This window comes from Myripristis murdjan, chromosome 19 (assembly GCF_902150065.1).
Source record: "Myripristis murdjan chromosome 19, fMyrMur1.1, whole genome shotgun sequence".
Taxonomy (NCBI): domain Eukaryota; kingdom Metazoa; phylum Chordata; class Actinopteri; order Holocentriformes; family Holocentridae; genus Myripristis; species Myripristis murdjan.
Window position 1 is genome coordinate 4,338,355 of NC_043998.1, and position 69,146 is coordinate 4,407,500.

General features: G+C 43.5%; 1 protein-coding gene across 1 annotated transcript; it reads right to left on the bottom strand.

Annotated features, from left to right (window-relative positions):
- Nucleotides 1–20,020: 20,020 nt before the first annotated feature.
- LOC115377872 (glutamate receptor ionotropic, NMDA 2C-like) lies at nucleotides 20,021–60,408 on the bottom strand. Its single transcript, XM_030077938.1, has 15 exons — nucleotides 60,070–60,408; nucleotides 59,036–59,116; nucleotides 50,459–50,524; nucleotides 50,145–50,333; nucleotides 49,407–49,747; nucleotides 47,379–47,493; nucleotides 40,665–40,876; nucleotides 31,364–31,532; nucleotides 29,361–29,514; nucleotides 28,717–28,842; nucleotides 27,230–27,459; nucleotides 25,195–25,355; nucleotides 24,324–24,511; nucleotides 23,313–23,545; nucleotides 20,021–21,905 (listed from the first exon to the last, which is right to left on the bottom strand). The coding sequence occupies exons 1-15, from the start codon at nucleotides 60,406–60,408 to the stop codon at nucleotides 20,349–20,351; spliced, it is 4,161 nt and encodes a 1,386-aa protein (XP_029933798.1). The 3' UTR covers nucleotides 20,021–20,348.
- Between the last annotated feature and the right edge of the window lie 8,738 nt (nucleotides 60,409–69,146).

The following is a 69,146-nucleotide window of genomic DNA, read 5'->3' on the forward strand; positions in this document are numbered from 1 at the left end:
GTAAGTTGGGCTGAATAGCAAGTGCGCCGTCTGTTTTCTAGTTTACACGTGAGGAGTGTGTTTCCTTGTTCCATAATGCAACTCTCAGCCAATCACTGATTGCCATTACACTTGAGCGCTGCCCTGTCAATCACAAACACACACAACAACACTGAAGATAGAATTTGAATGCACCTAGTAAATACAGTTCCTTTAAAGGACTACTCCAAAGTTTTAGGTATAATACCCTTCTTCCGATTTAGTCAGACTGAGACAAAAAATTTCACCTCTGTACATCCAGTGGTTCAGTTCCGGTCGTGTTATCAAAGCAATTGCTATACACACTTAGGCAATTGATATTTATGATGGATAAATATGATCAGATCAATAGGACTGTGTGGCTCTTTAACCCTTAGATGCATATGTGGGGTCAAAAATGACCCTGGAGGTGTTTTTTTTTTTTTTTTGCAATATCTTAGTCATTTTAAATTTTTACCATTTAATCTTCCATGTATTCCTCAAATAAGTTGTCTTTGACATGAGGCCAGTTGGATTTGTATCTAATTGCTATATTTTTTAAGTAATTGCATTTTTTATATCAATACCCCACTCTTCCATACGTGGGGTCAAAAATGACCCCAAGCATTTTCTATGAAATTTCAAGGGTTAACCCTAGGAACCTTTTTATCAACTGTGAATGTCAGGTAGGGATAATTTTTGGATGTTTACTTTTTTTTTGACCTATTTAAAAAAAAAAATTTTGATAAAATGTTTATTAAAAGTGATAAATGGACATGTCAAACATGAAATAATTCTTTTGTTGACTAAAATACAATAAAAATCATCATCTTTAACCAAAACGACAGACATTTCTGAAGTTTACAGCGTAAAACCCATTCATTTCAATTGGGGTCATTTTTGACCCCACTCATGGAAGAGTGTAGGGTTTGGTGAGCCATGCATCTAAGGGTTAACTCGGCAAAGATAAGAAGAATTATCACTTACCAGCCTAACAGAGGCCTAACTGAGTAGGTCCACCGGAGCAGTCGGGGGTTAAGTGCCTTGCTTTAGGGCAACACGGTGGCAGTTGTTGCAGGGGAGGAGAGTGTTTCTCATTCATTTTTCCCACCCACATGTTTCCACACCCACATCCCAGCTGGTCTGGGCATTAAAACTGGCGACAGGCCCACTTGTCTAAACTCTAGGCTACCGCTGCCTCCCATTACATGTTTATGTGTGTGTGTGCAGAAGCATCAGTGTGCCTGTGTTCATGTGAGTGCACAGGCTCATGGTGCTAATATTTGGCAGCCCTGGTCATGTGACACTGGCTGTGAGCAGCCTGAAGAAAGCAGGCCAGCCAAAGATAAAAGCCAGACAGCTGGTAAGACACTTCTCAGATCAGCTGTCTGCGGTCGCTTGGCAAAGACGGTGTTAAATGTGTGCAAACACTGCAAATCCTCCAAAAACTATTTCATTCCAGTGCATATGAACTGAATCACTAAATACATGTAGGGGGCTCAAAATGTGTGTGTGTGTGTGTGTGTGTGTGTGTAAGTAGAAGAGAGATAGAAAGTGAGAGTAACTGTGTGTATATTTTGTGAGAAAAAGAGCGAAAGCGTGAAGAGACAGAAAAAAAAAAAAAAGCAGAAATTGAGGCAGGTACTGTTGCTCATCGTCTCGTTTGAGCTGTTTCTCTAAGCCTATTGCCAAACCTGGGAAACTGTCCAACTGTCTCACTTTGTGGTAGTAAAACTCCTCTGCACTAGTGGCTCAGTAAGTCCGCTGAAATCTTCGTCTCATCTCTCAGTCTCAAGTGTCCCACCTCACAATCTTTGTTCTCTCCTCCGCTGCTCACCCACTCTCACATCCTCTCGCCAGCCTCTGATCTCCCTGTGATCTCGCCTAACTTCTATTCTTGCAAACACAGGCGGCGTCCCTGAGACACCGCTGCTCTCGTCCAGCCGGTACAAATGCGTCTGACCCTGTGGAACATTAAACAACACCTTTCTTTGTGTTTTTGTGACTTTTTTTCTCAACTCCAAAGCTTTAGCCCAGTTTGCTCTTGGGTCAGGCATTTTCTCAGCTTTGAGATGCTGGCAAAGCAGGGCTGACCTCATTACTCATAACAGCGGCACATTACTGCACAATCCCATCACAACTTATAGTCTTTTCTTGAGTGGTTTGTTGCAATATTACTTTTTTCATTCCACCTCCAAAAATTGTGAGCTTTGAAAGGCTAAGGCTGTTATATTTATTTATTTTTCGTACCAAAATTTAGCTTTCCATACGTTTTCTTTGAAGGTGACTTTATGCTCGTGTGGCGTTACATGTTAAGAACCCTTTGAAGTTTAGCATTCAAAAAGGCAAATCTTTGATGCTCAGAATTTCAGAGCTGCACTCTACTGAGACAGAGCCTTCAAGGTCGCAAAATGGAAACTCTCTCTGTTTTACCTTCAGAAATCAGGATGGTGCAATTTCCTCCCCTGCTTAGTTCTGTGTGAATGGTCAGACTAACAGAGAAGCACAGCACAGCGGGCAGGCAACCTGCCGTGCAGTTTGAAGCAACACTTTAAGGACAAAAATTTCTTAAGTGTTTTACTACAGACTTGCAGACTTAAAGGGCTACTAAGTAAGTAATCAGTGACTTCTATGACCTTAACGGTTGCAAATAATTTCAACAACCTCATCAGAGCTGCAGATCCTCAGGCCATGTTCATGCCACACAGGGTTAATTTGAGATATCTTTTCTCTGTTTTGGCCTGATGATGCACATATCCATCTACTTTTGGATATTTTTGAACCCATCCTCCAAAGTGACTGAATTTTAATAAGTTGATCTAGCATTGTGGAGTGGATTCTAAAAACTGATTGTCATAAGCATTGGCCATAGAGTCTAACACACTAACACAGCTGTAACAAACTTCCATAAATGGCAGAAGCATCATATAGGTCAAGGGTCCAGAGTATATGCATGCCCAATAGAGTTGATATCACTGTTTTTGTGTGTTGTTGTGCTTATTGGTGCAGATGGGAAACTTTTGTAAATGACTGAAATCAACAAACACAAATAGCCTACTCCATTTTTAAATTAACATGGCTTAGTTTGGACCCAACCTGTCCTGTGTAAGGGAAATAGAGTGTGCACTGCACTTCAGTGTGTAGCCTCACCATGTGTACACACCCTGACCCCTCCACCTGAGCACTTAGAAAGCTCTGTCGCAGTGATTCCCAAACTGTGGTACATAAGACTCCACCTCCACAACTGCACTGCAACCGTCCTTACTAAAAATATAATTTAATTTCACATTACAGTGATGGAAAAATTAGTTGCTATTCATTTAACTGTTTTGGAGATACAATTTGCCTGTGCTTAGCCACGTAGGGTGACATCACGTCCAACTAGCAGAAACTAGTATCGACCTACGTGGGCGGTGCATGGTGAATTTGGTTCGGTACATAGGGTTACAGGGACTGAAAAGTTTGGGACCCTCTGCTTTCGAGAACACTGACATGTTAAGTTTATAAAAAAAATGTTCCTGGCCTTTGCTGCCCCTACCCCCCTCCTTTCTCTGTCACTCCATAACAAAAACTTTTTTTTTGTAATTCAGTTCAACAGCCAAGGTCACTTCCTCCTTGCTACACCCGGATGCCCCCTCACACATCGCACTTACACCAACACGTCTTATCACGCAAGCTCACATAGATGTATGCACACACAGTTCACACACACACACACACACACACACACGCACACACAGATCACTCCTAACCCTTCACATTCCCTACACGCACGCACAGCAAACTGCAGAATGTCTAATGGCCACGATACATCAGCTGCAAGGTTAACTTTCCTGACCGACCCATTCCAGGCACCTGAGAGGGCTACCAAATTTACTCTCTCTCTTTCTCTTTCTCTCTCTCTCTCTCTCTCTCTCTCTCTCTGTCTCTCTCCCTCATTCTTTGGTGTACACAAAATAAACAATAACTGCTGTCGCTGTGCCTCTCGGTGTTAGGACTCTTGGAATAAAATCCAGGTGTTTGTACCATTTTAAACTCTCCACAGGCCATTTATGGCTTTTGACAAAAAAAAGCTGGGGCAAGATCCCATTAAATTCACATAATTACAGAGCTTATATCCAGCTGACATCACTGGCCATGAACAAATTATAAATTACTCGCAACCTCTGCGGTGTCATTCTGAGAGAGCATAATATGAACATTATGAGGTTTGGTACCACTACACAACATGTATATTCACAGTTCCTTACTAGCTGCAATGCCAGAAATTTATATATTTTTGACAAACATTTACCTTATGTAAGTGCACCATCACTGAATTTACACTGGCACAGGGTAGCACCATATCACCACAGAACCACATCATGTATTCTGACTTACTTCCGTAGTTTTGTTTCTTGTAATCTGAATGTGCTATTAGAGTGCAGCTGCTGCGCTTGCAAAATTATTGCCTGAGAGGATACAAGGATTCAGTTTTCATAAAGCACCCACTATGCCAGCAGTCACAGTCAGGGTGGGAAATTAACACCAGCCAGGAGCCAAATGCTGGCAAACTTTGGCTGTCGCAGGCGCTGTGGTGTCTGCTGATACCACAACACCAGACATTTTGGCCAGTGCAGCTCTCAATCCAATAACCATTTAAGCCAACTGATAATAAGGTTAGTTTCACACCCTTTCCACATTATGAAGTTTTGACTTTTGACTGAGTTTCAGCGCAGCCGCCAACGGGATATTTGAAGGCATTTCATGCTGATCTTCTTGGGAGCATGCAGTGGAAAATAATGCATCTTTGAATTGTAAATCTCACCACACACCGCGTGCTCTCTCTAACAGTCAGCACGGCTCTCAGGAAATGATAGAGATAGATCAGAAGAGATAGAGGGTGAGAAACTTAATTCCAGTCGTATTTCAAGTTAAATTCTTTTTTAAAGATTTTAGTGGCGTCATTCAGGAAAAAAAAAAAAAAAAAAAAAAACTTGGCAAAGTTTCTTCGTTTTCCTCGCAGTGGAAGCGTAGCGGATGTGGCTCAAAGATGAGAGAACCAATTTTGCCAGTGTGTGCGTGTAGTCAGGGTGTGTGTGTGTGTCTCTCTCTCTGTGTGTGTGTGTGTGTGTGTGTAAATGTGTTCCCAAGGTTGATTCAGCGACACAGCAAGCTCTGGCTCCCCTCGTTAACCTCTTGTTTTTCAGGTTCCCTCCCAGCGAAAAGGGGGGGAAGATGGTGAACAGGAGAGGAAGAGAGATGGAGGACTGATGTTCCCATTACTGCTCTGTTCATTTGAGCCCTCAGGAGAGAGAGAGAAAGAGACAGAGAGAGAGAGAGAGAGAGAGAGCTGTAATAGACCACTGTACATCCCTGGACAGATGAGAGGAGTCTGAGTACTATTAGTCTGGGTCAGCCCGGAGGCCAGGAATGAACATTACAACACACCAACACACATACTTACACAGAGACACACACTCACACAGACAGAGCGCACAGGTCACACACAATCCCAGTATATGTGTTTATTATGTTTTTTTTTTTTTTTTTTACGCCTGTTAATCTATTAGCATCAGTGTGATCTAATTCTCCTCCAGGTGAGCAGTAAGTGGCTTTTTCTTTCTCCGTGTGATGACTGGACGTGCGCTCAAAGACAAGACAAGGCAGACGAAAGGCTTTTTAATAGATGCTGATTCAGTAGATACAGTAGCGTCCTTTGAAAGTGGATTAGCTATCTGTTCATGAAAAAATAAAACGGAGGAGACGTCACGCCTGTCAGTCAGCAAGCGAAGACAGTACGTTTAAAAGCAGGAGGCGCCGGGGTCAAACAGCTTCAAATGGTGATTATTTTTAGAGCTAATTATGCCGACATGTTTGTCTCCATTTATAGTAAGCAGATGTGTCGAATGGTTGACTTTTGTGGCCCTGTCAGCTGGCATAAATCAAAAATTGCTCATAAAAATAAAAAGGCCGATCAAAAAGAGACTGGAGTAATCAGTGGTAATAGCACAAAAGATGTGCGCTCATTTCCAATACAATGAAGTCCATTTCAGTGTGAGTGTGCAGAATGTGTCATGTTATGATGGAAATTTGTGTCTTGCATCAAAAAACATTAATATGTTCGCTGTTTTCTGAAAACATCATAGGCATATTGTTACATTTGCAGCACTGACCCCTGAGCTCCTCCCTTTTTTAATGTGTTTGTGAAACTTTTTCTGGTGTCGTACACATTGTGATTCAATTGGCAATGTAAAGAAATGAAGTGCAAGTGATTTCTTTTGTCCGACATGATAGTGTCGGCGAAGCTAGAAAAAAAAAAAGCCTGTTTATTGATTGATAGTTTTATTTCAGATGCTTTGCAAGGTCTACAGAAACAAAGAAAGACGCACACACACACACACAACAAATATCTAAAAAAGAATTATAAAAATATAAAAGCCCATAGGCGTGGTATCATTACAAACAAGAATGGACATAAATCATCCTGCCTGCTGCTCATTTTCAAAATGGACTTTCAAAAAAAGGACTCTTCCAGCAGAATGTCCACAGCTCTGATGTAAATCGCACACAGCAGCTTTTATGACGATCTACCGAGTTCGTTCCTGAAGGTCAAAAGACAATCCTTGGAGAGCGAACGGCACCAAAGATGGTTCAGCTGAAGGGATTTGTCATGAGAGCTCGTGAGTGCAAGAGTTCACTGGGAAGCACGCACACATGCGAACAAAACCACAATAATGTTGAGCTATATCATAAAAAAAAATACTCCTTATGGTGAGTGTTTCGTTTGACTTCCATTTCCCAGCTATGCGTAGTTTCTGCTCCTGAGGTTGTAGGACAGAGGAGATGGGGAGGGATGTAGAGCGTGAAGCCACTTAAGTGGGTCTGGGAGTCGCACTGACAAGTCTGCAAACCTCACAGAGATACTCTTTACTCCTCTGCATTCTCACCGAAATCAACGCCATCAGCTCTGTATGTATGCTTTTACAGACACAGCAACTGCATGTTACCCCATGAATTTTTAAAAAACATCAAGGCACATGCAATAGAAGCACAACCTGCAGTTGCTTGCGTGCGCTTTGCGTGTTTGGTGTCACTCACTCTTGTGTAATTTGAGTAAATCTGAAGAAACACAGGATGTGGAGGTCAGAGGAGGCAAGGTAGAGCCAGAAAACCCAGTTTCAGAAGGAGACAGCGCAAGAAACACAGATCTTAATTTTCTTAAAAGCAGAAACAAAGGTTGGGCATATGCTAGATTCGGTTACATGTGAAATTAATAATCCAAATACAGAAAGACAGCAAGAATCAGCCAGTGGACTGCCACTGATGACCAGGCGGACACAGGAGGGTCAACTTGGACCGACTCCTCGTTTGGCTGCTCGATGCCTACAAGCTCCAGCGAAACTCTTCATTGTTTCCAAAATGGCTCGGCTCGAGTCATTATAACACTGGATCACTCTAAACAAACCGTCTCCTGTGCCTCCAGCCTGCCAGCTCGGAAGTTAGACAATTATTAGTTAGTGAAGTCAAGTTTTCTCTTCATCTGCTCATTCAGCTCTATTTATTTGGGCTGCTGAACATTAAATGCATAAAAACAATATTATTTCTGTCCTTATGGGATGTCTATAGTATTTTCAGCTGCAGTTAATTAGGTTTCTAGCAAAAGTAGTTTTTTATGAGGTTGCTGTAATTGAAATATATGGAGGTATATGACCTTTCTTGTTTTGTTTTGTTGTTTTTTTTAGTTAGTTTTCTCTGACAGTGAGGAGATGACGGATATGAGCAACAATGAGAACATGCTGTAGACGATTGATTGATGACTTTTTTTTTTACAAAGTAAACTGAGAGAGAGAGAAGAGGACAGAGGTGATGAGAGGAGCTGGAGGACAGAAATAAGAGGAGGCCGGGGAGGAATTCAGAAGAGAGAGAGAGGGAGACAGCGACAGATAAGACCGACAGAATGCTGTAATTTGTCACTGTAGGCCTGGACTGACTGCCGCTCAGAGTGTTTACTATAATCCTTCAGTTACGTATGTAGTATGTTCATATCAAAGTACAAAAATATTGCTCCTGCTACCGCCATTAACTTACTCTGGACTGAGATCTACATATGTCTTGAAATCCCCCCTTACAGAACGAGTGGTTTTGGTTCATTTCATCTCATTAAGTGTTTGTTCAGATGTTGTTGGTCATAATACCAAATGGCATTTTTCATGCTGGAGGTTCGGTCAGAAAGGTTCAGCCACCGGCACACTTTCTGCTTAAACTTGATTGGCTTTTGCTTTACTGGGTCACATGATTTTCTTAACCAAGTTGAAATATATTGTGCATCTCCGTCCATTCACTCTCCACTGACAAATTTAATTTTAATATCTGTTCACTATGAGCATCGGGCAAAACTTTGTTGAGATTAGATTTAGAAAGAAAGAAAGCAAGAAAGAAAGAAAGAAAGAAAACAAATAATAACAGGATATGCAAAGCAAACAGGAAGACACCCTCGAAGACAGACATGCAGCCAGAGTGGCAGTGCATAATGTGATCATGGTGTATTAAAGAGCATTAAATGCTGCGCCGCAATTACTCCCTTACTGTGTGAGTGTTTTTAATAGATGAACACATCAAGCTTTATTTAAACGCAGCAAGGCGAGCCACTCTCTCATCAGAAATGAAATCAGCATGAATAAATAAGTAAACAAAACGGAGCAGCGTGGCTCTTCGCTGATGAGAGGCGCTTGCTTTGCTGGATATTAATCGCTACCTCCCGACTCCGACCCCGTCTTGCTGAACAAGAAGAGGAAGAGTCACAGACGATTAGCGATTTCAAATGAACTCCACAAAAAAACCCTTTTCTCTGCCCGTTCTGTCTTGGTGGATTTGAGGCATTGTTCTTTCTCAATTGCTCCCCAGGTCCCTTCATTCGCTGTTTCTCACTTTTTCTTGTGTTTTTTTTTTTTCCCTCTCTCTCTCCTCCGCTGCTTACTCTGCCCTGTCTCCCTCAGTCACTGGCCTTCTCTGTCTGATTTTCTCCTTACCTCTCTCTCTTTTTGTTGTTTCTTTGTGATGCACCTGATTGTCTATTATGTCTCCCCCCGGCTCTCTTTCTCTCTCCTTTCATCTGTCTGCTTTCTCTCACTCTTCCAGCGCCGTTTCCCTCTTCTCTCTCTCTCTGTGTCAGACTCTGTCTCTCATCCTTTCCCTCTTCCCCTGTCGTTCCCTCCCTCTTTCCATTGTGTTGTTGCATCAGGTCAGCAATCGATGGCACCAGGTGACAGCAGGCAGGTAAAGATGAATGGAGTCTTGGGCCTCGGCTCTGCGGGCTGAGCCAGTGTTCACACACGGATCACCGGCGGTGGTAATTCAGGCATAAACAGATTCAAAGCACACAAAGGAAGTAATGAAGCGTGGCTGATTGGACAGTGCTGAGTCCCCACGTCTACACCAAACAATGCACACACCAGAGACACACACACACGCTCACGTTGGTGATATGAGCCGGCTGGCAAATGCACAGCACACCAGTGAGGCCTGTGCATGTTCACCTGTAGGTAATAAGTGAGCGCCAGAGGGAGAACCGGCCACGTGTGTGCATCTGTCTCAGCCTGTCATCTCCTCTCTCCTCTCATCCCCTCCCTCCTCTCCTCCAATCTGTCGGTTTCTGGCTCGATTCCTGCCCGATGGTCTCTCCCCAACCCCAAACTGACAGATACGATGGGTTCCACATCCTCCACTTACCGTCGGATGACTCACGGAGGGTGATCAGAGGAAAGTGCGATGTTCCCTCCTCTGTAAATGAAGGGGCTCGGGTAGATTGAGACGGAGTGGAACGGAAGCAACCAGATGGACAGTAAGTGCAGGAGAAGATAGGGGTGGAATGGAAAGTGAATATAAGTGTGTGTGCATGTGAGAGAGAGAGGGAGAGAGAGAGAGAGAGAGAGCGAAAAGAGAGAAAGCGTTAACAGGATGCCAAAACCAAACAACTACCAGTAGGAACAACATTGATTCAATTGGTGTCACGTTGTTCATTTACCTTTATTTTTACACTGTGTAGAATCAGTTAATATCTATTTACTTTTTGAATTTGTAATTGCAGGTGTTGAGTGAACAAGCATGCATGACTGAGAGGAAGAGGGCGAGCGAAAGAGATAGAGAGAGAGAGAGAGAGGGAAAGAGAGAGAGAGAGGAGATTATTCAATCAGTGTGTATCACACCCCTGAAATTCTCTCTGGCGAAATTGGTCTTGTCTTTCAGCGCAGGGATAGCAATAGTCTCGTCCTGTCTTACACACAAACATACACACACACACACACACACACACACACACACACACACACACACACACGTACGTACATACATACACAGGTGGGAAACACTATCACTGATGTCAGAGGTGGTTTGTGTTGACTCGGAGATAAGGCACAGCCATCTTATCTTCCCCCTCAAAGCACAGACTAGTCCACATATATCTGGTCTACTCTGCTCTGATCACACACACACGCGCGCGCACACACACACACAAAATGGCACATAAGGCATGACCTTCCACACGCTATTTCTCACCTCATACGTACAGACGGTTCTCACCTCCAGTACCATCTCACGTTATCAGCTAGATAGGGTAGATTTTGTTATAACAATCAATAAAAAGAGACAGCCGTATGGTTTCACTGCAACTGAAAAAGTGTATTTCGCTAAGATATGTCCTGAAGTGCGAGCAAAATGACTTTGGGATGCGCCAAATGTGAGAAACATCTTTTCATCTTCGCAGAGTGTTTTAACACTCTCGGGGCTCATGACAAGTCAACACATTAAGGGAGCCGCACAGTGACCTCGTGGTGCCAAAGACTGTAGCTGTCGGGTCACATGCACCGTTTTTACGACAGCAAATGTGTCCGTTTTCAAAGTGTCCTTCAGCATGACACCGATGCCCCCTGTGCTCCGAGGTTAGACCCCTTTTTTTGGAGACGTGAGTACATGCGTGCACGTGTTAGTGTGATATTCAAAGAAACAAATTCCTGGCTTCACGAGGTGTAATGCTGCATTTAAACATTTTGACAATGCAGAATAACAATTCTGCTATCCTGAGAAAGCATATCAAATGCATGGCGGAGCAGAAAATCAATGTCAAACCCGGAGGCTTATCATTGTTTATCAAAATGTTTGGGCCGACATTAGACCTTTGCAGCGGTTGGAACGGCTAGACAGAGAAGTCTGCACCCCGAGCGGCTGCGTTCATTTCACCCACAAAACAATCGCACAAATCATTCCCCTGGCATTTATTGACTGATGCCTTAAAAATGAGCCGATTTCTAACAAGAATACAGATGAGTGTGTGTTCACGATAGTCTCCGGGTGTGTGTTTGTGTGTCTCAGTGTGTGTGTGTGTGTGTGGGTGCACTGCGAGACGGCGTCTGCGGTCCTGATGAAGGTCGCTGCGTCCCTGTACCCACTGGGTTGGAATCATCGTTCCAAATTTCTAATAGTTGCTACTTCCTCGCTGATTTCCTTGGGGGTAAAAACTGAAATGGACTTTGCTGAACTCAAGATATATCATATGTCTTTTTTTTTTTTTTTCTACCATCTTCCTTTTTGTCACTGTTCTGACGACTAGTGCCCTTTAACGGCCACCTGAACCGAAAACATGCCTGCGCTTTGGTATGCAGATATATATGACAAGTATATAAAATGTGAAAAATGAGCACAAATCTTCACCCGTACAGCCGTGTCGATATATCATTGTCTTTACACTCCCTCCCCTCACGGACTTACAGCAAATTTAGTCTCTCAAGCCAGCGTCTCTCTCCACAACCTTCAAAGAGTGTGTGTAGCTTCCTGCAACCTGTTAAAATTGAATATGAATCAAAACCGGAGGCTACCCCATCACAGTGGTAATGAAAATATGCAAATGGAAAAAAAAAAAAAAAACATCCCAAATTTACGCTGTGTTCTCTTCACACAGGAAGGAAGGTGGAAGTTGGAAAGATTCCCATCAATAAATGTTCATGTCAGCTGGAAAGTAAAGTAAGTCATTGTAACAATATTTCATTAAAAAGGAGCACTACTGAACTGTATTTAAAAAAAAAAAAAAATTATGATAGTTTTATGATAGGCAGAGGTAATTTTTTTTTTTTAGGTATAAATTACATGCAGGATAAAAATAGTACAGTGGGTATACGGCTTGCAGGGATCACATGCGCCCAGGCCGAGTTTTTCACTATAAGCGAATGATAATTATGACAAAATTCCTTTATTTTTCTTTATTTCTCATGCAGATGACCACCTAATTGATATTTGTATATTTATGACATGCACGTCACCACAGTCTCACGTGTGACCCCCGCCTGCCTGCTGCCTGCAGCTCAGATCCCGACCCCTCATACCTGCTGGAATAATGACACAATCACAGCCTGATGGGATTCAGATTGAGAATCATACACTCTGAAGCCTACCGGTACCTTAGCCGGTGTGCTGACTCTGTCTTGGTGCAGTGAGCTGACAGGAAAACCCACACAGAGAAAAGATCTTCTCCCCGCAGGAGCAGCCTCGTCCCCTGCACCAACAAGCCTGACGCAAAACAACAGTTTCTAGTTTTGATTTAAATGTTCGTTGTAACCCAGCTTCAAATAGGGGCCGGTGTTTGTCAAAATCGGCCAGTAAAAGGGACTCGGGGTGTAATTGGGATTTTGCCTTTAATTTAAGTTTCAAGGTAGTGCAAATTGTAGGCTAATGGGCTATTAGCCTAACAGTATTCTGCTGTTTACAAATACAGAAACCTATGTAGTGCATATGAATGTATGTAGGAAAAGACCCAAAATGAACTACTTGATTACAATAACTGAATTATTTAAACAGTATTTGCAGAGAAATGCGTCTGGCCCAAGCTTTTTGATCCATATACAGTAACTGGTTGATCACTATAAGCAGTTTCCACTGCATTAACAGCAATTTTCTAGATACTTTCACTCTATTTGCCTCCAAGTCAAAAATATCAGAGCTTTCAGAAAGATATGAGATACCTAACTGTAATTACAGTTTGGATGAATGAATGCTGCTTACAAGATGAAAGATGGTACTTGCAGTCAGTACTATATGATGGAAATATGGCGTTGTATAAGTGACTGCAAAGTGGATGTGGATGTGTGGAGAGCAGATGTGGGGAAGTGATATCCACCTTGTGTGCCTGTGTCAGCTGCAGGCATGCACAAATACAGACGGCAGGCGGAAGCGTTTGGTAACTGCGGGAGCCACGTGTCGGTCTTGAGAGACTACAGTGAGTTCAATCCTAGATCACCAATATTATAAGTAAGAATGAAAGGTCAGGGCCTTCATACTGTCAAAATCTTCCTGTGATTTTATAATGATCATGTTGGAGCAATGTGGCAGTAAAGAAGCAGAGTAAACACTAAGGACAGGAGGTGGAAGCGGTTTTTGAGCGAGCGGAGAGGCGAACTCAGTCGGCGGGGAGACGGTGATGTGAGGCGTTTCTGGAACAGATGAGTTTCCAGCCTGTGATCGAAGACGGAGATAGACTCTTGCTGTTCTGACTGTCCCATCTCTGCCTGAGAAGCGAGTCGAGAGCTTCGGCGTGTGAAAAAAGGAGACGCGCACACACGCTGATACTTTTAAAGGGGTCACCGTCTTTGAAAACCCCCAACTTTGTACTAATAACATCCTAACGAATGTCTCTGCCTCTCTTCTCTCCTGTGCTGGCAGAGCTCCTCCAGGATAGCAGAGGGCTGAACCTCATTTGAGTGGAGCAGGAGCGACTCTAAGAGGGGTAAAGATCTGGCTGATAATAAGCCTGCTCTTGGCTACTGGGTCAGGAGGGGTGGGACTAGTTAATTAGAGGGCTATGGTTTTGGCTTCTGTAGCCTGCAGTGTGTGTGTGAGTGTGTATGTGAGTATATGTGGGTGTGGGTGTGCTACTGTGTCTTGTTGGCAGACGGGAGGAAGTCTGTTCGCACTCTGTGACGGTATGGCATGTGCTGTGTGTGTGTCTGTGTGTGTGTGTGAACTGGCCCTTGGCCTTGCCGTTGGCAACTAGTCATGGGGTTTGTTAATTTGCTGAACTGATCAGAGCCAAAAAACCCCCAGGAGCTGTCACCTTGGAAGGACAAGGAGAGAGGCATCAGTGTGTGCATTATAGTGTCTTTCACAGGACGTCAGCACTACAACACCGACAGCCTCTCTCCGCCGATCTACCTCTCAACGCAATGTTCAAGATCTCACAAAGAGCTGAATTGCATCGATTTTCCAGACTAGAGAAAAGCGATGGTTGTTTCTCAGTTTTTTCTGGGTGCTGCAGCAGCTCCAGCTCGCCAGGACAGAGCTGATGATATATGGGCTATGCACACACGGTCGTATGGAAACCCAGACCTGGCGGTGCCACGCTGAAATTGCTCCCCGAAAACTCATTCAGAAAGTGGCGCGCCTCGGGATTGGAACCTCTGGTCTAATAGAGATCGGTGACAGTTTGAAAGGGATGAAAAATCAGGCTGATCAATTCAAAGCACGCCAAAATATTAGATAAGGCGCAGGGTGTGGAACCACATCATCATTTTCTACCTATTTACATTTTTAAGTTGCACTGCAAAGAGAAGAAATAGTGGGTATTTTTGGTACAAAAAAAAAAAAATCACATAAAACTCTCATGACATAATCAACAAGACACACAAATAAAAACACTAAAAGCTGCAGGTGAAAAGAAACGTGTTTCCGTCATTTGTCTCTGCAAAATGATCCTTGTGTTGTTAAACCAGATAGAATCTGTTTCATTAAGTCACTTAGTGTCTTGGCTTCTGTTTAAAATGGCCTGACAACCTAAATTATCCAAAATTAATTCACCCGCAAAGAAATGATTTCTATCTGAGTGTTCAGCATTCATCATTGTCCCAGCTGCTTTGGAGCAGAGCCCACTTTCTCATCTGAAGTGGATAGGAAATCTTCCCTCAGAGGGCACAAAGAGAAACATTCCCATAGCAGAGCCGCTCTAGACTCCATCTGTATTGTATGGCTTATTTGATTTCCTTCTACCTCAAAACAGATTTAGATCGGAGGCTCTGTTGGAATCTCGGCTGCATGAATGCCGGCCTCGTTCCCCTTTCCTGCGATGGGAATGTTTGTGGGGAGCGAGCCTGAGGGTTGCTGAGGTAATTAATGTTCCTGCTGGCTGGCAGATCCAATCGTCTCGTCTCGGATACAAGCGGAGCTCGCACTCACACACACATGAAACAGATCTTCAAATTCTCTCTAACAATTAGTGTTAATGCATACCGTAGCGTGTGTCTGTGTAAGCACAGACAGCTGTCACACTCAGCGCTGCGTTGCTTTGATGAATTAGTTAGTGTGATGCTGGAAGTCTAAACAACCAGAGCAACTGTCATTCATATCAATTTCCTCTATGTATGCGAAATTATAATGATGCTGTTGATTAGCTTGTGTGTCTGTCTGCACAAAATCACAAATATTCAATTAAGAAAGGAAAACTTCTGAGAGCTTTTCAGTTGCACAAGGGACTTTATTCCCGTTATTATCTCAGTTGTTACATCCTCTCAGATTCCAGTCTTCCCTCCACATAAATTTCTCCATCCCTCGCTCTGCTCTCCTGCTCACCTCCCACCTGCTCTCCTATCAGCTGTCTCAATATCTCTCCCTTATCCGGCGGTCCCCTCCCCCACTCTCCTATCTCCCCCTCTCCCCCTTCCTTCTGCCGTCTTCCTCTATCTTCCCTCATTCTCTCAGTACCTTCCCCATCGCTCTCCCTATCTCTTCTCCTCGTCCTCTCCCATTTTACCGCCATCTCCTTTGCTATCTCCTCCTATTTTCGCCTCTCACCTCGACCTCGTCAACAACACCACTCTCTCCTCCCGCTCTCCAGATAATCCTGCCTCGGCTCCCTTCTCCTCTCTCCTCCTCTCTTCCGCCTCTCATCACCTCTTCTCCTCCCTCTCCTCCTCTGCCATCCAGGCTCCTCGCTCCTCCTCTCACCTGTCAGGCAGGGCAGACCAGCCTTTTGTCTCAAGGTGACTCAGAGCATCTGGAGCTGTTGCTGCAATACGTGAGGCAATTTATTCGCAGGCGGGAGGTGTGAGGAGACCGGACTCCGGCCCCTCCGGTGATTCCCACCGTTGTGCCCGACGGCCTCCTCAAGGTCACCCATTGTGGTTTATATATACATTATAAACTGCATCCGCATGCATTCCAACCAGTTGCGCCGGCATTCACCATTTGCAGTATTTAGCAAAGTCATGGAGAACATTATAATCTGATTAAAGAGTTCAACAAGTAGACACACACAGTTAAAGGAGTTAAATATCCCTTGTGGGCATTATGAGAGATGCTCCTGATGTGATATGTGTCTGCTACAGTGTGTGAGTGCATGTGAGATAAAATTAATATCTAATTTTTGCGCTCCATGAGTGGTCCTTATGGACTCTTGTGTCCTGACATGAATATTAAACTGACATTCCTATAAAGGCAGCTAATTGCAGGTCATCTGTTTTCCCCTCTGCCACCTTCTCCATCATTTCCCTCTCTTCCCTCCTCCTCCATTTCTATCTGTGGAGTGTGTGAGGGCGGAGTGCCCGTTTTAGCAGTTTTGCTGTTGGTGTGTGCTCACGTACGCTCTTGTCTGTGTGTGAGTTGTGCTGTGAACACGTCAGTCAGTCAGTCTGTGTGTGTGTGTGTGTGTGTGTGTGTGTGTGTGGCGTTTGCAGTCCGTCCCAGGTGCTCCACTAATGTTTTCATATGCACAACTCGCGTCATTCATCATTTGGCGAGACAGGCTCTTCATCAATCCTGATGCAACCTGCAACACACACTCACAGACACACACACACACACACTCTCTCTCTCTCTCTCTCTATCCTTCTCTTTCTCGCTCATCCGATCTGTCCAGTCATTCAGGCATTTGATGACTGAAGTGAGTAGAAAGGAGCCGACAGGAGAAGCTCCAGTGAATCTTAATCATTATGTCCATCATTTAAACACACAGACAAACATTCAGTTAGCTGGTGAATCCCACGGACACACACGGGCCAGCTGAGTGTGTGCAGAGTGCAGGTAAAGTTGCTAGTGATACCACCACTCTGTCTTACAATTATTAGCATTATAAAAATACTTGTAATAATTTTGTGGTCTGTAAACATTAGCATGGATAAAAATCATGGCAGTTTTACGGTTAAATGTGGCTTTAGCGTTTTGGATGGAAATCTGCAAGTTGATAATAAGTGTGTACCGTACTGGAGTGTTTTCCCCTGATTTTTGTTTTGTTTTGAAGTGGGTTTTTTTTCACTTTACTAGTATTTATTATAAGTCAGACTTAGTCGAGCTGCAAGTGTGTAAGTAAGCCCAGAGTAAATCTCTAGTTTTAGTATATTATTTCTTCTTGCAGCAGGTGAAGAATTCAAATTCGGAATTTTGTAAAATAAAATGCAAAAAATTATTTTATCACTCAATATCTAAAGTGGGGCACTGGGATTTTGTGACAAGAAATAATCATTTAATTTGTTACTAATTTATAACCAAAGGGCTCAAGATACTGTAGCTAATACCTTCAATGATATTTAACAGGAAATTACATTTTCATGATGGCTATAATTTTGTTAGAGGTGTTACATTTTTCAAACAAAGGACACCTCATCTCGTAATAAGCCCTTCAACCACAAATCGTAATACGCAATAATGACTGTAATTAAAATACTGAGTTCAAACATAAGAGCACTGTTATTCATTCACAGACCAAACCTTGCATTTGTCACATTTGACTGGCTTTTAAAATTTCAGGTGTGAGAAACATGAAGCAGTCTACTGGTGATTTCTTTGAATGAGAATAGCTTTGCAATGTGGATGATGCTGTCCTATCAGATGTGGACATAGTCTATACAAAAAAGGCAGAGGAAGTCGGAAAATTGGGCTTTTGTCTCTGTGCAAATCCAGCCTTTATTTTAAGCCCACACAATCACATCTTATCTGCATAATCACCATGGCATCCTGAGCAACTTTCTGCTGTGAAGCCAGCTCAGGGGTGAAAATTAGCAGAGAAGCCCAATTAACTTGGACTCCATAAAAGTGATATGGGATCGGTAGTGAAGCGGGGATTAAATCAACATTATGGTGCCATCTCAGCCGATGCTCCAATAACAAAGCAGAGAGTAATGGAAAAATCAAAGAGCTCAGTGTTTTGACAGTGAAACATTATTCATCTGCGCTCCTGAATGGAGTCTTATCTCTTCATGACAACACCATGGAGAGAGTAATTACCATGGCAACAGGTCACCTTGGGTTGGAGTAGTTTATCTTGGCAAAAAAAAAAAAACAATCTTATGGCAAGAGACGGAAATTTTCAGCACTGTCGCAAAAAATACTGAGGCAAATTTTCACATCAAAATTTCTGGAAATTAGTGTTGTGGAATAAAAAAAATCTGCTGAAGTCGCCATACTGGCAGGATTTTTGTCCCAGAGTGTTTAGTTTTAAGTAGCAGCTGCTGTTTGGAAGCAAACTTGATTCACTCAGAGCATGGAAATTTTGTTAGAGCGGTGCAAAAGGCCACTGGTGGACGGAGATCTGAAGTTAAGGAAGTAATAGCAGTTTAGCTGCCGGGTGAGGTCTCTTTGCTGTGGTGTATGTGTGTCAGTCACTAGCTGACATGTGACCCAAACACCAGAGGGATATTCCTCCAGGATGCTGCAGCAGATGACTGACCTCCATATGACAGGAGCAGAAGCCTTTGATGATCTCCATCATGCTCTGTTCCCACTATTTTACATAATAGTCACTTTTCCCTTCCTTCCTTCCTCATTAAAATACTAATTCCTCCTACAAGGTTACAGGGATGGGCGTAAAAAAGATAAGGGCAAAAGGAAGAGGCTCACATGCGTATTCGTCCAAAAAGGCTTTTTAATTGGTCTAAGTGATTAATTACAGGGTGAGGGAACCAGGTAATATAGATACTAGAATAGCTTTCAATTACCTCATTTAAATTTGATCATTAAACAGTTAGAGGGTGTGGAGAAAAAGAGCGTGAATGAAAGAGAGAGGGGGTATAAAATAGTGGAAAAGAGAAAGAGATGAAAAGCTTAAGATAGGCCAACTGACAGAGTTAATACAGTAATAACAAATATTTCGGTACATCTGCCAACCCAACAGCTTTACAAAAAGAAACTCAAAAAAACGTGTCATAAGTGTGGTTAGAAAATTCTAAGAGTGATTATAAAATCCTATCATATGTAGAGTACGTGAATATGACACTAACTCAGCCTCAAATAACACATTTTCTATATATCGATATAGTATTTTTAGAATACAGAATTTATCATGAGGCCCTGTGTGATGTTGTGCTGCTCTCATATTGAGACCCAGTGAGGAATGAGAGTCCATGGTTTAAGACACCTAGTGCTGGTCAGTTCTGTCTCGATACTTTCATTTTGCAGATTGTGTTCATATGGACTGCTTTCACATCGCCTCCTCATCCCTCAGTTTTTCCCTGCACTTCAAAAATATATGAAGAGCTTAGTTCCAAAACACCAAGAAACACAAGAAATAATTATTGCCTGAAATTCATCATTATCTCAAAATGATTGATTACCCCATCAAAATCTGCCACCACTGTGGAAGAAAAGTCTCACATTAATAAATCCAGTAAATATTCTGATGGGTTACACTTTTATACCAGCAATCCATTTGACAGATTAGGCGTCAAAGTGTTTTAATGGCAGATATCTCATTTTGGAACAAAACTCCTCATGTACACGTCATAGCTGTCTTCATAAATCTTGCTACAATGACTGCTTGTTTTTTGGTGGTTGTACTTAAACAGAAAATCCCTCACGCCTCCATTAATTCCTTTCAGCTGCAGACCGTTCACCCGCTCAAACACAACTTAGACTAATTCCCACCCACACACAAATAAAATACACACAACAACACGCACAGCATGGAGGGCCATTTGAAATCTCTGGAGCCTAGTGTGGTGCACCCATGCAGCGACACTGTGGACTGTTGAAAATCTTAGTGCACGTTAAAGCACAGAAAACACATGAGCATGGTAGTAGGAAAGCAGCAAGTGAATAAAACCTGCCAACTCTGCCCAGCTTTCTCAAGGACAAATCAGTAACAGTGCAGTCTTACTATCTTACTACAGAGAACATCCCATCAGTCCTGAAACATCACTGGACCATGCTTCTACTCTATTACCTTCCACCACAGCACTCCAACAGAAAAGCCACTTTACTTTGAGGTACAACCACAAGCGCTGTCTTCTCTACTTCATATTAATCACATAACCCTCTCCAAAACGGTCATGCTGCAGTCCCCTGTCCTGTGTAACTTCACAGGTGTCCATCCTATGAGGTCCTTTTGGTTTGAACTGTTTCCATCAGACTTCAGACTCCAGACTGGACACCCGTCTCCAGGGGCGAAGTACACACGGGCCGCCTGCCCCCTGACCTGGCGGGGCCTCCAGTCTAGTCTGGGACCCCTGATAGGCCCCGTAAGCCCCATACAGGCTGTCCTGATACACCAGGGCCCGCTGGCCCCCACAGGGCCCACCACCACAGGCCAGCAGCTGGCACACCGGGTTGGGACTGGGGTGGCTGCTGGTGGCCTGGGCATGGCGCTGCAGGTCCAAGGGGCCGTGGTAGAGCGGCAGCCCAGGATAGGAGTTCAGGTAATGGGCGTACTGTCTGCTGAGCAAGCTGGTGGCTCTCCGGACCACGCCCATCCCCACCCCGCTCCCATGTCGCACTGCTTCTCCGTATGTAGGCAGGTGGGCGGAGTGGGAATACCGCAGCCTCTGGCCCTTACGCCCATTGGGCCTCCTCTGGTCCTGCCTGATATGGAGGTAGGCCTGGTTCCGCGGGAGGCACAGGTTGTTCCGAAGATGGGCGGGGTTGTAGGCTTTCGTAGGCGTGCTCGGCGTGACGATGCATGGGAACAGGTCTGGCAAGGTGGTAGGTGATTGGCTGGATGGAGAAAGCGACGACTGGGATTCGTCGTGCTGGCGTATCCGCTCACTGCCCCAAGTGGCTTTGAGGAAAGAGGGGCGGCGGTGCCTTCGTCTCCCCCTCAGAACAAGCTCCTCTGGGGGCCAGGAGCTGTAGTTCTCCCCCCCAGGACAGATTACCTCCCCTGGATAGGTGCTGTCAACAGCAGGGGAGGGGACATGGTTGTCCAGGAGGTGGTTGGCTTTCAACTCAGTCAGACAAATAGGAGTTTTGCCGCTCTTTTCCTGGTCCCTGTGCTTTCTCCGCTCCCCTCCAGCCTCCTCGCACTGGAAGCTCTTGGACCTCCTCTTGCGCCGGGAGAAGCCCTCATAGACAGGCTGGTTCTGTGGGGACATGGATGAGACAGGGTGGGACGTGTAGATGTCGGGCAGCTGGAGATCAGTGTAGGGGATGAAGGGCGAGCGAGGATGAGTGTCTACGTAGAGTCTCCCGGTGGTCTGGTAGTGGTGGGGGTGCTGATGGGGAAGGGGCTCCCCTCCGGCCAGGTGGGGGCTGCTGAGGCTGGACACAGGGAGCGGCCGGTCGTACAGGCAGGAGGAGGAGCGTGTTGGCAGCGTGTAGCGCAGCGGCGTGGGCCTGGTCACACTCCTCTGCTGCTTCAGAGAGGTGACAGCGGTCAGAGGCGGGGTGAGGGAGCGCTGAGGAAGGGGGGAATGATTCTCAGTGACGTAGGCGAATCCCCCTGGCGCGGCCTCCGTGGCAACCTGCGGCGCTCGAACGGGCAAGTTGCTGCCGTGGCGACTCCATTGTTCTATGGTCTTGGTGGCGTTGTCCAGGGAGCTCTCTACGTTAGCAGTGGACACCAGGTCCTTGGCAGTGCGAAGCATCTTCAGCATGTTAGCCTGAGCGTAGTTGGAGGTCAGGTCAGGGTTGCCCAGGTTAGAGGAACGCCCTGGGTCCTCCACGCCTTTGAAACAACTATAAATACCCTGAGAGAGGGAACAGATGAACAGAAGAATGAAAATGAGAAAGAAAATTAGAAAATGGGAACAAATGAATAAGAAAAAAGGCAATAATAAGCAAAGGGGAAAAGAGAGCAAAAGAAAAGCAGAGCATGAATTAACTCACCATTTATGATTAAATCAATAGTTACTCATCAACTATTTAACCTTGAATCAACTTAGCGGCCCCATGGGACTATAACACAGGGGAGATATCAACCAATTTGTGCATTTCAAAAGTGACAATCCACCCCTTGAGCAGATAAACACACCACTAGCAGTGAAATGGGAAAAAAACATGATTTCATTAAATAGCTCGTTGTACCACTGAAGCAAGAGTTAGTCGGGAATTCATTATGCATTCCCTCGGGACTAAAACTAAAACGGTTCAAGCTGAGAGAATTCCCCCAAACACACACATGTACACACACACACACACACGTGCGCGCACACATACAGAGAACAAACAGTCTCTAACTGCATGGACAAACACAGAGCCAAATCCCATGACTGCTCTGTGCTTACAGTTGGCTGAATAAACCTGAAAGAGCTGAATCTAATTTGGCCCTCGGGGCTACCCGTAAGGATTAATGATCAGATACTCATTTAGCTGCTAATCTGATGAAACCCCGGTACAGCCACAATGGTGTAATTACACAGCAGGGGAGCAGGGAGGCTGACCTTCCCCTGCCCATACATCCAAACTCCCAAATAACAGCACCAACAAGCCGGTTACTGATTTAGGTTAGGGCTGGACAGTAATTAAAACCCTGGATTATACTCTAATTAGAGGGTTCTTTTTACAGCTTTAACAATCAAAGTCAAACGCTGAGTAAACAGCAAATTGGCTGTGCTCTTCTCTGCCCTCCCCTCTTCTTAACTGGTGCCTGCTGCAACATTTAAGAAAACACTGTAACAAGGCCTTCCAGTGATTCGCTGCACATGCCTGCCTCTTTATTCATCTTAGTCTGCTTTTGATTTGAGTGGTTTAGATTTAATCATTTAATTAATCATTTAATTAATTGATCATTTAATTAATCGCTTAATTATTGACTGTATTTGATTTGATTTTAATTGCCCACTCAGTACCCAATGCACTCCTGGCCAGCCTGGAAGGGGTGTCTCTCTCTCTCTCTGTCTCTGCAATCCTTCCCAAGATTTCTTCCATTTTTTCTTGTTTTTGGCTTTGGAACCAACCAGTTATTGAGTTAGACAACCAACCAGCCAACCTTGCAGTCAATCAATCAAACGAGCTGTTCTTCAATTAATCCTATTGACCAGCCGAGCAAATAACACATAAATCAATCAACCAATCTCTCGGTCTCTCACTTCTATCAACCACCCAGCTGTCCAAAAAAACAACCAGTCAAGAATCTCTCTGTCTGCACATCTCACCCTGCTGATGGCCAACAGGAAGTCCAGCTTGTGCGACTTGTGGAGGGAGTGTCGTAGCTTCCAGTACAGCAGGTGCTCCCAGGCAAAGACCAGCAGGCTGAGGCCCATGGCCACCAGCAGCATGTAGAAGACCCCGGCCATGTTGTCAATGTCCAGCTTGCTGCTCATCACCTCGTTCTTCTCATTCTGGCAGATGCCTGACAGCCAGACCGTCTCCAGGCGCTGGGTGTCTCCTGGAGACAGGGGGAGGGAGTTTGTGTAAGGATGGATAGATAGATAGATAGATAGACTGTTTGAGTTAAATAATTTCTGTTTTCTTAGTTTTCTTAGTTAACTTTCTTAATTAAGTTGTAAGTGCATATACAGTCCAGTATGTTCTATTGTCTTCCTCATACTTTGGCGATGTAAATGCATTTTACCACGTCAGCAAAGCCCATTTTGAACTGAACTGAGAGTGAGTGAAACAGAGAACAATATACAGTGCTTAAACTCATTACCATTAGCTGTCATTACTGCACAAACTGCTCCTTTCGGGCTCTGAACAGGTGGCAGGCAAATTCTGCCACCCACTGAGCTGCATTTTGCCCAGTGTCCTTAAGGAAGTAACACACATTTTCATTCTCTGTTGACCATAAAGAGGCTTTTTATTATAATATTACGAAGAATTAGCTCAGAGTAAGCGTTTGTGTGTGTGTGTGCATGTGAGGTTATGTGTGTATGTGTGGACAGGGGAAGCAGGGGATACGCTAAAGCCCTGCTAGGAGGGAGGATATTAACTCCACACTGACAGCCGTCATGGTGTGTGTGTTTGTGTGTGTGTGCAATGGGGATAATCATATCCCTAACCCTCCCTGCTGTTGTGGAGGATATTAACTCTTCGCTGTAAGCCCCTCTTCCCTGTTGATACTGCACACGCCAAACTGGATGGGCTCCAGGTCCACGGCTCACACACTGTCTGTGTGTGGCAGAAATTGAGAAGCACAGGGAGACAGAATGCATTTTCTTGCCCACCGTCTCCCAGGAACTGCAGCAGCGCCAGGTCGATGTGCCGTTTCCAGCGGGAGTCCTTCTGCAGGGCGATGCCGTAGCCGGTGGTGGCGAACACCTTGCCGCTGCCGATGGTCACCAGCTTGCAGCCCTCGTCCTTCCCGGCCATGTAGTTCAACACGGCAGCGTCGTAGATGAACGCGTCGAGCTTCCTACATGCAAACAGAGGCACATGACGCCGTCACTTGTCAGCGAGAACTTATATTTTTGGCTCATCTGGTTGTTAGTGAAGTTTTAGAGACACACGCAGGCATGCACACACAAACTATCTCTAAACTAACTTTCTTACAAACTCATCATTATGCATTAGAATTATGTTTGTGTCTCTCTCTCTCTCTTCCTTTAGGCGTTATGACTGTGAGGTGGCTCTGTTTGAGGATGAGACATCTGACAGCACTTTTTTAGTCAGGATTTTTATCTAAAAATACACCCCGTCTTATCGTCCTAAATCACAGAGCGGGGCTGCAGTTGAAAGAATGTCCAATCACTGCTGATCGAGATGCTGTAGGTTTGTTCTATTTCCCCAAATTTTAGCTTTTTTTTTCATTTTAGTGTCAGTTATGATGATGGGCAGGAAGTCTTCTCTGCACACGAGAGGCAATGAATTTAAGCTTTTAAGCGTGAAATAACTGTCTCCTAAACAGCAGCACCTGAAACCAATAATCATCACTGATCATCAAGATCATCAAGAAGTGTAAAACTGCCCCTTGGAGTTTTAAGCACCAAAATCCCCGTGGTACACAAGCTGCACCACTCCCACAAAAAAAAAAAACCCTGAAGAAAAATCACATGGAATTCTTTCAACCAATCGTGTAACTTTGTAGTAAAACTGTACCCGACTTTGAGGCTGTTGAGAGCTTCGTCAACTCCCTTCTGGTTGTATTTGATCATGTGTGTGTGCATGTCGGGGTAGTTGCTGCGGATGTTCCTCTCCGTGCTCCCGTTTGGGACCGTCCCGAAGCGGAAAGGAGGGTAATGCTCCTGTGGTTTCTGGAACTGCAGGGAGTCAGCGAAAGAGAGGGAGGGGAGGCAAAAGAGAGGAAAGGAAAGAGAAGATGAAAGAAACGGATGAAAGCAGGGATGGGGAGGAAAGTGAAGAGAATGAGCAAAGGAAAGAGGAGAGAAAGAAAAGTGAAGTCGAGGGCATAAAACAAGAGTGGAGAAAAAGTGAGAAGAATGGGAAGAAGAATGTGAGAAAAGAGAGAGGATAATGAAGGGATTGAGAAGAGAATTGGGGGAGGAAAGAGAGGAAAGGAACGGGAGATAATGAAGAGTGGAAAAATGAGGTAGAAAGGGAGATTGAGAAGGAAGGCAAGAAAGTGTGAGAAGGAGGAGACAGGAGGATAGACAGGAGAGATAGAAGACAGAGGAGAGATCAGAGAGAAGGAAGTGGGGAGGAAGAGAAGAGGGGAGACAGGAGGCAGAGTGAGGGAAAGAAAGAAGAAGGGAAGAGGCGAGAGAATGGAGAGAGATGGGTGACAAGGAAGGAAAGAGAGGAAAAAAAGAAGTGGAAAGAGAAGGACAGAGTAAATGATGAAAGGCTACTCACTTAAATGCAATTCAATTTAGCGTCATTCCATTTTTATTTTTTTTTTTTTTTTGGCAAACTTGTGGTTCCAATCGATGCTGCTTGAATGAAACAGATGCCATTTCACTCACCTCAGTTTGATTCAATCTGATATCTATCAAGGCATATCTATCTGAATCAATTCGGCGCCCACAGATGATTTAAATCCAGTCTAATCCGTATCCGATCAAAGTTTAGATTCTCAGATAAATTTATCACACAGGAAGGAACTGGAAAACTGTCCTTTAGCGCTCAGATAGACTGTAAACACAAAGGATCTATTTATCTCGGTTACGGCATTGACCTTTTAAGCCGTGCGCAAATGAATGGACCTATCAAAGTATGAGTGTGTGATATTGTGATTGTGCGTGTGTCCGTGCGTCCACTGTCCAGCTTTGAGTGTAGAGGCTACTCACACTTCTCATACTCTGTTATAATCAGCTGTTCAAACAACGGCCCGGGCTGCCAAGACAAGATTTGTAGTTCAGCCTAAGAGCGACAAACTTGAGCTCATAACTTAAACATATGTAATCCTATAGGATCTTATGGGATTTCAAAGTTAGGGGGCGGCAAAGGTTGGGCTCTGCTGGGTAATATATATCAATCCTGTGCGCCGCGTAGCATATTCATCTGCATAAAGTTTATATAGTCCGCTAATACAGTCATAGATCACTGAGGTAGCTCTGTTAATCCCTGCCTGGGAACATTGAGTTGTTTTCGCTATCTGTGAATAATGACATGTTCTTGTAAAGCTCCTCTGAGGGCCCTCTTTCCAGGCTGACTGTGTGTGTGTGTGCGTGTGTGTGTCTTAAAGTGTGTGGGTATTGTTCACCTCTGCTGCTTGACCGTTTTTTTGTTTTTTTTTTCATCGTTTGACATTTTGCCATCTTGTACTAACAGTGTGAGTGAGACGAAGGATTGAGACAGCACAGGGGGAATATTGACGGACAGACAGGAAGTCTGACAGGACAACTCCAGACACAGACACCATCTGTATTGACAGACGGCGGTAATTGATTAGTCATTCAAGCTAGTGGGCTCCCCACAGATAAGGAAAGGACAGAGATGTTCACTAGAAAGTGCCGGCACTTGACTTGATCAGATGAGGTTTTTGCAGGCCTTTTGTTTCTCTTCCATTCAAGCGAGACTCGAGTCACTGCAACGACAAGCCCTTTTTATCCACCAGAGCAGCTTCTTATAAGCCTGATTGAACCTCGCTGCCTTTCAGTAACGGTCTCGCTTTGCAGACCCTATGACATTATTATCCAACGCCAAGTCTAATACAGTTTATTCGGTCTCTTACCTTCTTGTCGGAGAGCCCAGACACAGTGTCGATGTACTGCTCCTGGATCATGAAGGCAGCCAGGTTGGCAGTGTACGAGGCCAGGAAGATGACGGCGAAGAAGGCCCAGACCAAGACCATGATCTTACTGGTCGTTCCTTTTGGGTTCTCGATGGGGACAGAGTTGTTGAAGACGATTCCCCACAACAGCCACACCGACTTCCCTATGGTGAATGTGGGGCCGCCAGGAGCTGAGGGAGCAAGAGGAGATGTGAGAGAGTTTTGACTTTTTTTTTTTTTTTTTTTACCTTGTTTAGGGTGTAACAGAGTCTCATCTTCCATGCAAAAACAAGACCTGACAGAGGAAAGAGAAGACGGGAGTCTGTGGTGAATTTTCCTTTACATCTCAGTTACCTCGCCTGGCACAGAGGGAATGACTCATGACCTTGTTTTTTTTCAAAGTACCATACACCTTCTATGTGGTTTCTACATGCTCTTTCATCGAGTGACGAAAAAAAAATCAACTGTTCACCGAATAAGTATTCACAAGTCATCTCATGCCCTTCTGCAAACTTTCAAACACGAGAACAATCTCACAGCACCGGCCTGTTTCCATCGTTCTCTGCCATTGTTGCTCATGTGCAACAATGGACGGAGCCGGCACCATCAATCACAGTTCGATTAGCGTAGCGACGAACGCTAATTAAAACAGGAAAATGACCTTTCAAACCTGGAGACAAGGCACGGTCTGTCAGCACTGCATTCGGGGATTGATTAGCCCTCTCCCCGAAATCCTGTTGAGGAACTGTACCAGTGCGAGTGTACGGTGCGCAGATGGGAGTGGAGTGGTGTGTGCAAAATATTTTGTCCATTTGTGCATGTATGCTTACGTGAAATGCTTTTGATGACGCAAATGGGACGAAAGTTGGGAGCCTTCTTCAGATGGAAATTTGTCAGCTTCATTGAAAAGCTACATTTCATATTGCGGCCATCTGGCTATATCCTGATTACAGCTTACTCAGCTCACCAGTCTTGTAAGAGCAGAAACAGACAAATGCATGACAGTGTAACAAAACAAAACAGCATGAAATCAAAAAATATGGACAGGATGGGAATCTTTGAGATGAGTGTGTACTCAGCTGCTACCTCCTGTCTTTTATAGGGTGTTTTTTTGTTTCTTTATTACACAATCAAACAGAATAGGTTTGCAATCAAAAAATAGATTTGAGTGCAAACCTACTGACACCACTGACACACTAAATTGGTGATTAAAATGCAAATCAAAAACTTGTGTTTGCAGATTCAAAAGTTTTGCTTGCTGGTGAACTGAATCTCGTGGGCGGGACCTCCGCTTAAAGATGTAAGACACGTCTCTATTGGCCGGTCTCGAACGGAACAAACAGCATTTCCCTGTTCGATCCCTGTTGAGGTAACCATCTGCCGCGCTTTGGTTGAAGAACCTCCACCGGCAGTGCCACTGAAAACTTAAGGTAAAGTGTGCAACTCACATTTGGCGCTGACCAGGCTGCGGTTGTAGCCGACAGGACTGAAGTATTCAAACACGAAGACCGTCACGGCCACCACGGTCAGGCACATCACGAACATCATGACCCAAACAGCAGGGCTGTAGGGCTCTGGAAGGAAACCGTACATGGAGGATTAATCAAAGCCTTCTCTGTATAACTGCTTCTAGAGCTCAGCCAGGGATAAAGGTGACCATATGTGTTAGGAGGATAGGAAGATCAAGAACAGCAACCAGATTGATGTGAAAATGAAAAGCAGAAAACCCCTTTTCCTCATTTAGGTACACTATATTCAGGATTTTGTGCTTCAGTCATTCAATTTTGTTGTTCGGGGTTTTGGAAAGGGATTTAGGTGTGTGTGTGCTGCACGTAAGGGGATTTAGTTGTATGCTACAGGATAAAAGCTTGATGGGAAGTTTCCTGATGCCTCTGCAGACCAAAGAGACAGAACTCATTAAAGTAGGCCAGTGGAGACATCTTGGTACAAGCAAGCTCTCCCACTAGACCGGAGGGCAGAAACAACAAGGCTGCCACACACAAGATGCTTCAAGCAGGTAGGTTTTTCCTTAGAATCACAGCTTGCAAAATCTAATTGAAACCGATGGAAAGGAGGTAATAGTTTTTCTCACCAAGGAAGGCTGACGGGGAAACTGTCCCGTTGCTGCGGGCTACCATCACACTGATGCCCGTCTCTACGAACGGCACTGAGAAGTCAATGATCTCAGAACGCTCCTCGTTGATGGTGAGAGAGCCAATGGCCATGTCAGCTCGTCTGTAAACAACCTGGGAGAGGAGAGGAAACACAGAGACAATGAAATGAAAATATAAGAGAGAGCACAGCAGACGTATAGTGAGGGAGAGTTACAGTGGTACATGTTGTAAAAATGTCCTATTCTCTGTTTATCCTGCACTGGTCCCAGGCGCCTTTTAGTTATTCTTTCTCAAATGTGGTAAAATAGACCTGAATAGGTATATTGTAACACAAAATTTATTCCCCAGTCTCCCGAAAGACTGGCTGCCAAACTTTCCTTTGCTGAAAAGAGGCCGATATTTGAATTTTATGAACAATCCTTCAGCGCGGAGGCTACATTGCAGCACAGACATGCTGCACTGCACTGAAACAGTGTAACTTTGACGGTGGCTGTCTGCAGAGATAAAGGGAAAAACATTTGTCTCATCACATGAGCGTCCTGAGAGAATGGCACATCTCGGAAGTGTTCAAAGAGCAGCCGAGCTCTTCCTCACCTGCCTTTCTGATGAAGATGGATGGATGTTGGAGAGAAAAATCTTCTTGGTTACTTACACAAGAAAAAAAGAAAGATGTACACACACACACACACACACTCACACACAGAGAGCAGAGCAGAGTGCCCCTAGGCACAGAAAGGCAGGCAGGAAGGCTCTCCTGAGGAACACCTGTTCAGGGCGTTCTCACTGAGATACAGCTGTGTTTGATGTGGCTTGGTGTGTGTGTGTGTGAGGAAGTGTGTATTGCCACCTTATGTGTATGCATGCCCTCACACTACTGACCTAGATAGAAACCCATCAAAGCCACAAAACCATCAAAGGAGCAGCCTCTGCCATGCAATACTGGTCACCTCGTACGTAACGGCCCATCAGTCCCACAAACTACCAGCTGCACTGAATTAATGCAATAACAGGTACACAAAGTAATCAATAATACTCTGTGTCACCCGAAATCTGCCTGTTTCTTTGTTAGTCACATGTCGCTTTCGATTGTCTTAGTTTTTTAAAGCAGTACCTTTCAACATGGGACCCGCAGATGACCAGGGGTCCTTGAGGGGCCTTCAGCATCATGAGGAATAATTTAATTCCAGTACAATTTAATTCACGACAAATTGTTATGATATAAAAGATGTATGAGTGAGGATTTTAACACTACATTCTAATCTCATCACTTTTACAGTAATCAGTTTATCAGTGTGAAAGTACGCTATCTAAATAATTTCAACATCAAAATATCTTTTCAAATCAGAGTCTGTAGGGCAAAATCACTTTAAACTGGGGGTCCGTACCTTAGTGAAGGTCAACTGGGGGTCCGGAATATGGAAAAGTTTGTAATGTCCTGATTTAGTTGATGTGTATCACGTAAAGTTTGCCCGTATGATCACATCGACGGGCCTGGCCGCTCCACTTGGACCTGTTTATTGGTTACTCCTGGTCGACTTTCAAGTCATGCGTGCTCTCATATCTTAAAAACCTTGAAACTTAAATCTTGAAAACTCTGATTCAGAGTCTCAGGAACTGCTTCTGTAACCTGTCTTTAAGGTCATGAGTGATTTCTCTGCCCTTCTTTCTGGGACACACTGCTGATTTCATATTCTATCCCCTCTGATTGGAGAAAATTTTATTTTGCTCTTTCATTAATGTGACTTTGACTGCATTTACAGTGTCTAACGCTGCTTCAGTTATGTAGAAGCAACTGAAGTATTGATTTAATTAGATTATGTAACAAACTAACTCTAGTTAGATGTAAAGACTGTGAAGACACCTTGGTGTGGTGATGGTCAGTAAAAGGCTAGTGGGGCGACTCAACACAGCGGCACTGGACGCTGCGTTTTCTGCACAGGGACTAAGCTTTCTTTAAATAACTCTTTAAATAACGCCTCACCTCTCCAATCATGCCATTCCAAATCCCGCGGACCAGCTTGCCGTGTTTTCCGTTGGTGACCAGATAGAGGTCGTAGGAGAACTTGATGGTGCGGGACAGCTTCTTCAGGATGTCTATGCAGAAGCCCTTGCAGCACAGTTTGGTGTAGGGCTCCGAATGGCCAACAATACTGTGAGGAAGAAGAGAAAAAAAAAAAAAAAAAACACAGACACACTCATAAATGTGGCTCTTTTTTCTAGATGTGATGTGATCAACAAGCCTTTCATGATAAAATTCACAGCATTCAACTCTCCGTCACAGCTGGGACTGAAACTATTTTTAGCCTCGGTGACTAAAGCTGCATTGTTGCACCTTGTTTCAGAGAGTGAGCGTTAAATAGTCGGCTATACCGCAGCCAAGTGAAGGGCAGGAGAGGCCTGGCTCATTAACTAAAATCAATGTCTGTTAAGAGGATGTCTTACAGAGGGAAGGGGGGGGGGGCAACTAAAAAATTGCAAACGTGCGGGTACACACATGCACACACACTCTCACAGACGCACACACAGTCTGAGAGAGCTCACAGTAGATGGTTGAGTGGCTGTGATGGCCTCTAATCAAAGGCCATTAAGGTGTGTAGTGTGTGTGAAGGAATCGCACACATGCACACGCACACGCACCCCCCTTTGGCCTCGCTGCTTAATGGGGTGTAGTAGCAGAAAAGAGAACAGAAGGAGGGAAAGAGGTAAGAAACAAGTGAAAGTGGGGAGAAAAGAAAAGATTAAAAAGAATAGAAAAAGAATGGAGAGCCGCCAAAAGAGAGCTGGCCGGACAGAAACGATATGAGTCAAAGGCAGACAAATTGAAAACGAAGCAGACGCGTTCCTTAAAACAAAGATTTAGGAAGAGACGTGTGCACTGAATAAAAAAAGTCTCTCCCTCCTTTTCTTCACTTCTTCATCTATCCAGCTGCCAAAGTGGAGGACTAAAAGCTGTGAGTCATGGTGCGCGCGTTTGTGTGTGTGTGCGTGTGTGTGTGTGTGTGTGTGTGTGTGTGTGTGTGTGTGTGTGTGTGTGTGTGTGTGTGTAACCGATTGAGATAGACAGCTTTGGCACGTCTGTGAGTCAGCATAGGAGCAGAATAATGCAAAAGAGAGCAAGACAATGAGTGAATGAACAACAAATTAAACATTACAAAAACCTGCGTGGTTTTGTAGGCTAACGCACGAGTCAATTATTTTCAAGGCCGTTCGGCAGTTTGAGCGCGCAGCTCAGACAAATTTCTTAGAATTTGAAAGGGTCGTTATTTTCACCGGAGTCAATAGCTCTGATAGACGCAGAGTTAATTAATCGCTGCAGACTGAACGAGATGGCCACCTGTCATCATTATACACACTCCACTAACAATGTGCGCACACACTTGCACCCGCTGCCTCTCCCCTCGCGCGTGCACACACACTCACACACCCTGTCTGTCTCCCTGTCTCATGGCCCCCAACCCAAGCACACCCTCACATGCACACACACACACACACACACACACAACAACAACAACAACAACAACAACAACAAGAAATGCACACTTGTATGCACACCTCTTCTGAGGATGAACAGTTGTGCTTTATGTGTGTGTTCCTCAAAAATGCCCAGAAACTAGTGCAGCGTGGAGGGAAGCACCATGTGGGAGTTGGACCAGAGAGAGATGGATACTCAGCTGAACGGCAGACAGGAAACACACGGCGGACAACAGCCCGACAAGGCCTGACAGGGCACAGGCTTCGGCTTGGCAAAGAGGGGAGCGAGAGCAAAGCGGGACAGATGGAGGAGGAGGAGAGCAGGATCTTTTAATTTGCCATTATTGTGACCATTTAGGAACAATGTGGCGGTGCCGGAGTGCCAGACCCGTGTTCAAGGGCGGGCTTTAGGGGGCTGTGCCCGCCCTGAAAAAGCTTTTTTTCTTTTTTCTTTTTTTTTCGACACAAAACGTTGTACTACTGTCTCTTTGAGTTAAATCTCTTTCTCTCTCTCTCTCTCTCTTTAAGTTAAATCTCCATCACATTAAATCTCTGTGATGACTCCCAGGCTATTCTGCATCTTATTGGCTTACCTGATATTACTTTAACCAATCGAACTCTTCTTGCCTAAAACCTGACCAATCCCAACCAAGGAATGCACCGTTCATGTTCGCGTGGCGAGAGGAAGGGGAGTGAGTGAGTCAGTTAGTGATTGAGTGAGGGAGAGAGACTTAACGTTAGTCTGCTAAAAAACTTGATCGGAGTTAATTAATTACAAATATGGATGCCAAACAATTTTAAAATTATTTTAGCAAGAAAAATGCCGGCAGGGAATAAGCATTTGAAGTCGGTTGGCTATAACGCAAGATTACGGTGACGGTCTGGACTTCCTTTAGTTTTCTGTCTGCTAGCTAGCTAGTAGCTGCAGACACCACAAAGCTACACTATGTCTAACGTTAGCTATAAAATGACTGCGTGGCTGAAAAGACAGTGAAGCTCAAGGTGGGATTACAAAGCTTCTTCATACCCTGACCTGACCTGCTAGCTTCCAGGCAGAAGATAGGCTACGTTTATCTACTTTGCTACAGAGTGCACCTGACTGGGAGCTTGGCTAGCTAAGGTGTTTTGGTCCGTCTGCTCTCTCTCTCTCTCTCTCTCTCTCTTTCTCTCTCTCTCTCTCTCTCTCTCTCTCTCTCTCTCTCTCTCTCTCTCTCTCGTGTGGTTGATCAATTTGGTCGTTTCATAGAAATAACTGTGCAAGTTTAGAAATGGATATTTTGCTGATTGTATTCATTATTGTTTTATTTATTTTTCAAATGCCGCAAATCCTGAGCAGGTGAATGTGAGCCGTTATGTCATACATGATACAGGCCATTTTGACGTCATCACTGTTTTTATTAAGCATTATTACACGAGACGGTCAAGCACACCCTCGAGTGTAGGCTGATAATGCGATTATACAACTATTACCAAAAAAAATAAATAAATAAAATGTATAATCAAAATGTATTCATACTGTGGGCATTTCGCTCTCAAAATATAAACGTTTTTTGCTAGTATTCTCTCCGTTTCAGCAGAAATACATGAGATCTGACGTTAACTAGTCTTTGTCAGCCAGCCAACTTGGGCTTATCATGTTTTCTAGACATCATGATTCCCCAAAACTGAATAAATACCACACATAGCAACACAAAACTGTTTTGCTAGCTCAATCATGTTGTAACTAGAATATCCGCTGGAAAAAAATATTTTTTTCATGGACTGATAGTTATACTTCTGCCAGTGCCGGCTCTGCCTATGTTGGCGCCCTAGGCAAAATTGCTCCCTTGTGCACTTCCATGCCATGCAACAGTTATATTTAAATGTAGGCTACTGCTTTCCAGTGTCAGAAAAAAAACATCTATCTTTTCATAAACTCACGTGCAGATGTTTTATTTCAGCTGTGGGTGTGTCATGACAGTCAGCAGTAACATGTACTCTCTGTGGTGCTGAATCTGCCTCAGCAGGTACTCTCTGTGGTGCTGAATCTGCCTCAGCAGGTACTGTCCGTGGTGCTGAATCTGCCTCAGCAGGTACTGTCTGTGCTGCTGACTCTGCTGAGGCATTTCATTCTCTTCAATATAGAAATTAAAGCTCCATAAAATTCACGGAGGATCTTGTTTAGCTTTTATTTACTTACAGTTGAGAAATCAGCTGTTTGCCCGGTGTTTTTCAGGTAATCTTGTAGACATTTGATGGCCCATGACATTGACCGGGCCGTACTGGCTTCATTTCCTGACCTTTCCAGCTGATCCAGCTCCTCACTCGTCACTCTCACGTATCTCAGCTTTTTCATCTTCTGTCTTGTCTTCGTCATTCAGTCATTCATCCAAACTTAGGTCATGTTGCCATCGAAACCACACAGACTCAGGCAATAAGATGTAGGCGGAGTAATATTTTCAGTGATGAGGTATTTTTCATTTGAGCACAGCTACCCGTGTTGTCATGCTCATTTGAGCACATTCTAAACGTCTGATTGACCAATCAGATTGCTCGGTCGGATCTACATGTTGCATAATAGATATTTCATATGCATGTGCTATGCAGTTTGAGTTCTGCTGCGTTAATTGACCCTTGCCAAGGTCATGCCAAGGACCCCACCGCACGTTACTGTTTGTCTGTCTGTCTGTCTATCTATCTATCTATACAGACAGACAGGCAGACAGAGAGACACAGACAGACAGAGACACACAGACAGACAGACACACAGACAGATAGACAGACAGAAAGACAGACAGATAGATAGATAGATAGATAGATAGATAGATTTATGTCAAAAACACAGGTAGGTGTGGTGAGAACTTAGAATGAGAATTATGATAATGAGAATGACAATGAGAAATGAGACATCCCTCTAAATCTGGCTGAAAAAATGGCTTAAAATTTTTTTGCCGGCGTGGGCACGGCCCCCCCGGGATCTTTAGTACCCCCCTGTCATTTCTTTCTGGATACGGGTCTGCGGAGTGCCAGTGCCCTACAATCATTATGCCGCGTTCACTGCCAAGCAGGGCTGGAGAGAGAACCAAAACATGCTGCTCAAGTGGAAGTGCTGTTACTTTGCTGGCATATTAAGTAGAATTACTGGTAAATAATCATTTAAAATGTAGTCAAAGTTGCTAAGATACTTTTGTAGAAAAGAGAACAGTGTCACATGTGAGCTTTTCGGTGTAATTTTAAAAAGATGGGAGTTCACACTAGATTCTTCAATGAGGAAAATTAGAAATTAAAAAAATGAATAAAGGCGACAAACAAAGCCAAAGCAGATTCCTTTTCTCTTTTCTGCTACCTTCACTGGGAATGGAAACACAGTTTACGGTGATCTAGTTTCTGATGCTTATGGAGATGCACCAAATCTGTTTTCTGTATTGGATGAGATTTAACTCCTTAAATTTACCCCTAATCTCTTCAACTCTGCAGGCTCCACTGATTGGTTCAGTCATAGCAAATGAATGTTGTAGCTATATCTGAGCTCAGATCCACAGAACTTTATTTAAGCCTGCACTCCAAAGATACCAGATATTTCATGCTGAATCACACAGAAGTGTGTATAAAATGATGCACAAGACATGCAGATAGTGCAACCACAAAAATTTGGCATCCTGGGTTTGCATATTCAAGATGAAGATGTCTTCGGCATTGTTGATTTATGTTGTCTTATCTTGCGTTGACACCGTAAAAATCATGTTATCATAAGTTGGAAATTTTGCAAACCAGAAAGTCTGTGCTGCGAGTTTACATGAATGCAGCATTAGCAGAGTTAGCAGCAGAGTGCATTGCATTGGAATTTGTTTTAGACTGGAAATAAAGCTGCAGCAGAGTGGTGTGTTTATTCCCAGTGAGGTCGTACTACATACTATGTACAATTGTCAACATTTTAATATGTAAAAGTAAAATTACTGACTTTAAAAAATATTCCTGAAAAATGTACAAAGCTATTCAGTTACAGTAATATCAGTAAATGTAATTAATTAATTCTTATTTCTATCTATTTTTCCACCTTTTTTCCTGTTTGTGTCTCCTAAATCTTATTTTATGTCTTCTTAAATTTTATGCAAAGCACTTTGAAATGCCTTTTGTTTTAAAGGTGCAATACAAATAAACTTTGCCTTGCGAGTGTACGCTGCGCTCTACTAACACACTCAGCATGCAGGTTTGCAATGAATGAGTTTGATTTTACTGTGGAATTCGACGCAGGAAGGGAGGGAGGCTCAGTTTCTGGCAAAAAAAAAAAGAACCCGTCATCTGTCCAAAGAAAAGGATTTCTAACGAGCAAGACAAAAACTTTTAATTACGCTAAACATCTGCTCTGTAGGGAAGCTGCTCAGACTTACACAGAGCAAGATTAACTGGTTTATATTGCTGCAGTCGTCTCTCTCTCTCTCTCTCTCTCTCTCTCTCTCTCTCTCTCTCATTCTGTCTGTTTCTTTCTGTCTCTTGATCACCATCCAAACAGGGCATGCATTAGAGAGACAGACAAAGCGAGGGAGGCAGACAGTCAGACAGAGAGAGAGAGAGAGAGAGACAGAGAGAGAGAGAGAGAAAAGAGGACGAGATAGGATAAAATTGTCCCATGCCATGATAGATGTCCCCATGTTGGGCAGATAAATCTTCTTTACTGGCAATCAATGTGCCATCGCGCCCAACAACACCCGCCACACATCTCTCTCTCTAATTAATGTGCCATCCATGGTAGGCTTTGCGATCTGTGTAAAGAACACACACACACACACACACACACACACACACACACACACAACTAGATGCACAGTGTTACATGCCATCTTGGTGTTGAATGCGTTGTCTTATTCCTGTGATGAATGCTCTTTGTCTGTTAAACTTGTCATAAATCTCCAATAATCCTACTTAATTAGGTCTCATACATGTGAGGCTTGCTGCTATAAATTACCATACAATGCATAACATCGCCCTCTGCATCCCTGCCACATCAAGCTTGAACTTGATACACTATCAACATTTTTTAATACATCCTTACATCCAGTTTGTGCTGCAACTGCATTTAGTCCTGAAAATTTTAGTTTCCATAATAATATCAGGCACTTCAATTCAGTTCAGTTTCTTATGGTGCGCAGCAATTTGTCTCCATCATAAAACAGTGGTAAGTTACATAAAGAAATATTGCATACAGGCATGCATGTTGCATGTACCACTGGTTTTAATTTTAGTGTATTTTGTTTGATCATGCAAAAGGCCAGTGGAGGCAAATAGAGCCAGAGCTGGAGGTGCAGATGAACCTGCAGCTGCCTATGTAGCATGATAGCTCACTTCCTAGTGGTTCTGAGTGATCAAGCCATTAAAAAAATGTAGCCTGCATCATGCACCCTCCCTTAAAAAGTTAGAAACATGCTCCTCTGGCCTTTAAAGAAAGCAAGGTGCATTGCCTTTTCCAAAGCATCTTTCCATCCACTTTAAGTCCCTTTTGGTTTTAACAGCGACATACTGTACATACCATAGGTGGTGGCAGTTTCCAAAAAAGTGTTCTTGATGCACGCAACACTATGCTAATTTCAAAATATGTGATGACACCATGTGTATCTGACAATAACCCAAACGTTTCAACAGTGCAGACCCAGCATCAAATTTAAAAATACAGTTGTAAGTCTGCTATATCCCCGTGGTGACTCCTGCATCTGTTGGTATGCAGCTTATGTGTGTTCTCGCCCCACAGCCATAAATATTTATACACCAGCGCCTGCAAAAATTCCCACCAATCTGTTTGTATGAAAGTGTTTCATACTTTTTTAAATGTTAAATGTTTGAGTATCACAGCCATCCTCTCACACAAGGATTTTTTCGTTAACACATACTGTATGTGGGCTGTAGCTGTAGCTATTGATCCCCTAAAGTTTGATTTTAACAAGGTTTAAAATCAGAATCAGGCTGCTTAATGTGTCTGTCGAATGTGGTTCTTTTTTTAAGCATGCCACTGCTGTGAAACATATTTCCCAAGAGGTAATAATGACGCTGAGCACAACAAAGTGCTACAACGAGTTTACAGCGGATCAGCAGCAGAATTTACAACAGACTTGTATCTATTTGTGAAATGCATTTTCTGTGGATGTCTGAGTGTAATGAAGGCATTGTGCATTCCCGAGGAGCACCAGTTGTACAAGTTGGAGGTAATAACTGTTGAACGGTTGTTTTCTGTCATGCTATGATCTGTGTGTGACACTGGAGGTGTGTTCAGAGTGTGGCTTGGCACTCCGCACTCACAATTACTTGGAGTTTAATGAAGCGTGGAAATTTGCCTTAGTGTCTAGGGCTCACCGACCAAATGTCTCATCAGAACAGAAGTGAGGCAGAACAAAAGAGGGACGGACAAGTGCAGGTGTATGTGTGTCATGTCATACTGGAGTGTATGAATGAATGAAGGAATGAATGAATGATGACTTGTTATAAAGCACGGGTGGCCCATGCCCCGTGGTGGAAAAATACCTGAATCCTTTACTTGTGCATGAGTAGCAGTACCATAACGGGGAAAAAAAAAACAGGAAAAAGTAAAACTCATCTATATATAATTAACTTACTTAACTCAAAGTCTATGCAAAGTCTATTCTCAAAGTACTAGCAGTAAAATGTACTCAAGTATGCAAATTACAGTAGTTATTGTGAAGAATGTTTCCCTTCAGGGTGTTAAATCACTGATGCATTAACCTGTAAGAAGGTCTACCTTGCTCTATATACTGTTGTCTAGTATAAACTGCGTCATATTTTATGAGCTTACCTTACGTTTTGCATGCAAAAGCTTATTCTGGAGAATAACTACAGCTGTCAAATAAATGTGTCGCAGTAAAAAGTAAGCTACAAAATTTCCATCTGAAATATAGTCAAGTTAAAGTGTAGAGTCTCACAAAATAGAAATGCTCAAGCTCAGTGCCAGCACCTCCGTGGGCGCAATTTCACACCAAAGCAAAGCAGCACCGAGCATGACACAAGGGTCTTTGCTAGTTTCCGACTGACGCAGTTGTCATTTTACTGTTCAGCATCCATAGTGTGTAAATAGCAAATGTAGTGCTATTGGTCCCATCTGAGCCTCCATGAGTGTGTTGTTCTTAGGTGGTCAGGTGCATTGTTGGTGCATTGCTATCTTGAGGTAGTTGAAAGCGATTGTGCAACTGTCCAACAAAAAGCAGGTCTGAAGTCAGTGGTGCACTGTCCATTGTTATGTTACGGTCATTATCAAGACAGGAATCTGTGCCCACATAGCCAATGAGTGTCCACTCTGCTTGTTCCACACACAGGGACGCCTGCTTCACCTCAGGGAGCTTTGACGGAGTCCTGCTGTTGCTGTAGATGATCTGCTCATGTGCTTTTACTTCATGCATGAGCAGATCCATTTCCTCTGCAGAGAAGCCTTCCTTCTTACCTAGCAAATGTCCCATTATAATAACAATCCACCAAGGTGCAAGCACGCCTGGCTCTTAAACGGAATGGGAATTGGGAAGGGAATGGGATTCGTATATTGCATCCACGCCCAAAACATACCAACGACTAATTAAGAGACTTAAGTTCAAGCCCTTGTGCAACAACCTGTTTTTTTCCACCATGAAAATAGCAAAAGTGGACTTGGACACACCCTAAATGCACTTGTGCCTTGCTCTTCAGACCACGTGTTTAGATTGTTAAAATAGAGCCTTCTGTGTTACTCAAGTACAGCACTTGAATGAATTTCCACCTCTGCCCATCCACATTAGACATCAGATTTTTCTACACAGACAGTGAGTTTTGGTGTATGTGTGTGTGCACGTGTCTACCTCTCGGTGCGGTTGGACTGGCGCCTGCAGGGCACTGTGTTGCGGACACAGGTGCCGGTGCCGGGGTCCACGTTCTCCACAATGACGAAGGGATGCTCCTCCAGCGTGGCCACCGTCAGGTGACGGTCGTCCGACACCTGCTCCAGGAAGCTGCCGTAGCGAGGCCAGACCGGGTAGCGGACCTGGAGAATCCCCCGAGCGTACGTCCCCACCTGGAGAGGAGGAAGGAGGGAGGGTGGGCGCGGTGGGGTGGGGTGACAGGGGCGGGGTAGGGCGAGAGGGGAGACAAAGGCATTATCATGCACCAGTTGTCCTGGTGACTCAGCAGGTTAAGGCAGGTAGCATGTACTCGCTGTTGAATTTTGCCTGTGACCTTTGCTGCATGTCATTCTCTCTCTATCACTCTCTCTCTCTCTCTCTCTAACTCTCCCACTCCCTCTCTCTGTCTGTCTGTCTCTCTCCCTCTCTCTCTCTTTCCCTTTCTCTCCGTCTCTCTCCCCACACCTGTCTCGTCTTTCCCCACTTCATGGCATAAATTATTCTTTCTTTTTGAAAAGAAAAATTTGCATGTGCCGACTTGGAGGAAACAGCGAGAAGATGAAAGAAAATAGAGTTCATTAATGCATACTAAGCAGACTTAAAAGTCTTTGAGTGAAAAGTTTTTGGGGAGATAGAGAGAGAGTGTCAGAGACAACGAGCGAACCGGCCACATTAAAGCGACAATTCCACCCAGCATCTTTAGCTTTCATTACATGTTAACTCTCATTTTTTGTTGATTGATTACTCAATTATTTATTTACTTTTTTTCCTAACTGAATAGTAGAATTTAAATGTCAGTTTTTAAATGGAAAAAGTTAAATTGATTTGTTATATTTAGACCATTCTCTGCAGGTCTTTAATCTATTTTTTGCCATCAGCCAATTTTTTTTTAACATATTTGCTCTTCCCGTTTCACTGCTTTCTCAATGAACTCTTCTCTGAACTGGACTGAGCTGACAAATACAGCGACAAAGACATGGACAGGGACAGACAGACAGGCGGTGAGAGGAGGAGGCTGTGAATGTCTGAGCGTCAGTGGGAACCACTTCGGACCTGAGTCCCTGTATATTGTCACATCCGAGTTCAAAGACACAACGAGTAATCCCCTCTGTGTCAGCGCTAAGCTCTGTGAAACCCACTGTCTGAGAGGACTCTGTCACTTCAGCCCCCACTTAGCCACGCTGAGCTCCACCAGCACTCACTTGTGACTCCCTGTGAACCTTTAACAGACACTTTTTTTGCACCAACCCCTGATTTTTTTTATTTATTTTTTCCAGCTATATCTCACTGCTCACTCACTTTCTGCAGCACACATGGCAGATTTACAAACCTATGGTAATGTATGATGTATATCGCTGTGCAGTGTTCCTCTGTGCTGTCTGTAAATAACAGCTGAGTGGCTAACACGAATGACAGTTGCGGTTATCAATCAGCTCCATCTCTCTTTTACAACCTTCCCATAGTTCTTGCCTTCATATTTAGCACCTTCACTAGAACCTCTGCCGCTCTCATTGGCTTCAAACTGTATCTATATTTTTCAGTCTACAATGAATCAAAACCATTTTTTTTTGCATATGGTGCCAGGTAAAAATGACATATAATTATTTCAGAATTGCCCCAGTATTTCCTGTCAGACATAGCATAAGTCACCTGTTTTGTACAAAGATGCAGAGCCATACAATAATGTCAAGAAATCAGAGGGATATTGACCTTATACACTCCACCGTTTCATGGCAAAGATAGTCTAATAGCTATTGTGGAAAGTCCCAAACCAAATTCTACAATGTGTGGGCAAAACTGAATACCTAGCTCATCGTCTTTCTAATAAAATTAACTATACAGGAAAAATAAACAGCTGTTTGCTTTTTGTTTTGTGCCAATTTGATAGACATGGATCTGTCTTTTCTTGATTTTGCACTGAAAGTGAAAAGACAAAAGCAGCAAGATGACAGTGTGTGTGTCACCTAGATGACATGCAGCGGACAGCAGGTTTACATGTTGAGATGATGTTCTTGGCCCACAAAAGCCAGATAACTTGCTAGTAACCTCGCTGAACTTTCTGCTAAACCCATGATCTCTAGTCAGTGTGATGACTGTCAGTGCTATGTGAATAATTGTTGAAACTAATTATTGATTGATTACTATGCCGTTGTGACCTATATGCCATCTTCCAGAAGAGATTCCCACCCCAAGTCAAAATGGCCCCAATGGTGGTAATTTATTTAAACATTATTCTACCAGAAAATCCCATTGAGGACGAATGTAAACCTGAGGCAGCACTAACAGGAGAAAAATTTTAACATGCAACATCAGTGACAATCATAAAATAATAAGTTTAAAATCAAAATGGGAATAAAACTTCTCAAGGAACACAACATAAAGTGTGTTAGAAAAATAATAATAACTGACATCCTGATGTGAGACCAACTTTTAGTTACAACAGCCATTTACTCCTTTTTAAACTCAGCAAATGATGTGTGTGTGATTCAGGTTTGAGAGAGCTCTGTAGCTCAGTCCAAAGCAAATCAAACTCTTCTTGGCAGCTTCAGTGTTAACACTTTGTACTTTGCAACAAACACATATGGAAGAAAATGCCTTGTATGTTTCATGCAAACTAAAAACGAGTTAATGCATACGAGAAAATTGCCAAGGATGACCCTAAAAATAAAAATAGGGTTGCATCCTTTATGCAGCAATTGATGTCCAACCGACTGAGATATAAAGTATGCAGTGATGGGTTGTGTAACCTAGATTTGTAATGTGTCTCAAAGCAGCCTGATATAGTGAGTCAAGTTTGGACAAAGTAGATAAGAGAGAGGCAAATCTATAAATGGTTTCACTGTAATCAGCCTGTGGCAGGAAATAGACCGGCAAGCAAGATTAAAACCTGAAAAGGAGGCCAGCTTCACCGTCTTGAAAAGAGACTCTATATGGTTTATGAAATTAAGATTTCCAGTCATATACCTACATATTCAAAAGCTGATTTTTTTACACCTTGCTCAGCAATTTTATATCATTACATGACATCTGTGAAATACATTTATAATATCTCTATCTCTATCTATCTAGGTTTTGTTGATAATGCAGCTCTTCTATCAAGAGATGCACTTTCCAAAGCAGAGTGAGCTCTGATTGGCTGGCTACAGTGGTGCCCCACCCCATCCTCTAAACTATAATTGGTTAATTGTCATACAGTGGACAAAATAAAAATTGTTGGTAAAAATGAGTGACTTTCTTGACTAGCAACTATGGCAAAATGGTAATGATCTTACACTCAGGTTTATCAATTACTCATGTGCATGTCAGGGGGCTAAAATATGCCAATTATGAGGGAAATGCCTCTCTTTAGAATATTCCTCCTTCAGTACCTATTTACAAATTCAGTGGGAATATCTTTGTGGGTACTGACTGTGAGGTCAGAAGAGTTTGTATAGCTGGCAGTGAGCATCACCACCTTGCCTTACTTGCATGGAAAAGTTATTGAGTAGGCTATGGCTAGGAGAAGAATGGTCTGTATCTGTCATGGACAAAAAAATTGCTAATATATCAACTGTTTGTGGCTGGTGACCCAATAGTAATAGTCTAAGATTAGCTCTTGTTCGATAAATGCTCCATATTGGCAAATAACTTAAGTAGACCAAAAACACAATGAGAAAGGACAATGCTTTGCCCTACACATTCTAGTGTCCCACTTTCATTGTCTTTCCTGTGGACGGGTGGAAAAGTGGCGATGGGAGTAAGAGGATGGGGGGAAAAGACGGAAATGACAGGAGAGAGGAGGAAAGGTGTGGCTGTAGTGGAGGAGAAGGGCCAAAGGGAGACGAGGAGACCTTCCCTCCACCTCCACCCCCCACCCCCCCACCCCATTCCCCTCAGGCTGTGATAAGGAGCGACAGCATGTTGAGCTGTCAGCGTGTCACCAGAGGAGAGGGGCTTGAAAAGAGCATGCCACACCGTAACCTGTCGCATTAATGGATGAGCTACATGACACGAGCAGGAGGGAAGAAGGAGGAGGAAGAGGAGGAGGAGGAGGAGGGAGGAAGGAGAGGAAGGTGGAGGGGACAGAGGAGAGAGTAGGGAAAAGAGCAGGTAGTGAGAGATCAGGTTGTAATGAAGGGGGAATGAGAAGGAGAGATGAAGGAGAGATCTAATGATTTTCAGTGTGTGTGTGTGTGTGTGTGTGTGTATGGCAAATGGTGAACTACATACATATAGACGTGTGAACTACATACAGTGCATTTGAATATAAGGACATGCATGAAGTGAAGCTGCTGAGTTTGGAGACTTCACACACACACACACACACACATGCATGAACACACATGCATGCACAAACCACTCAGGCGCACACGCACACACACACTACACACACAAAACACACTTAAACAATTACATGTCCATGTTCATACACACACTCATACATACACAGCAGCCAGGAGGTGACATTGATAAACTAGGTTGGTCTTTCCAGGGCAGGAATAAATGAGTTCAACTGTAGCTGTGAGATTACACTCTGGACTCTGTTTAGTCTCACTTTTCAATACACCCTTGGGAAATGTGTATGTGTGTGTGTGTGTGTGTATTGGTGAGAGAAAAGGGCAAGATGCAGCGAGGAAGAGGCAGAGTTGAAGAGAGGATACCACCTCAACAGGAAGCACATACGCTCACACATTTTCTTCCTCACCTCTCACCCTGATTTAAGCCTTGACCAGCAGCCCTAACTCCCCCCTACAGCCCATTTCTAAAGTTAACATCCGCCCCTGGCCACTCTTACATCCATCTGCAATATGTTCAATTCATTCCAGGAGTTATTTTGTGATAAAGTGATGCGGCGTTGCTTTTTTTGGTGCGCCCGCTTTCCCTCAACTTTCCGCATCCGCTCCTCCTGCAAGTTAATGATCACGTTCGCAATTATTTCCGACTTGCTTGGAGAGTTGACGAGAGCAGTTGAGTGTGCAGTCGGGCGCGGTGTCAACAAGCCGAACCCTCCTGAGAGCGCGCTCGGTGCTCCCACCCAACAATGGCAGATAGAAAATGTGTGTGTGTTGTTGCTGAGGAGGTGGATGCAGGTGAGATCCCAGGTCACAAGGCAGCACTTGTTCAGTTAAATAATTTAAATGAGGTAATGTAGAAGTGTGATTCACTGACTATCATGCAACAATTCGCCCAACTTCCTGACCATGAACTTTACTTTGAGATTTGGTGTTGCAATTTGCAGATAAAAGCTGAAATCTTTCCATTTCATTGTCGATGGTGCGACGCAACTCTCATGCCAACACCCGCCTAGCTCATGTTGTTTTCCATCATTCTTGGAAAGCAACAGCAGCACCTTTCTCAAAAGACTTCCCCCAGTTCGATTCCCGGTTTGAGACCATATCTGACTAAGCAAATCTGCACTGCACTTGCTCATCTAATTTTTTCTACAAGTTCATTTGAAACGCTTAATCACTGTTAAAGTCCCCCTCAAGCCATTTATTAAGCCCCTAAAAATCATTTCTGTTCATCAATATTATATATTTTGAAGTTTTCTCCATGAAAAAAAAAACATCCGTTTGTGCTGTAAAACGGCTTAAAAGTAACTCTAAATCTTGCCCTCAGCTATCAGCATTTGTGACGTAGCAAATCTAGCTGGCCCGGGGTGAGTCTGAACCGCAGATTTTAGGAGTGTGCACAGACACCTCCACCTTCAACGGAGGAGTGTGAAATCACCTCTCCAGTGACACGCTCTGCACAGATACAAGTCAGTAGAATCAAGGTCAGACATTTAAGGGGACATAGATGTAAGAAAAACACATGTTTGAGTGGAGGGGAGTCTTAAAGGTCACAAAGGACCCACAGTTTATAGAAAACAAACACCACCTGATCTAAACACTCACAGCAACCAAGAAGAACACTAAAGAAAACTAAAATTAACCTATTTTACCTTGGCCTGTTAATAATAAATGTCTTTCAATAAAGAAAAAAAGTTGTGAATCTGTTGAATCTAGCTGCTGGGTTTATACAGCAGAAAAAGAGCAAGAGAGCAATAGTTTCCCATCAAGAAAAATCAGGAGCAGCATCCATTACACAACATTCAACATCTCTTGCGGCACCATTGCATTCTGGTCTATTGTGGCTACTTTGAGTGAAAAAATTGATATCCGTGGCTCCTATTCAAAGGATTTCACCACGAATGGTTTATTGAACATCAGTAGACCTTCCTCTTTGATTCTATTGTTGATGTTTCAGATAGCTGAAAATTACCCTGATACCAAAGTCTACTGCATCTGCACCGGAAATATCTCAAAGTTATCTACACATTGCCAGTTACCACTATAAAGGCAAACAACACAACAGACCCAGAAATTCAATGTACTTCACCAGTGACACTTTGCGGTGGATTTCCCCTTTATCCCTTTAGCATAAGAGGAATAAGGTTCCTTGTAAAACACTCCTCACAAATAAGAATTTTTTACTGTTTTCTTCAGGAAATCACTGTTACAATGCATCCCCCTCTGCACACCTGTAACCATAATAAATGCTATAAATACCTATGACTATGTGCTTGAATGTATGAATGGATGTACAGTATTGGATTAATGTATTTAGATTACATAATATGACGTTTTTGTAGAGTAACGTGTAGATTACTATCTTTTGTATGACTTGCAGGTGCTGAGACTGTGGAGGTGGTACCTTGTCCCAGAGCCTGTCTCGGTCCAGAGCGATGATGACCATGGACGGGTTGGTGAGGAAGCCTTGGTTGTTGAAGGACAGGTCCTTCTTGTTCCACGTCACATTCAGCATGTGCCTGCGAACCCACACACAGCAAAAGTAAATTATATACAATCAAGAAACTTTTTAGATCCTGCTTGCAAGCGCACATTCATTTGCATACTCAGGTACACACACATGCACGCGCGCATACAGACAAACGCATGCACACCCACCTACAATGAGCACCTCTTAATTAAACCTAAAGCTCCCCAGGGAGGGCTTGATCTAACGTGGGAGAATGGAAGAAGCTCATTAGGTGATGATGGAGGTAGCTGATTGGTGGAGGGCAGGATGCGCCCACTGAGACTCGTCTCTCTCTGCTAGGAGGTTCAGCCACGACAGACCGAGCTCTGGATAATGAATCCAGGTCGATTTACGTTTCGGACCACATGGAAGACACGGGTGATTAATAGGCTGGGACACCAGTTTCGACAGTAGAACAAAATACAACAGTGTTGTATGTTGTTGTTTTAGCATCCCGACGTCTCCCATATATGAAATGGATATGTAAATTACAATTACAATTACAATTTGTACTTTCTAGGGATGATCTGTATGGTTTTGAAATGTTGTAAAGCCTGGTAGTTTTTTGTGAATTTGTATTGGTTAGTCAGAAATCTTCAAAAATACATTTATTTGACTATGGTTCAAAAGATGAATATGCTGCCTGTTTTGCTTGTTTCTTTTTGTTTGTTTATTTTTTTCTTATCTTTGAATCTCGGACACAGGTGGGCATTCATACATTAGGTCTGGGCTGCTGCATTAATTACAAAATGACTAAATAAAAATAAAAATAGAATAATAAAAAGACAACAAATTTCACCTGGTATACCCCAGGGGCTGGCACTGGTGGCACACATACCAAAGTTAAAGAAGAACTGCATTAGGCCATATATTCTGGATACAACAAATGTGCTGATATATCCTTTCAACAACAATACTTCTAGTGTGTTGCAATTTTCTCTTTCCTATCAACATAATAAATGACACAGACTGTAGCCAACTCAGACTTTTTTGGATGATTTTCAGATTCAGCACAATCACACCTACCCAACAAACTATGGAAGATTTATTGAAAAGTATAAAACTGCATTTGTCATAAAACTCACCTACTTTAAATCTGTGTTTTTGAGACTAGTTTCCAACATACATCATGCTATTCACATCTACTTTATTTTGAGTGTAGAGATACACTGACTGACTACTGGTATGTGAAGTCTGAGAGCTCTCTGACCTTCTGCAATGAATCCACATGAGTTTATAGTCAAGCAGTCCCGTACAGATTGGCTTTGTTGTTCACCTCTGTTTGTTAAGAGTATGTATGGAAATATGGACCAATTTACCCAATTTTGCAGTAAAATATTTTTATACAAGCTTCCATTTCATTTATGGGAGAACTTAGGGACGCTAAAAACATTGATGTATTTTATTCTGCCTCCAGCTGACTGCCTCCAAAACAGCATTTTTGAGGTTCATCCTGACTTTTGCTGGCAAGCTCATGTGAAAAGTTTCTGCAAATGTCTTTGTGTGTGTGAGTCTTTTAAAGCTGTCTATGCCGCCATTTGATTCGGCACCTTTACCCAATAATTTATATCCATTTAATAAACACACGCAATGATGTAAGACTGTCGTTTTCCTTCTGAAATGTGAAAAAAATCTGAACTGCTCACACATTATTTATCCAAATATATATATATATATATATATATATATATATATTGTCAAAAAAGTTGTAATTCATAGTATTCTGTTAGATATGTGAATGTTTTGAGTATTTCATATCGATTCAGGCCAAAGTCAGAGCAATTCATTCTATTGATTTCCTATAGATTTTATAGGAAATCTATAGGAAATCACACAAAGACAAAGACTCACACAGTTGTACCTCTGTAAGTTTACTTGTGTGTATTTCCACATCTACACACCACAAAACATGCTCCCTCTCACCTGAAGAAGGTGTTGTTGTCGGAGTGTTTGGCCAGCGTGTTGCAGTCACTGTGTCCCTCGGGAACAAAACCGTGGTACTTCTTGAAGCTCTCGGCCCCTTTGGCCACGATGGCGACGCCCTCCCTCACCCTCTGCCTCAGGCTCTTCCTCCAGTGGTCTGTTATTACGCCAATTACACCAATGGGGAAGCTGACAGGTGGCGGGCCGTCTGGGTTGCCCACAGCCAGGCTGGGCAGGATCCAGATGTATCCCGGTCCCAGGAGGCCCACCTCGCTCGCCTGCCGGAACAAGTACTGCGCCTCCTCATGGGAGCAGTAGGCCAGCAGGACCTGGGAGTCCACCTGCAGAGAGACAGCACCCTGTTTACAACCAGAGCACATCAGCCAGCAGCATGGCAGACACAGAAAGAACAGTGGCACTGACGTAGTGATCACACAGGATTTGTTTTTCTTAATCATACTCCCTTTTTTTGCTAAAAATATTATTATTATTAGACAGCCACAGTGGAAAGAGGCAGGAAAGACAGGGCAGAGGAAGGGGATGGCATGCAGTAAAGGGTCTTGGCCCGATTCAAACCCAGGCCACTGTGGCTCGACCTTAGTATTATGTGGTACATGCTCTACACTTTGAGCCACCAGAACACCCCTTTAATTTTTGACGTGCTACAGTACTAACATCAGCAACACTGGAATAACTATTTACAAAGTCCAGTTATTTGGGTGGCATGCCTCGTCCCACCTGCTGCAGCATGCGTTTGGTCCTCACATCACTGGCCCCAACAGACATTTCCAGAGACAGGACGTCCTGTAAGTTCCACTGGAAGTAGGAAGTGTCTGTATAGGAGTGAACTATATCCACAAAGGTGTCGTATCCTGGCAAAAAGCTGGTGATCACCACAAACTCGCCCCAGTCATACTCCTCCATAAGCTGGAACACAGGCATATTTCCAAAAAAAAAAAAAAAAGAAAGTAAAGATGATAGTAAGTATGCAATTGACTTATTTAGTTATTTGATTGTGATAGTGAAGATATCAGCACACAACATTTCTGTACCTTGAACATGCAGACTATCTGCTGCTCTAGAGAAGCTCCCATCTGCAGGAAGGTGGATCCCTCATCCTAGGAAGAAAAAGAGTGTCACTTACTGCTGTCAGACAAAATGTAAGTAACATGATGATTTATTGATTCACGCCAGGGAAATTCTGTCATGGGGTGAACTGCAGAACAGCAGCAGTCTGTCTACTCACTATGCCAACCTGCTGCCTGTGCATGTTTATTGGCGCTGTCAAAATTTAAGAGGCACAGCCTTATTTTTGAATTGACAAACTCAAATTTATGAAAAACATGGATTTTGAATGGGTCAGGAAACTCGCTTGACTTATAAAGAGCCGTGTTTGAATGAAAATGTGAAAAACAGCAAAGTTTTCCTGCAACAGGCGATTATCAGTGTGTGGCTGCCATTAAAAAGCATGTTCCTGAGTGTCACCACAAATGGGAAAAACGATTGGACCTCTGCTAACCTGATAAATACATTCATATGTCTTATTTGTCATATCACTTGTCATTTTTCATTTTACCAGCACCTTTAACATTGTTACAGCTACTCAGCTTATATTAGTGAGAAACACCATCAGTATTTGGGTACTTATTCTGTGTTTTGTCAATATTTGTTATTGTTATGTAGTTAATAGTTTCTTACATAACCCTCACTATTAAAGGTTGCTTTGGCACACAGTGTTATGACAGTAACGCCCATTGATCTGATCTGAACTCAAATGAGAGATTGGAAAAGAAAGGACACAGAAAGATGCTTAGACAATGTTCTCTAACAGGCACATGCATCTGCTTTTATGAAATGCCATCAAACCCTCATAAAAAGCCCAGACGACTTACAAAAGGTCATGAAAAGTCTATAAATGCCCTCAGTGACAAAACACATGGCGTAGCGTTTTTTGACATTTCTGACAGCAGGTTTGACATCACAAAGTTTTATTATCCATGAAGCTCTAAAGCCAGCTTTGATTGAGAGCGATAGAGATGCAGCTGTCGAAGACGCACCGGCACCCTATAGTAATGAAGATGCAGATGTAGAGTGACATGTCACAGCAATCGGCTGACATGAATATTCATGTTGCAACTTTTATAGGCATTCACATCTCACGGTGATGCTTTGGTGGTCCATATTCAGTCGCGCCGTGAACTCCAAACGCTCAGTCCTGCTGGTCTCTTTCTGTCAGGAAAGCGGGCCTGAAGCTGGTTAGACCCAGAATTGATGATGCATTTGTGGGCTTGTATGAGTGTATTTATGTGTGTGTGTGTGTGTGGGTGGGTGGGTGCAGGCATTTGCATACCTGTGCGTGTGCTTTGACACATGAGATGGAAAGCTATTTGAGCTCACTGAACCTGCATCCTTCAAATAACATTCTGGATCAGATAAAGTAGGCTATGAGTGATGAGAAGAGGAAGGGAAATGGAGTAAAGTGTGAGAGGGGCCGGATATAGACCTGAAGGAGCGGAACACATCAGCAGGTATCAAAGGAGGAATTTTTTTTAAAAATATATATTTATTTATCCAGGGGGAAGTGAAATGAGCCCACATGCTCTTTTTTGATGAGGCCCTGTTTCACTTTTACACAGATGCATCAAGTAGATTCACACCAGAGCTGCCCGGCACAGCCACTGTCTTATACTGATGATCACTGCTGCAGTTTGGGGTTAAGAGCCCCTAAACTCTCAGTGGAGTCACCTGACACACACTTTCCCCCGGGGATAAAGAGCAGCAATCTTCCAGTCACATGTATGGAGATGGAGAAATCCTCAGTGATGCATAGAGGAGTGAGAAAGAGAGAGCGAGAGAGAGAGAGAGAGAGAGAGAGAGAGAGAGTGTAGATGAGAGACTAGTGTTAAACTGTCAAGTGCCATATGGGACCAGGTCTCAGATCGTCTCAGTCTGTTTTTGTCTGAGAGTTGACAACTGTCATCTCTGCTTCCTGTTCCTCCTCGCTCTCCTGCAGCTCAGAGACTCAGCAAAGCCCCAGGGACGTGTGAACCACAGGAATACCACAGCAGTATCACAGCCAGACTCTCTCTCCAGCACTCACTTTACCAGCTTTATCTCTGTCTGGGGCTGTTTGAGCATCGCTCCCAGAGGCTGAAACTCCACTAGACCACTGGCTGCACTAAACACCAGAATAGCAACAAAACAGCAGCTCACAACTGTGCCACGCTGCCACTGAATAAATAAGAATCGGTATGCATTGTAAAAAAAAACAAAAAAAAACAAAACAAAACCTCCACCTGAAGTCATTTAGTCTCATATTCTGTTAAAAAATCTTGTTTTTCTTAAAACAAGTGAAAAAAATCCCACATGCTTCCAATGATAATCAACTAATCTCCAGAAATTTCTTGAATCAGATGTCATTGTCTTGATACTAGTGGGCTGATCTGCCTTCTTCTGCCTTGTTTCAACACATTTATTCTTGTTCCCAGGGGGAAAAAACTGAAACAAGTGAAACTGAACTGGAAACAAGTGGGATTATCTCATCCCAGCGTCTGATCTTTTCACTTCTTTGAAGAAAAACAAGATTTTAACACTGAGCATGGAACGAAAAGTTGCGATTTTTTGCTGTGTGGAGGGAGGAAAGGTTAAACAAGGCAACGTCAAACATTAGGTGCAGCCCACCTCTGAGCAAATATGTGCCCTTGTTTTGACTTTGTTTTCAACCAGCACAGTTCTGAAAATGGGATGCATCATTTTGACAATTTTACATGCATCTGAGCTATTCACTAAACAAATAATGCGCCCCCACCCTTGGGCTAATCAGTGTAATTTTGCAAATGCCACAACATGGTGATGAGTTACATCATTGCCTCAAGTTTTGTCAAATCCAATTTGTAGTATCTCAGATATTCAACTCATGAACAGACAAAGGCACAGTTGGAAGCGGACCCATATTCCCTCTTACAATCAAACCAAAACAAGACTACTAAACATTACCTATGGCTGTCCCTCACTCTCTTTGTCTCTCCTCACACCGCTTCCATTTTTCTCCCTGTCTCCCCTGTCCACACACACAAATACACTCATACACACCCCAACTGTCTCGTTCTCACCACTCTGGCAGTGTGGCTGTCACACACAGACATAATTAGCCGTCCTACTGCTGCAGGAGCGTATGGTAATGTGACAGGAAGATGGTGGACATGGTGGGCTGCTCACACACTCCTCTCCTCCCCTGGGAAGGACTAGGCGCCTCCCCTCAGCAGAAAGACTGGCACAGGTCAAACTGTAAGCAGGTCACACACACACACACACACACACACACACACATACACACGCCTGCCTGCTCACACACTCCAATACACGATGACATATTTCAAGTCATGGACGTCATCATCCACTCTTCCCCGTCTCATGAAATTGGCACATATGCTTGCTGCCACGTCCATCTCAGCCTCATCTCACACTCCTGACCGGTGTGTTGACGCAGTGAGGTGGATACAGAAACGGATGCAGCGATGCACACACATGCATGAGCACAGTCCTAAGAACATCCTGAACCAGATGTTTCCGTTTATAACCCTCTCAGTGTTTTCAATACAAGGACCGGGAGGATCGGGAGGAGGAGGGCTTAATCTGTATTACATGATTGCAGAGAGCGCTGTGGTTGGTTACGTTGGGAGCCTGTGCGTGTGAGTTGCACATTAACGACGGGCGGGCTATACGGCCAACCTGCTGCAACACTCCCGCCGAGCTCAACACACTCACATGGAAACACTTTATCTTAAAACCTCAGACAATCCCTTTAAATAATGCTGTTTTTATCGATGGAAAATGTAGGCCTGACACGTCAACAGGGTTTGTTTCAATGGATGATAAGACAACAGTGACAGTGACGTCCCCGACGATTGGAGAAAGTGGCCCTGTGTGTGTGATCTGTGCTGTCTGAGGCATTGCTGCTTGAAGCCCGGGGCCTTTTTGGGTTGTGGCGGGCCAATGTCGCATTTTATGGATAGCCTACTGGGTAACAATGTAAAAATGCATCATTCTCCAAAGGTTCATTAAATCGGATCCAGCCGTGTCCATGATATTGAGTGTGAAAATACTGAGCGTGAAGCTTATTGCGCTGTTGATGCGCCAATCAGTTTAATACTCAAAATGTTGCACCCCGGAGTCAAAATCCACCATTCAGTCCAAATTTGGCTGAGAAAACTGTCTCTATTGGCCCATTCCTGGTCTTTAGTAGTGGAGGATAATCATCATCATAGTGTAGTCACAAACCGGTGATGCACATAGCTCCATCATGACAAAACACGGATGCTTCTGGTATTATGCAGGTAGGTAAGTGGTTAGCCTAGAGACTTTCGTTCCTTGAGGGAAGTTTCCTGCCATTCCAGCCCCCTGGATAGCTTATTAAGCACTTACACTTTTTAAAATTGTGAGTAAAGCCAATCACTTATTCATGACTCCCAGGCAAAAAAAAAAAAAAAAAAAAAAAAAAAAAAAAAAACAATCAATGGAACGTAGAATACAGTTTTTCTCCACTATTCTCAGTGCCACACCATTGGCAGTTTGAATGGCTACCTTATTGAAATAGGCCATGCTGTGAAGCTTTGTGGTGGCCTCGTCTGGTCATTAACATGGAATCTGGAAGGGCTTCATTCCCAACGCTAGAAACCAGATTCCAGGGGGAATACTGAGTGGCGGCTCTGGGCTTCTGGTGACCTGGTTATGGAATTCTGAGCGCGGTTTCTGGACCATGAGGCCGAATAGGGAGACACAGCAAGAGAGAGGCAGACAGAGAGAGAGAGAGACAGAGAGAGAGAGAGAAAGAGGGAGGGCTAGATGTACAGAAGGACAGTGAGAGAAACAGAGAAAGCAGGTCAGTCTGGCCACAGAACCAAATCCAAATATAAACTACAGTCTGATCCATGGAGAGAGAGAGAGGTCTGGCTCGCCGCATCACGCTGGTCCAACATCACAAAGAACAGTCTGACCTTAGACTGCTGTCAGGATCGGGGCGCTCAAAAATCATCTGCCACTGACAGCTTCAAACTGCAATAAATAACATTATCTACTGAAATTCTCAAATTCAGCAATGCACCCTCATTTTCCCGTTAGTTTTGATTACCTCAAAAATCAATCGAACCCATTCTCAACAGGCACTTTTATGCATATACAGACAACCACACAAAGGTGCCTTTGCATTGTTTAGTCAAGATTTTAATCATCTTGGGCCTTTAATTTCGCTGCCTTGATCCTGAATTACCAACTTGGCTGTGCCGCCTTTGAAAAAATTCTTCAATCAAAGTTCCATAAACAAATATAGATTCAATTTTTTTCTTTATTTGAGTAGTAAAACAACAAACAGCAATGTCAAACACCATGACTTTAGACTTTGTGCAGGTTCTCAGCACTAGAACACCAGCCATGACAACAAAAGACAAATCTATTCCTAAAGAAGTGTTAAATGTAATTTCAGTGCTCTTTGCTCAACATCATGTTGGTTTTTAACGCCAACATGCACCAACAGCATCGATGATAATGTCATCGCCGCCTGGATGCTGGTTTTTCACACAGCAGAACAATGCACCAAATAAACTCCACAGTTTTGTTATTGTTTCTAAAGCTCCTCATTCACTAATAATTTATTTCACCAGAGCCCTCGTGGAGAAGTGGATGGTGCTGACTTCTCCTCCTGGGGCAGATGCCTCCCCCACCACCCCTCATTTACTCCTCCCCTCTTCCTCCCCATCCTGTCAGTGTTTGTTGTCGCCTCTTGGGCAAGGTGTCCTCCCTCCTCCTTCCTCCCTCACACACTCCTCTTCCACTTCCTCCCTGTTGTCTCCTACTCCAGCGGTCCCATGACTCGACATCTGGATGCAGCACCCTCTAATGATCATCCAGCACACTGCAATGAGTCATAGCCAGCCAGCCACACTCTTGCACACACACACACACACACACACATACAATCGCACAAAAAGCACACTCAACCTCTGATTTCCAACTCCTCCGAGAGACACGTCGCAATGTTTTTCTCTTATTCTCGCAGGCTTTACTGAAGAGGTTTTTTTTTTTTTCCATCTTTCTCGCCCTCTTCTCCTTCTTTCCCCCCCTCCGCCCGCTCTCTCTCATTTCCTCCGTTTCTCATTTGCTTGATATACTGTATGTGCCATCTGACAAAAGACACACTTCCTCTCCTCCCTTCAGCCTTTTCATCTTTGTCTCGTTCCCTCCTTCCTTGTTGTTTGCCGTGGAGAGATCACTGAGACAGGAACCATAAATAGGGTCTAACCAGGCGGTTGCTGCTTCTTTTTAAACCCGCCATCAAAGATACTCATCATCATCAGGCTATTGATAATCAAGCACTATTGAGCTCTTTTATCCCCTAATAGAAACACGCACACATACATATGTTTTTCTCTGTCCAATCCACCTGTCCCATTGTGACAGACACCTAGGGCAAGCTTTTTTTTCCCTTCGCTGACAACAAAAGAGTCTATAAGCAAGAGGAAGAGATGGAAAGAGAGAAAGGGGAGGAGGAGAGCTGAATGAGGCCTTCAACAGGCAGACTGCTTTACTCTTTGAGCTATATAGAGAACTGTCACTCAGCACTTTGCAAGACAAACGGTCGGTAGACGCAATAGACAACATCCCATCTGCACGCCTGTCTTTATTAGGCTCAACGACTCTTTCCTCCATCAAGCGGCGAGGTTAAATAACTCAGATCGTCGCAGCCGTGATCGGGTTCGCCAATTTCAAACCAGAGACTGTTGATAACTGACAAACTTTGCTCCCGCTATTTTTGGATACGACTTAACTCGCCACAGTGGAAGAGCTGCGTGAGAAGAGTAACAAAAGCACATCTGGGTGTAAATATGAGCTCACTCCTTGCCATTTTAAGGTGCGCCGCGCAGGAAAGAGTGGAAGGGAATAGGAAGTCTGCAAATAAGGAAGTGGAAGGTGGAAAATGGAGAAGGAGAGAAAGGAAGCGAGTGAATGGTTGGAGTTTAGCGGGTGAGCGCGAGGTGCTGTGGGGAGTTTCGCCCTCCTGAAGGGTCTAATTAACAGTTTAATGAGGTCCTGGGGCTCAGCGAGAGCACACCGGGCCACAGAGAGAGAGAGCAGCACGGGTCTCTTCCTCCTAGCCATAGCCTTAATGGATTCAGCCGGCATACAACAAGGCTCAAAAACCAAATTCAAATGTGACACAGAGAAGGCCAGGGGATGGCGAAAGAGGAGGCAAAGAGAGAGTAAGGGAAATATAGAGCGGCGGGATCACAATATTCTGAGAAAAAGGAGACAAGGTGGAAAGTGGAGAGAGAGCGAGAGAGACTCCAAATATAATAATAATAAAAAAGGGGCCAGTAGATGACAGTGAGATGGATCAAAAAGCAGAAATAGAAAAGAAATAGCAGAGAGAGGAGTGAGGAAAGGCAGGAAATCAGAACAGAATGACTACTTCGCTATATATGAAAAAAGGAGGAAGGGAGACTTATCTGCTGGAAGTTAACAGTCAAACACTGCCTTCAGGCTGCTGTCAGCCAAGCTTCATCTAAGTATCTTTCTCCTCTCTCCTCTTCTTCGTCTAGTTCTCTCTCCTTCTCTCTCTCTCTCTCTCTCTGCCTTTCCCATTCTTCCATCACAATACTGCAAATCAATCACTCCCCTGCAGCTACAACTCCTTTAGTTTAATACCGTGCTATGACGTGGCATCCACAGATACCACTGATTAACAGGCAGCTGTTAAATGCAGGCTATGATTTACAAATCCGGCCTGAGGGTGTGATCCGCCACTCACAAACACTCTTCAACTTGGTGTGGATGCTGCTGGTGCCTCGATGTGGGAATGTGCCCATTTGGCTGTGTGTGTGTGTTGGAGAAAGAGAGAGCTGTTTCTATAAATGTGAGGTGTTGATGATGGCGTTTAGGTGAGTAAAGGGAGGAAGGAAAGACGGCGAGAGAAGGACGAGACGGAGGGAGTCACCCAAAAGGAGGCATGAAGAGTCCGCCTGTTTTCATCAATCACCTCGTTAGAATCTAACTAAACAGCCAAGCGCTCTCCGTCTCCATTCATCAATGAGATACAGCCTAAATCATAGCAGGGAAAACCTGCTGCTCCTCAAGTGTGCGGGGGATGATTGATTGAGCCATAGATCGCCTGTAGCACTTGTCTCTCCTCAGAAAGTTTCCCTTAGCCGAATTCAGATTCTCACAGCCAGGGATTACAAATGAGGGTCGATGGCTGCAGTCATCGCTGATATTCACCCGCCTATATTACTCATATCCAAATATTTGTATGCAGCACGTTGCTTGCTGGAGTAGGTATGACAACTCTGACCTACTTAAGTAGTTTTATGCTGAGTGACGCTGGTGTGGTTGAGAGGATGGTGTGAAGGGATGGTACTGCTGCTGTCGGGGTTGGTGTTACGGCTGTTAACAGGTAACCTATTCATTTTTGGTATTGCTCGTTATAATGTCATAATTGCAGCACCGCGGGGTAAAATGCAGTTTTTAGATGCATCAAGCCGGCACAGTGAGAAGGGAGAAGGGAGATTACTCTTCCACCAAGACAGTGATGAGTCAAAGCTTGAGGTGATGGTTAGGTTTTGTAGGCTGGACTGTACCTTGTGTGGTATGACCACCGCCGAGCCGCCGCTGATCCCCACGATGGGCAGAGCTGTCTGAGTGGAGAGGAAGTCTAGGATCTGAGCCACTTCTGCCACCTGAGGAGAGAAAAATTTGCAAGTCGCATAAAGGAAGTGGGGAAATACTGCACCAGGATGAATTTTTAACTTCGCCATCGGGGCATTTGGTAACAAATCCAACAAGGCCCAAGAAAAGACACAATTTCTGATCCGGTTGTCAAGCCAGGATCCAAAGTTAGAATAAATTTTGGCACTTCAGTGACTGCCATGGTGATTTTGGAAAAATGAGCAAAAGGTCTGGTATTTGTCATGTAGGGACTTCAGTGCCTCTGCTGATGTTGTCATGCATGTTGACAGCATCAAATGACAGTAAAAGGTAACCGTTTGAATTCAGCGCCAGAAATCACATAAAATCACCTAAACTTGTCAGGCCTAACTTTCTTCATAGCGACTGGCGGGGATGAATGTGGTTAAGAAGTTAAGCCCTCACTAACGAGTGCAACTTTCTTTGAACAGAGCGCTTGCTTGAGACTTTCCTTTAAAGGTGCACTGCGCAAAACTGCCACGGATTTCTTTAAGTAGGGACCTTTTAGACACGACTGAAAAAAAAAAAAAAAGTGGAATAAACAGGCAATTTATCAGTGGATCAAGTGAATGTCGAGTTGAGTCTCACCTAAATTGACCCTTGGTGCACCTTTAAATTTTGTTTCTCCACTTACAACACTGGGGAAGGGATTTCCTGCCAGACACCTTGCTTGAACCAGAATTTAATTTGGGTAAACAGGACAAATGGATGGCATCTCAAATTGGGAGGATGGGACGCTTGTCTCTGTTGCAGCCCCACTCTGTGACATAAGCTGATAAGACGGATGTATTTTTACATAAAAATCGAGCCTTTTGCAGCTTTAAGAGACACTGATGTGAGTGATTGAGCAGCATGACCCTGCAAACGATATTTAATTTTATTATCCGCAAAGCCGAAATTCACACATTATTCTCCTGGGTGGCTTCACCTGAGCGTCAGCCCCCGAGCCCACATCATCCTCGAACACCACGCCGTGCAGCCGCTCCGTTGCCATGGTATCGCAGAGGCGCGTCAGCAGGTCGCGGGGGTTGGTGTCATTGACCAGCACCGTGACTGGGTTGACCACCACAGGCAGGTCGGCGAAGTTCTCCCCGCTGAGGCGACCTCTGACCTCGTTCTGGTAGCTGGAGCCGCTGAACACCACCGCCACGTTGATGGACGGGTGGATGACGAGCGGCCGGGCCCACAGAGGCAGCGGGGAGGAGAAGAAGAAGAGGAGGAGGAGGAGGAGGAGAAGGAGAGGAGGCTGCCCCCGAGGAACGGCCATGTTGGCACCCTAATGCCTGGAAAGAGGAAGAGGAGAAGGAATCGAGAGAGAGAGAGAGAGAGCAGGGGGAAGGAAAGAGAGCAACAGTCAAACATGCAAGCTGCTTTACTTGTATGATATTTTTGACATAATGCCTCATAATCCGTCAGTACATATCCATTGCATATTTCTCTCTCTCTCCCTGTCTGCCTCTGTCTCTCTCTCTGACCCTTTTGTATGACAGTATTAGCCCTGCATTTAGAATCTTGTCTCATGAGGAATACTCTGTGTGTGTGTGTGTGTGTGTGTGTGTGTCCACGTGCGTAGGCATCCATGCGTGTGTACAAGACTGTGTATATGTGCGCGTGTATGTAATCCCCCATAATCCAGCCCCCTGTGTCATGACTGTAATCACCTCTTCATCTCGACACACTACTGCCTCAGCGACACACACCCTCTCTCTCTCTCTCCCTCTCCCTCTCTCTCTCTCTTTCTCTCTCACACACACACACACACAGCACTAGCGGAATGCCAAAAACGGTAACACAGGTCATCGACCTTCATTGCTGCGATTAAACTATTTCTCTCCACATGGTGTGATGGCACCAGCCTCTCCACATTAATCAATACAGTGAGAAAAGCAGAGCACTAATTGCTGCTCAGTACATTTCAGGGAACTCATAGGCCCTGAAACCCACAAACCCTTATAACTATTCCATAGGACAAAATAGTCTTAATTGCCCATTAATGTGTAAATGTGTCTTAAGCTTCATCATACAAATAACATGAGAGAGGCAACATAACAAAATCAGAAATTGCTTTGCTTATTAAAAATAATTGAAGAGTAAACATGTATTCCACTGTTCAATTAAAACCTATTAACTCCAGTTATTGGTGAGTCTTATGATTTCAATGTAACAGGATTATTAGCCAACATTGCAGAAACATCCGCCTTGACGGGTCATTTTGGTCTCATACTCAGTATTAAAATCTTGTTTTTCCTCAAACAAGGTGAAAAAATCTGCCAGTGAGATGAGATAATCCCGCTTGTTTCCAATATTTATCAACATATTTCCATTTTTTTTTTAATCAGGTGTCATTTTCTTGATAATGGTGGGTTTTTTGGATAATGCCAGAAATGCAAGATGGCCAGTCTGAAAACAGAGCCATTTTCTTCGGTTCCCAGACAGGTGATGTTTTGGAGATATAACCGACAGCAACGATGTCTCCAGCAATTGCCCAGATCAAACCACCATTTGATGTCTGAACATCTTTCCTTCTTTTTGTGAATACTGAATCGATACCTTTGAACCTCTGATAAGGACAGGTGGTCTTTCCTATGGCAAAATATGTTCTTTGCACACACACACACACACACACACACACACACACATAGACACACTTAGTTGATATGCGGTTCCTGGAGTGTCGGTTGGTTGATCTCCATCTCATCTGTGGTCATCAGAGACATCTTGATAATTACCAGCACCTCCTAGCTTTGGATCAAAGCAACTTTCAAAGTAAGGCTGGATTGAATGTGTCCTACCCCGTTTCGCTGTTCATGCTCCCGGCATATCAATCATTCATCTTAATAAGGTTATAAGCTCCTGGGCTTGAAGTGCCTATAGCAGTAGAAACACAGTTGAATCCATGAAAGACAATCCATCCCTGTTTTACATGTTGATGATAGATAATACATCACAATAAAGGTCAATTTAGGGCCAGAGCTAAAATGAAAGGGAGGTGATAGCATTGCCTTTGAAGGATTACTCTTTGTATGTATTTGTTTGTGTACATTAAATAGGTTTGATTATGTATTTCATGCTTTTTTCTAACTATTCAAGCATTTTATTCAAAGCGTATAGTGATCTCTGAGCTGTTTTTTTCAAAGCTGATGGTATTATATTTCAGATTTCCGCTGTGGCCGCTGTGAATTTTCCCTTATGAAAAGATTGATTGTGCAGTAAATAATTCTGTTTGCCCATGTTGTCAGACAGAAATCCTTGACTGGTGATATAAGCTTACCCTCTGGATTATGGATCAGATAAATATTGAACAATATCATCTGTATGCAGTGGGGTTTGGTGCATTCGCTCGCTGACCCTCGTGTCTATTATCCCGTCCATTTCACTGCTATTGCATGCTGGGATTTACGATGTTAGATTAACAAATCATTGCTGCCGGATGAAAACCTCGTATGTCACAAACTAAAACACACCTTAGAGAAACAGCCCTGTGTTCAGGTTGACCATCATGGATTTTTAAGATTTTCCAAAGGATTACAAAAAGTCTGAACTCCGAACTCATAGACAACAATTTAATCCTTAAATTGGAGTTAAAACATGAAACTCACCAGAAGTGGAGTCTTGAGGTATTCATGTTTTGGAGATATGTGGCCTCCTTGGTACCCTGAAGGTTAAGAGGTGTTGTTTTTGGACTTTATGATATCCAGTGGATCATTATGGATTCATAATCTGGAATAGATTTGCCAAGTGTGTGAGCTGTGAATGTGTGCAAAGATAGTAAGTCCATCAAATCACCAGTATTTAGAAGATTTTGTTATAGGAAATATTTTCAAAATTCACATACCGCTCACTTTTCAAGCCACCAGAAAAAACAAGGAATGTTTAACAGTCTACTACCACTACAAATATCCATCTTAACAAGTCATTTAGTCTCATGTTCAGTGTTAAAATCTTTTATTTCATTAAACAAGTGAAAAAGCGGCCAGTGTGGTGAGATAATCCCACTTGTTTCTGGGGCAGTTTCACTTGTTTCACGTTTTTTTTTTTTTTTTTTTTTTTTTTTTTCCTGGGATCAAGTATGAACATGTGGAAACAAAGCAGAAGGCAGCAGATCAGCCCACTAGGACCTCGCAGAGATGCAACTAATGATTATTTTCATTACTGATTAGTCTGTTGATTATGCTCCCAATTAATCAGTCAGCTGTTTGGTCAATACAATGTCAGCCCAAGGTGGTGTATTCAAATATCTTGCTTTGTCCCAACCAACAGTCCAAAAATATTTAGTTTTGCTGTCACTGAGAATTAAAGAAAAGAGAAAATAATCACATTTGAGAGGCTGGAATCAGAAAATTGGGAAATTTGCTTAAAAACTACTACTATTACTTAAAAAACGATTAATCAATTACCAAAATAGATTGCGATTAATTTAATAATTGGCAACAAACTGATTATTGAGTTCTAATGCTGCAGTTCTAATATAAAGAAAACGTTTGATTCAAGAGACTTCTGGAAACCAGTTTCATTGGAAACAAGTGGGATTACTTCAACCCATGGCAGAAGACAGAAGGAGGAAGAAAAACGAGGTTTCAACGCTAACTATGAGACTAAACAGCTTGTTAAAATGGAGACTGAGGAGTATCGTTTTACTGGAAGTGTTAAGAATTCAAATTCTCAGCGATCACAGTGATCGTTGCAATATTAATGCAGGAGGAGCAGCGGGCGAGATGTACAGCATGATGGGAGACTTCCACAATAACTGTCACTTAATATGGTGACATGTCAGCCGCAGCACAAGTCACCTTAAAATAAGACACAGAGCTGAGGAACAAAGCGGAGGAGCGACTGGAGGAGCTGTGGAGTGTAGAGACAGACAGAGAAAGAGAGAAGAAGTGAGAGTGAGTCACAATGCTGACTGGGAAGATTAAATGACTGGAGAGCAGAGTGCCTGGTGTCCAGTTAACATTGTAATCTCTGGCAAAAGGCAGCGTAATGGAGGCTCAGATTAGCAGTCTGTGTGTGTGTGTGTGTGTGTGTGTGTGTGTGTGTGTGTGTGTGTGTGTGCATGCGCGTGTGCAGTGGATGCAGTGGGTGTATCTGCTCCAGATTAGCAGCAATATAACAGAGAGCAATTACAAAAGAAAGAACATGAATACAGAAGATGGACTACAATGAACCCACGAGCACAAACACACACACACACACACACACACATACACAGCCCCACACACACACACACACACACACACACACACACAGCAATAGGCTAACTATGTACTATTTAACAGACCTAAAAACACTAATGGAATAAAAGCAGAGATAGCAGCCAGATTTGGAAAGCAGTAGGAAAATATCAGCCGTCAGATTATCAACAATGACGCAATAAGGCTATCCTTAAATTCTCTTATGTTTGCACGCTTGTTTTTCAAAATTATATTCACGTGCACACACCAAGTGAGTCACCATATACATGCGCGCGCGCACACACACACACTGGGTTTCTATCTTCATGAAGATCTCCAGATGGAGCGTGCAAGTCTCTGTAGTGAGGGATAAAGGCTCTCCTCCCCTCAATGAAACCCCAGGGAGGGCCGTACCTGCGTCAGCACAGACACGAACACACACACACACTCACACACACACACACCTGCTGCATACTCTGAATAGTCCAGCACACCATTAATGAAAAATGTAGCATTCAACTGTACTGATAGGCATCGTAAAGAAAAGGTAGAGAAGGGAAGGAAATGGAGAGTGGGATTACTGTGTGATGGTAGCGGCAAATGATTGGAGTGAAATAGGCATGGAAAAAAAAAGAAAATAAACCGCAGGAAAAATCTATGTAATAGGTACGGGGATCTGCTGGTACACCCTCCATCCAGCTGTCCTCCATTAATACTGCAGGAGGCATTGCAGTGTAAACTATGAAGTCGAGCTGGAAAAGCATCTATTAGCACCAACTCCTGGCTCTTTATCAGGCCGCACCTTCAGAGAGGCTAAAACCAGAGGGAAAACGTGACTTTTCCAAGCATTTCCTCTAAAGGCGTGGAAAACAAGTGCAGCAGTGATGTGATTCATTATTGTGCTCAAAATGTTCCAAAATGATCAGCTGAATCATGTACATCATGGGAAAACCTGTTGGACCAAATGTTGGACCAAATGTTCATCTAATATGCTAATGTTCAAGCCTGTCCTGTGCTAATTTACGATACCCCCCTGAGGTATATACAGTAGGGAGCATTCATTGATTTAATTACTTGGCTGGGTTGTGCTGGAGTCCCTTCACCACGTTCTTCTTATGGCATTCTAATCCTGTTTTTATATCTATTTTTATCAGATGCACGCTTAGTTTCTTTACTGGAAAGCACTTTGAGCTGCATTTCTTGTATGAAAAGTGCTATTCAAATAAAGTTTATTATTATTATTATTAGTAGTAGTAGTAGTAGTAGTAGTAGTAGTAGTAGTATTAGTATTATTATTACGGCCTAGTTGATGGGATGAATATCACCGCCAAGTTGTCTGTCATGAACCCCATTTTCACTGTGCCTTCTAAACTGATGTGACTGAACAATTTGAATTGCTGTCAACCAGAATTAAGGTAATTACTATTTTCCTCTACTCAGCATCGGCACATCTTTCTAACAGCTGGAGGAAACATCTGTATTCTGCTGTCACTTGTTCTGCAGACCTCACACTTAAATGACCAGTTTCACAAATGTGGAAATTCAATCTCTTTATTTTGTAGCCCTTATACTGCAAACCTGTCTCCTAAAAATTGTGTTGTCATACAACTAAACTGGATTCTCAATTATGTTTTGAGGGAAAAGGTGTTTTTGTTGCCGCTGATGTTTGTTTGTGACGTGAAGTCCGTGTTAGGAGGAAGGTGGAAGCGGTGGATGGGCCAATTGGGTGGGTGGAAATTGGGTGGAAATTAGCTTTAGGGCTATAGCCTTGTACAGTGCATCTCTCCCTTTTGGGTTGATGTCTTCTGTACCTTGTCCCTGTTTCAAAAATAAAAATCACTATTACTATCACTATCAATCAGCACAGCAGGGGCATGTGCAGCCAACTTTGGATGGGGCATTCACAAAAAAAACACAGCCCCCAAGTATTAAGCATGTTTACATATAATACAACAGAAGCAAAATAATTTGGAAAGTGAAATAATTTGGAAAAAAAGAAAATAACTTATCTGTCTGTGTTGCAATTGCAGCTGAATTGTCTGATAACATTTTGTTTTTTGCGGGAAAAAAGTGACACTTCAATAAAATTTGAGGGGGTACGTGGCCCCTCAGTTTGAATGGGCATGACCCCACTGATCAGCAGACCTGTGTTTGCGTCCCAAGTGAAGCAACAGTGTAACAACAATCAGCCAAGTTGGTTTTGGTGCCTAACCCTAACCATGTGACACTGAAACACTATAAACACCAGAAATCCCAGTGTGTCTCATTTGAGAATGCAGTTTAGTTGCATGGGAACCAGATATGTTGATTAGAAAAGTATTAGTGATACACCAGAAGCAAACAGGATCTGCAGAAAAAAACACTTCCCTCCAAATGTAACTGAGAATGTCGTTTATATGTATAGGAATGTAATTTTTAAGTGACTGTGCTGAATACTGAATGTCCTGATGGTGGTCATGTAACGGATACCGGAAACTCCTGGTTGATATTCATGACCGAATGCACCGAATGAACAGCGCCAAGGCCTTTGCCATGCTTACGCGCACGTTTCAGAATCCAAATGACATTACATGGGACAAGGACCTGCTAATTGTGGTGCAAACAAAGCCCGCCAGAGCAGCTTTCACTTAGTATGCCACACACAGTCGCCCAGAGGATCTGACTGACACACACCCCAACTTTGAGGGCTTTTAAGTGCATTTGCCATTGCCTTTTATGAAACTCAATAATTTCATACCCTTCTCTTTTAGTCCCCCACTTTTTATAATTAGCATTTTACCTAATGTTAATCTACTGTTGACTGCACTATATATTCCTTTATTACATCTTCTTCAGTCATACTGTAGGATTTATTAAATGCATCACAAATGTATTTATTGTATCCCATTTTTCTAGAGTAAGCAGTGGATTGCACTTGTGTATGAATTGTGCATGTAAATAAACTTGCCTTCACTTACATTATGTTTAAGTATTCCAGATAACAAAGTGGAATTTAGAGGCCATCGCCAATAAAGTGTCTTCATCACCATGGCTCTTGAGTTATTTTAAAAACAGTCATTTAAAGCTACAGATATGACGGTGTAAACGCCGCCACTTTGTCACTGTCAGCCAGCTGAACTCCCCCCTGCCTCTCCTCCATCCCTCCATCCCTCCATCTTTCTCCCTAATCATGGATGACTTGAAGGAGGCAGGTTGATTTGTGGGTGCTGCACATGCTCCCATAAGTCCATCATACAAACCCAAGCCCACACATGCGTGCACTCACACACTCCAACATATTCCCGCGCACATACACACCGAGAGCGACACACATGCTTAGAGCCCATAAACCCTCACGCATACAAATTACACACACAATATGAATAAATGAGCGTGCCATGTATAACCCCTGAGCTTATTATGAAACATATCACAGAGTTTCTGGCATGTCGTTTATCATAATTACGGCTTTAACTGCTGCTTTCCTCAGCCTGTACATGGCAACCCCGGCTCTCTGTGGGTCTCACACATAAAGACTTGACAGCTTTACAGTAAATCGTTACAGGCCGGACGTATCGGCTGGGATGAGTGACGCCGAGGGGGGGGACACACTCACAGATCGAGTTGGCCCCATGTCACTCAACTGTACAGTAATCAAAATCCCAGTGACACTCAATCTGCTGCCACACCTGCTTAAAACTGACACACACACACACACATGCACACAGCCCCACTGTAGAATAAAATCTCCATCTTAACAACTTATTTAGCCTCATTTTCACTTTTTTCTCTTGTTTTTCTTAAAGCAAGTGGGGGAAAAAATGTACCATTTGGATTGGAGAGCCTAATCCCACTTGTTTCCAGAATTTTCTTGACTCGAGTGTCATGTTCTTGATACTCATCGTCTGATCTGCCTTATTCTGCCTTGTTTCAACAAATTCATACTTGTTCCTCAATTAAAAAATAAACAAATAAATAAAAAAAATCCTGAGAAAAGTGAAACTGCACTGGAGACAAGTGGGATTATCTCATCCCAGCTTCCCAGGTTGATTTATGTGAGAAAAACAGCATTTTAGCACTGAATATGAGACTATTTCTGCAGTGTGTGAACTTGCAACTTAAAAAAAAAAAAAAAATCCCAGGGTAGCTACATGATACAGCAACATGATATGTGTATTGATATCGCTGAGGCATCCGTCACTTCCTAACCTCAGAAAGCTGCTCTCGGTAATGGAGACATATGAGAGCGGCTCCATTCAGCTTATGGGCCAAATCAATGAACATTACCAGAGAACTGATACCGCGCTGAAAAACATAACCACGGTGACGCCGATAACCCGCAAGTAAACGAGTCACATTGAGCTCAATTGAGCGTGCGTGCAGGCGTGGAGGTACTGCACGCACACACACACACACACGCACACACACATACACAGAGAGAGCACACACACACATACACAGAGCAGTCCTCCTCCTCCCTTTCCCCCCAACCTGAGAATCGACAGTGAAACATGCTAATTTGTCCTCTTTTAGAAATTCCCGTTATAGTAACAGCTGGCTGCTCCGTTTCTGTCAGCCGCCGCGGCGGATGGGAGCTTTTCTCTCGAGGAAGCACTTTACTTATGAAAACTGAAACTGTGACTGCGCTAATCCACTCATGTATACTCTCTCCTCTCTGTCCCAGTCCCTCTTGTTATCTCTCCCCTCTCTACCTGCACTCCCTGACTCTCTCTCTCTCTCTTTTTCTCTCTTGTAGAAAAACTCTGTCATCGCACAAGGGCTCGCAGACGGTGGATGAGACAAAGTGACAGGGAAGAGAGTGTGAGAGGGAGTGTGTGTGTGTGTGTGTGGAAAA

Bases quoted from the DNA above. Each gene is read 5' to 3' on its own strand.
- LOC115377872 (XM_030077938.1), bottom strand. From the start codon at position 60,408: ATGGCCGTTCCTCGGGGGCAGCCTCCTCTCCTTCTCCTCCTCCTCCTC. The intron at 47,494-49,406 runs GTGAGAGGGAGC...GTGGGTTCGCAG, and splicing joins GACAACAACACCTTCTTCAG to GCACATGCTGAATGTGACGT. The intron at 23,546-24,323 runs GTGGGCAAGAAA...CCCTGTCTCCAG, and splicing joins GCTGCAGTTCCTGGGAGACG to GAGACACCCAGCGCCTGGAG.